General features: G+C 37.3%; 2 protein-coding genes across 3 annotated transcripts; one reads left to right on the top strand and one right to left on the bottom strand.

Annotated features, from left to right (window-relative positions):
• Positions 1–321: 321 nt before the first annotated feature.
• LOC136259128 (coatomer subunit alpha-like) lies at positions 322–22222 on the top strand. The gene is made up of 19 exons (XM_066052594.1): positions 322–329; positions 381–514; positions 1749–1837; positions 1900–2093; positions 2162–2206; positions 2255–2265; positions 6207–6308; positions 6601–6689; positions 6829–6903; positions 7614–7682; positions 7911–8047; positions 9042–9114; positions 15184–15297; positions 15426–15503; positions 18873–18956; positions 19009–19086; positions 19231–19343; positions 19625–19706; positions 22045–22222. Exons 1-19 carry the CDS (start codon positions 322–324, stop codon positions 22102–22104), a joined length of 1635 nt encoding a protein of 544 aa, XP_065908666.1. The 3' UTR covers positions 22105–22222.
• A 274-nt stretch (positions 22223–22496) lies between these two features.
• On the bottom strand, positions 22497–57152 carry LOC136257144 (uncharacterized). Of its 2 annotated transcripts, none has more exons than XM_066050244.1 (26): positions 56157–57152; positions 49323–49499; positions 49180–49268; positions 49002–49122; positions 48781–48861; positions 48616–48717; positions 43427–43474; positions 43273–43371; positions 40037–40105; positions 39916–39974; positions 39797–39856; positions 39417–39735; positions 35884–36000; positions 35769–35802; positions 35579–35718; positions 35327–35524; positions 35224–35278; positions 35080–35163; positions 34309–34892; positions 27431–27571; positions 26355–26541; positions 25964–26089; positions 25342–25443; positions 24382–25248; positions 22695–22786; positions 22497–22634 (listed from the first exon to the last, which is right to left on the bottom strand). In XM_066050244.1, exons 1-25 carry the CDS (start codon positions 57012–57014, stop codon positions 22701–22703), a joined length of 4803 nt encoding a protein of 1600 aa, XP_065906316.1. In that variant the 5' UTR covers positions 57015–57152; the 3' UTR covers positions 22497–22634; positions 22695–22700. The 2 variants fall into 2 exon arrangements, with proteins under 2 accessions (XP_065906316.1, XP_065906317.1); XM_066050245.1 differs by having other exon boundaries at positions 25342–25437.
• Between the last annotated feature and the right edge of the window lie 630 nt (positions 57153–57782).

The following is a 57782-nucleotide window of genomic DNA, read 5'->3' as shown; positions in this document are numbered from 1 at the left end:
AAAAAATGTATCTAGTTTCACATACTTCAAAATTTTTTCATATACTCATTATTTTCTGAAAGGAGATAGAAATGCCTAAAATTAGTAGCTGGGGTTTTGTAAATTTCTTTTTAGTTTTGTTTTATGACATCGTAAAGTCAGATTACTGATTTTTCTGTGAAATTTGTTGAAAACCACAATTTATAAAAGTACGCTCTGAGACACTGCAAATATGTATAACCACAAAAAAGCAAAAAAATATGAAATACTAATGAGCAAAGCAACACATGAAAAGATAAAAACATTATACAGTAGAATGTATCTAGTGGCATATAGAAAGAAATGCGTGGGTGAGGAAGTAAAATAAGTTTGGAGGTTTATGCCCGGTTGCACTATATTAGGGTTGGTGTACAAGTTCCTGGTCCTTTGCTGCAACAGGAGCTCTTGAAGGACAGCATTACAATAAAACTCATAATACTGATCTCACTCAGTGAACAAAATCTTACAGATTGTATTTGGGATTATGAGAATGACGGTATGTGCAACAATTTGTAACATAACAAATTGTGGTATATAACTGTGTACAGCTATTTGTAGTATATAACAGAAACACACATCCAGTAATTTACAACTGTGTGTATCATACACTATGATAGTAGTGTATAGTAGGGACCACAAAGGAGTAGGCATGGCCCACGAAATAACATCACCCAAAAACAGCCTCAATTATCCCTGACGATGATGAGGCAGCATTGGTTAGGTAAAACTAAGCCCAAATAAGCTTTCAGATCAACTCGAAACGATTTCAACAAGTTGCTATGGAAATTTAAAAATAATTTAGTTAACAGAATTTTCTAGTGACTGACTGACTGATGCCTTCAGACAAGCGTGACTCGATAATGGCTAAGACTATGAGCTTGATTTTTTCACTGTTTGACATCGCTTCAGTCCAACAGGTGCCTTTTGGCATACCACAGTATGTACAATGTATGCTTCATGGACTTACCAGTGTCCTCCTTTGTGTCCCAACAGTCCCATTCATCTTTGCTGACATCAAAAGTGTCGATTTGATGATAGCATGTGATGGCTTCCCTTCGTAACAGAAATCGTCCATATTTTTTTGTCATAGTGGCTATTTTGTAGCAGAGGTGCTCTTCAAACAGTTCTTGATTCGTACTGCTGTGTAATGGATTGAACATAGCCGACAACAAAGCATACTGGATACTTCACTTTTCAGACGATAATTGATATAACTAAGGCACGTGAAACCATTTCTTTCAGTATGCGTCTCGTGGATTGCAGAGGTGCCCTTCAAACAGTTCTTGATTCGAAATGCTGCGTAATGGGTTGAGCATAGCTGACAACAAATACTTCACTTTTCAGACGATAATTAGGGTGCACAGCACCATTTCAGATGTGCTTTACATGGGTTCACTAGTCATAATAATTATTTACAAAAAAAAGTTAACAAACAATACACAGAAAAATTTGGAATTTTCAACTAGAGTAGGGACCATAGTACATCGATAAAAAGTACTGAAACAAGCTGGAGTAGTGTACAATATTAAATCACAGTAATACAATAAGAAATGCTATATCCTACTGTATCCTGAGCACAGTAGGGATATAACACTTCTTACTGTTTTACTGTGATTTAATATTGTGCACTACTCCAGCTTGTTTCAGTACTTTTTATCGACGTACTAAGGTCCCTACTCTAACTTAGATTAGTTGAAAATTCCAAATTTTTTGGTGTATTTATTTCAAAGGTTGCAATGGAGGACGTACATCTAATGCATTCCAATATGTTAAAGATCATGGTATCCAATCTGAAAATACTTATAACTATGAAGGATATGTAAGAGAATTACACTGTAGTATGTATTGATCAGTTAATTATGCATTCATGTATAATTATAGGTAACAAGTTGTAAATTTGACCCATCTAAAGTTGCTGCCAGTTGTACTGGTTATATTCAAGTCAATTCTGGTGATGAAAACAAGAATTGGACCAATTTCTACTGGCTTCAATGCCTCTGGTACTGCATTGATGATAATAATAAATATCACTTAGTCAACTACTCACTATCCTTCAACAGTTCTACCGTTCTGGGGTGTACAGTGGATCACCTCACTGCGGAACATCATATTATGACTTAAATCATTTTATGTTTATTGTTAGCTATGGAAACATTGGTGGTCAAAATGCTTACATTGTTAAGAACAAGTACTTGCATGTAGCATCACAACATGATTTTAATCTTTTTTTTTTTAGTTGGGGTGCAGGTTGGGGTGTTCAGGGCTACGTTTATGTTCTGAGAGGACAAAATACCTGTGGCATTGCTACCGATGCCATTTATCCAACTGTCTAATAAAGACTCCTTGTTCACTTTAGACTGGACTTTAGTTACAATGTATGTAGACTAGTGTTATAATACTTGTATGTATTATTCATAGACTGTAATTTTGTTGGTAAAATAAACATGTAATCTCAATTCTCGATATCCAATGATGTGTTACTAAATTATCTGGAGTTTCTTGAATGTAACGCTATAGACTTGACAGTAGACACATTAAGACTCTTCCTTAAGGTACATTTTCTCATACCATATAATGGGTATTTTTCAAATGGCTAAATTTTCGAAAAATGTCAACTTGCAAACATTTCAAATAAATATTTTCGAAAATGTCACGATGTGTGGTGCACCACCTTCCTAAATTGAGATGTACCGCACCATGTTACTCCAACCGTTGTTTGCTATTGCTACTAAGTGGAGCTCTTCCATCATGATGCTTTCTGTGTGATAGATTTGGGCACATCATGTGTAGGTGAGGTGATCTGGACCCATGAAGAGAAGCTTTTCATGTGGAAATTATTATGATCTCATCCACTCACCGCCAAAACCGTAATCTGCTGCCTACTAGCTAGAAACTATAGTCAACATACTGTGGGCAGAGAAACATAAAAAAGGCTACTGATTGCATCGTATACCGTATGGTATGGTGGTACTGGTAGCCTTGTGTGGCCACTGGCCAGATTGCTTTTTCTCAAGCATGGTAGCTTCTCGTATTAGCTTTGTACGTAGTTAAAAGGGATCACTGATGTGGCTGTATTACGTTATTATTTGTGTAACGGAGCTAGATAACTAATTGCAAAAATGACTTATGCCCACTGAGCTACTCAGCTTTATTTTGTAACTAGCTAGCTATTTTCAAAAGTTTTAATTTCAAACAGTTGGCAGTTTTTGAAATTTTCATAAATAAATCCATTTGAAAATTACCCATTATATGGTATAAGATATTTCTATTATGATTTTTAATGCAGCATTTTGGGGGAAATCATTTTGCTCTGTGGGATCCCTATACACTCGTACTGTAATAATCAGCCCAACAGAGCAATAATTGTATTACAGGTATACTTAATGCAAATAAAGGTGTTGGGAGGAGTTTGGCCTATAGTGATCATAAAATAAATAGCTACCACCTTTGTGATTACTAAACACATTTTTTGGCTTATCCAAACTTCTCTTTAACTAGGCTCCTTCAAAAAAACACTGACTTCATATATAGTGAACTCTTGCAAAAACAGGGTCCTATGGAACGCCCCATATTAAAATAATATGTTATCTATGGCATCTGCATCCTGTTTGACTTGCACAGAATTGTATATCTTATATCAGGTAGCTTGTGTATGTTTTCATTAGTGAAGTCTATAGATGCTAAGCTAGGTTTCCAACAAGTTAATCAGGTTGGTGAACTTTTTCAAATACACATAAACTAAACATATTTCAAAAGTAGGAATTACATGGCAACTAGTAACTATACTTTAAAAGTATGCAATTTTTGCACTAGCACTTAAGTAAATGATTGTAACCATTTTAGTGGTGACATCCGTGAGTGACATCACTAGCTTAATGTGGTTCTTGCTGGTCACGTGATCAGTTTATTTTGCGCCTCGGTCCGTCGCTTCCAGCCTTACTTGATCTCGTACTTGATAGTGAAATACAGGTGAACAACTACTATTTGTACACGCGTGCGTCTATGGAGGCATACATAGGAGAGAGCGCCTTGTGGCACTCTGGTGTGTGACGGTGAGTGTGTATACATACTGAGATGATAATAGTATAGTGTGTATGTATATATAGTGTGTTCGCGTAGTGCAGTCTTAGTCTGGCCCCCTTGTGGTCACTAATAGTGCAGTGTGTTTGTTCTCTCCATCAGGGTTCAGTACACGCGCAAAATGTGCCCTTAGGCTGATAATTGCTGTGTGCATGGTTGAGTACAACAGAAAGAACTAGTAGCGATTGTGTAGTGAAATGCATTAGAAAGTAATTCAGCTTAGATTGTATTAGAGATTGTAGTTTTGTGCGCATCCTAATTAAGCCCCATCAGGTTGCTGTTCGGCTAAAATATATTTAATTACTAGCTTACTTTCCTTAAGGCCACACCAAGTCAAACCTTAGTTTCTGGTCACCCGCCCGCATGGTAAACCTGAAACCCTAGTTTATGAGGACTATTATTAATATTACAGGTGCTTAGGTGCACGTGACCCAGCAAGACATTTATTTTTTACTGCAAAAGATCGATATACTCTAATAGAGCATTCAGGGATTCCAATAGAGCAGTCACACTACTCTTAACTCTAATATTAGGTATATATTAGGTATATATGCCACACTAATAAAATGTTTCTAACTATAGCTAGTTTTGTCCTTGATTATATAGCTGTTCAGATTATAACTGTTACTAATGCTTCTGTAACCAAAGTAATTTCAGTAGCATTAACTACTAGTCCATGCAGATGGGCCATAGCTTTAACTTTATAATTCAAATGTATATAGTCCTCTAATGATTAGTCTAATTCCTTATCACTGAACACTACAGGGGTATGGAAGCCGGCAACATTCGGTGAGCTTAAACTTAAACTTTTCCATAACTAAAATTAGATTGGCAAGTAGAAACCCTTATAGTTTAAACATTCCCAGATGATCACTAAAAAACAGTAGTCTGGAGCACTCAATGACTCAAAACTTTGACAGTTACTTTTCTCAAGGTTACTGAATAGAAGGCTGGAAACACATAGCTAGTGGGCTAAGACTTTACATTTGAATGAAGAATTTCTGATGTGAAAATAGAAGTTAAATTTCATTGTGTATCATTATCATTTGAACAACTTAGCTATAAGTCATAGTAATACTTTCCTGACATAGCTAATGAGACATTTATTTCACTTGGAAAGCATAAGTAGCTACATGAGCAAAACATTTCCTATAGTATACTCTAAATAAATAAATAAATATATACTTAAATGCTATACATCAGTGTATAGCTAGCCATGATCCATCAACAACTTTCCTAGTGCATTTTTTGCCGAAGCACAACTACTTATGTTGTTGGTTAAGTATAAAATCAACATGAATTTGCTAAATTGAGCAAATAATAATACCATACAGTATATTGTCACAGTAGAGTCTATAGTCCTGAAGTCCTGATCATCCGCCCGCCCGCATCCATTTGTAGGCTTGGGAGTGACCAGAAACTAAGGTATGACTTGGAGTGGCCTAACAGCTTAGGCATCCATGGCTGCAGGTTCGAGGATGGCTGCAGGTTCAAGGCTGCCCAGGTCCAGTCATGGATTTTTTCTTCTTTCTCCTATTTTTCAAACATACTTAGTGAAGTTAACATGAACATCTTTAGTGGGACCATGTGTCCCACAAGCCTTTGTAAGGCCTTCTGGTATACAGGCTCTGCCTTTACCAAGTACTTTAATCATAATACGTAAGTTCGAGGATGGCTGTTATCTTTAACTCCTGTTACTTGTACAACACAACTATAATAAATTTGTGCGTGGTTACTTGTATGTATCAATTGAGTACAATTAACAGAAAGAACTAGACTAGCGGTTTTGTAGCGATTGTGTAGTGAAATGTATTGCAAATGTAGTTAGATTGTATTAGAGTAACTTTATGCGCATCCTACCGCCAGATTGCTGTTTGATTACCGTGATTCATCCTTATTTACAGTAAAAATGGTTTACTCTAAGAATTGACTTGTCCAGTCCAGGAAATCATATTCCTCCTGCGTTCACCTGCTCACACCATAAGCCTCTGTATTGAATAACTTTCTGTTATATGTTTTTTGGCAGTGATTCTAATCTGTCTAGACAAACCATTTCTACCTGTTTGTGAGTAATTAGTCACTATCTAATGACTACATTTTTACCACAGGAAGCAGGTTGGCAACACAGTCCCTACTTGATATTGATGTTGATGAAGATGATGTAGAAGCTGGAGGATGGGGGGATGATGAGGAGATTGATATTGATGAGGGTATGGTTTTGTGCGCGCGCGCGTGTGTGTGTGTGTGTGTGTGTGTTGGGAGTATAGTGTGTACTGTATGTAAAGTGATAGTAGTCAGTTGTGTAGTATTATAAATACACAACACAACACATACACACACACACACACACACACACACACACTCACACACACACACACACACACACACACACACACACACACACACACACACACACACACACACACACACACACACACACACACACACACACACACACACACACAATGGCAATAACTAGACATTGTATATGTTGGTATGTAGCTGATGATGTAATCCCGGGAGAGGAAGATGCAGCTGAGGATGGTGGTGGATGGGATGTGGGAGATGATCTTGAGCTACCAACTGATCTGGTTAGTTATTATTATACTACTAATTCCCAAGTGCTTGTAGTTCATAAGTGTGTTATATGTCAGCTTCTGGTCTTTATTCATACTTAATTAAGCACATGCACACAAGAATACTCACTTTGACATGATCTCTCTCTTACAGGAAGTCGATGTTACTGCAACTTCTGGTGGTGAAGGTTACTTCGTACCCCCAACCAATGGCATATCACAACAACAGGTAAACAATGTGTGTATTCACATCTGTGTCTAGTGTGTATCTGTGTTGTGCAGTGTTTGTTTTTGTGTACACTGTTACATGTATATACCAACGTTGAAACCGGGTCACTACTGCTGACCCGGATGACCCACTGACCCGGATGTGACCCGGATTAACCCAGATTAATTAAAGCCGAGATGTGTTTCGGCTAGTCTTGAGCGAGCGAACGAGTCTACATTTTGAGCGTTCGATTCGTGTTGAGTAAATATTGCAACTTCAGCCTATCTGTAGGTTGAAGACCAAAAAAAAAAAAAAAAAAAGGTCTTCACCTACTGACAATAGCTACCCTCGCGTATGTTGGTAATGCGATAAGTGGGCACGGTTCACGAAAGAGCTACACGATAGCGTTTAGAAGTTTCCACGTCGTCAAACGAACAATTTCGTTTCTCACGTGATCCAATCCGGGTCAGACCCGGATAAATTGTAAACCAGGTCAGACTCGGATGACCCGGAGAAAATGTGACCCGGATGACCCGGATGACCCGACCCGGTTTCAACGCTGGTATATACCCTTGGCTGTTTGTAATATGTTTAGTACCATATGAAACTGTTGTACATTTTCTTTCCTTGAAAAGACATTTTGTCAAGTTTTTTCCATATATTATATTGTACTCTTATTACATTGGGACTTTGTTGTTTAAAATATTTGTTGTTTATTGTTGCACAAACAGGTATGGGTAAACAACTCACAGCTACCGGTGGATCATGTTCTAGCTGGATCATTTGAGTCAGCAATGAGAGTAAGTGGAGTACCTGTAATACATCTTCATGTTTGAAAAATCAGTTAGTGGTGATCTTTGTATACAAATGTAATGACTTGTTTAGGACAGATTTTTGTCATGTCTAATTCTTGCGAGATATATGTAGTTAAAATTTGATATAATTATTGTGATGTAAATAGGATCGTCATCCAAAATGATTATTCTACTGTTATACGTCATGTCGATATTATATTCATTTCACCATAGCTATTACAAGATCAACTAGGGGTGGTGGAGTTTGAGCCATACCGGCCATTGTTCATGAGCACCTATGCTCGATCACGATCAGCCATTGTAGCTCTACCAGCTACTCCTTGTCTGTTTGAGAGCCCTAACAGAAACTGGTAATGTATTTGTGTGTGTGTACATGTATGTGTGTGTGGTGTGTGTGTTAAATGTAGTGGTAGTTACTGCCTAGGTATTCGTTTAGGAAATAACTGGGGGGAGGGGTACAAAATAAGGGTAAGTAAGGGGTAAAAATCCATGTGCTTACCATGGGGACAGAGGGCATGTTGCTCCCCACCCCAAGGAATTTTAGAACCTCTCAGATTGTTTCTGGTCATATACCTGAGAATGACCAGAAGTAGAACTGTGAAACTGGACAAAAATATCATAACTGGTTTCTGGGCAGATCATCATAACTGCTGGTTATCCAGTTCACTTAACTTAATTCTATAATTTTTATGCTAGACTTAATTTTTAAAATTTGTAGAATAGGCAACAAGTCATTACACATAAAATTTTATCCTACAACAAGTGTGATATCAATGTTGAAGAATGAAAATAATAGTGTTGCATATTTTCAAATTTACTGATACCAATTATTTGTCTATGCTTGAAATTATGCTGGCATAATTGTTGCGTTCCTACTTGTAACCAAACTTTTCGCAGACAAACAAGCCAAAACTGTTACAAAATGGTTACAACAAATAAAAGGTTTTACCACTGACTGCTACATTCAACACTTTCTTTACTGTGACATGATTATTACCATCTTTACTGATTGATTGTAAGTTTCACAACTCTAACTATTCAGTTTGTTATTGTTCCTATAGCATTCTCAGGTATAGTTCTCAGCTACTGTACTTGCCAGAATTTATTTTCATCCAGTATTAAAATTATTGTTAATCTAAGTCCTCATTATTTATGGGGGGCAGGAGCTTGTTAAGGGGAGGGCAAACACCCACTGCCCCCTGAATAAAGCCATGAGTGCATATGCCCCGTGATTTACTTGCGAACCTGGTATGTTATGTAAAATACACACATGTGTGAGTTTACAGAATAGAGTGAATTAGTATGTTGTTGCTGTAGTGAGAGTGTGTGGTTTGGTTGTCATAGGCAAGAAACTGGTGCTCGTAATGGTCTACCTGCAGTTGGACTGAAGCTATCACATCTCGTAGAGAAATTACAGGTAACATTGCATAAGAAATCAATTATTGACCATGTTACGTACCCTTCTAAAATTCTCACAACTGGGAGATAAAATTTTTAACGTTTTACCACCAAGTAATAACCACAACCTTCATCTACTTACCAATTCTTGCAAGGAACTTTAGGGAGATGTGTGTTCACACAATATGAGCACTCATGGTGACACTAGGTGGGGTGCCTTAATTTTTATAGCACTACACATTGTTTAAAAGTCTGTTCACTGAGCTACTTGGAGAAGGTTAAAGGGGCCATGTGCTCAGATTGTTTACATCATTAAGCTGTTCCAGTTTATGATGTAATTATAACAAAACACATCATTATTAGTGAACACCTGTGCCTGGTGCTATTTTACGCTCGAGGTTATGCTGGTCTTGTAAAATTATAAGACAAGTGAGCTAGCTTATAATGTTTCCTGAACTGTCTAACATCGTAACAAAGGTGATACATTGTAGTAGAGGGAGTGGTAATTCTGTTTGAGATGAAGCATTTCATTTTGTTGCAATGACACTGCTGTTACAACTGGCCTGGTTGTGATACCTGAACACAAGTTGTTGTGTAGCATTAATTATTCCTCAAATGCTTGTTTATGCCTTTTACAGCAGTAGACTGTTATTCTCAGCTGGTTTTTAATAGTGTTCTCCCACATAACTACTGGTGCTGATGTCAGTATACGAAATAAATGTTGTGTAACTGTTGCATAAAATTCATAATTTCACTGCCAGTAAAATTATTCAACAGCTTCTTCATAACCTCTTAAATAAACACTGTAACTACGGTGCCTTACTTGTTATGAAGCAATGAATGACAGCAAGTTGCGTCTCCATGTTTCAAATTCTAGCCACGTGTTTAATTTCGATTGTGGGTTTATTCACATAAGTCGTATATGGCCTGATAGAAAATTTAATGGTGAATTGAATGGAACTTGCTGCAAGGTGATAGGAGCAACCATCATCGAGTTATGGACCATTTTATAAAGATATGTATAGTGTTTGTGTATTTCCTTACCGTAAAGTTACGTACATGGCTAGTTTTGACCTCACCGTTTATTGTGGTCATCTCAAAAGCTAAGATATTCTATAACTGCTGTGATATAACTATAACAAATATGGAGGTATCATTTTATCCTTGTTACATCACAAGTATAATGATGTAAATTGCGTAGCCATAGGACAAACACTTCGTAAGTTACAGCACATTGTGCAAGGCACGCGTATTTATGTTTAAATCCAGTCTTTGGGTTTAAGGGATAAGAAGCTATCTCACACTGAGGGAGTGCTATAAGGAATCATTTATCATTGCTTGACATCAATTGTCGGCCGGTCAGTAACCTCCGTACATCTATTACCGGTTGATTTCAGTAATCTCTCATGCCACTCGGGTGCTTTTAAAATCTTTATTCTGCCAACTTCTCAAAATAATCTTTGACATCTATTTGTAATTACACCAAAATTCTTATGCGCAAAACTAGAAATACAGTAAAATGAAATTTCAATACATTGAATGAAAGCATTTAATAAATTACATTTAACAAAGAGGACACAGTTTTGTAGCATCACTGTCCATGTTATCTTCATGGATCCATCTACCACAACTGCATCTAAGCCACTCCTTTCTGTTTCCACGTCATCACTGAACAAGTCAAAACATGTCTATTTCTGTTAGACCACCAGACAGTTCACACAGCTAAACAATCAATGCTTGATAGACATGGCATTCAATTATGTGATTTACAAAAAGAATGATCGGATTGTTAATCTCCAACACTCCTCGATCTCAGTCAGCAAGTTCAGCAACTTCGGTTAAGGATCGAAGCTTCACAAACACTTTGGTTGTGAATATGTTAGCTATCATTTTTTCTAGATCATATAGCCAATATCCTTTCTGACCATAGTCAATTATTACACCTTCCTTGGGGTCTAGCTTGAGCCTTTCAACTTTAGGCACATCGGCATATGCACTGCAGCCAAAAATGCGAAGGGAACTTTGATACCACACCACCCTTCATAAAGGGTACAGTATTCCGCTTAATGATTTTTTGAACAATGATTTCTTAGATCAACACATGTTGACAGTGCCTCTGCCCAGAACCTGTGAGGCAACCCTAGAGTCTGCTAACATGGTATGTACACGCTTGATGAGCATTTAATTAAGCCTGTCAGCAGTACCATTCAGCTGGGGTGTGTGAGGTGTTGTCAGCTCTTTTTTGATTCCTTCTTGGGTAAGATACGCAACAAATTCACCAGAGGTGTATTCACCTTCATTATCACAACGTAGGGCCTTAACCTTCCTTCCAGTTGATTTCTCAGCATTTATTGATGATCACACACTGCACATATGGGTATATATTTAAACACAAAGCAGTTTAGAAAATGGAGAGCTCTTGTTGCTACAAAGTACCCACCTCCTCCCAGGGATCGGGTTCCTATTCTGTCACATACATCACTGTGTACCAGCTCCAGTAGGTGGTTGGCCCTAATGACAGACAAATGAGACAATGGCTTTTTCCTTCAACACAACATTCACAAAAGCCAAACTTTTTTTCCCATCAACATCTATTCCTTCCACCATTTTATTTCTTGCATTCCTTGAGTCCTCAAGTAGTCAAGTCTTGCCTTACAACTAACCTGTGGGCAGGCTTGATGTACACCAGAAGTGTGAAATCAAGGATACCAAGTCTACTCTTTTGGCTGTTGGGTGCAGAGAAGGGAGTTTGTACTACACTGATTATAATTATGTGGTCACTTTGCCTTTCTTGGATGCTGAAGTCACACTGAACAGGTTGTATGTCTGATCAAGTACAAGAAGTACATCATGCAGTGTATATGCTTTTGATTTACCAACACAACACTTCTTTGGTTTATTGACTGCAAGTCCAAGCACAACATTTAGTGGTGTTTGAAGGCTTGATAATGACTGAACAGCATCTCATGTTGCATGTGGCTCCTGAGTCTAGCGTCCATCTGTCATGAGCATTACATTCAGATGAGGGCATGCTGCACTACCAACCAGTGCTGTTGCTGTCATCACTGATGTCATATTCAGTTATAGTTACCTTCATCTTGGTATTTTTTCTTGACCTGTACTGACCCTTTAACTTTGCAAGTTCCTCACAATCTTTCTTGGCTTATTGCAAAAATGACACCTTAACGTCCTTTTGAAATTGGCTGCGAGTGCTTCTTCCTGACTTTGCTGGCCAGCTTGATCTGCTCTTCATTTTAGTTTCTTCATGTAACAACCTCTCCCTCACAGCAGCCAATGAAGGCACTTCAGCACTTGTTTTTAATGCAGTTACAAGCTACTCTTATATTTTGGGACAGCCAAACTGAACCCATTTTCAAAACGATGAGAACTTAGTTCTTCTGATTCTGAAAACTGTCAAAACATTATTGCTGAATACATCTTGACCTTCCTCCTGCTCATCAACATCTAAAGTACACATACAAATGGGAGTCCAAAAAACACAGAATAACGGAATAAGTGGAAATTACATTCTTAACATTTTACTACTATTTATACCCTCTACAGTATTTATACAAAACTCACCTCGTAACAATTCCACCGAGAATGCAATCGCAATGGCAGACAACACAAAGGCGATCCTCAGAGTGAACTTTAAATAGAATGAGCACAAAACTAACCACTCCAGAATAATCTAACTAAGCTAAACTACTTTCTAATACACTGTACTACACAATTGCTACAAAACTATAAGTTCTTTCTCCTACACTTGCTTATACCAGTCATCACACACGAGTAACTGCCCGAATTTATTAGAGTAAAATGATGGGAGCTAAACACAGCACTTAACCCCTTTGAATTTATATCACAGTTGTTTGGTGATGGATAATTCACAAAGTTGAGGAAGGTTAGCTAAAGTAGATTATTTCAGAGTAGATTTCTTAGGGATGGAGTGTTTTTTCACTAATTAATTCAGGCAGTTACTCATGTGCGACAGTTGGTATAAGCGAGTATAGCAGAAAGAGCTTATAGTGTTGTAGCGATTGTGTAGCAAAATGTATTAGAAAGTAGTTTAGCTTAGATGGAGTGGTTAGTTTTGTGCTCATTCTATTTAAAGATTGCCCTGAGGATTGCCTTTGTGTTGTCTGCCATTGCAATTGCATTCTCGGTGGAATTGTTACGAGGTGAGTATTGTATAAATACTGTAGAGGATATAAATAGTAGTAAAATGTTAAGAATGCAATTTTCGCTTATTCCGTTATTCCGTATTCTGTGTTTTTTGGACTCCCCATATAAACTGAGCTACTATTAATACTATACGTATCACTGCATCATTGTCTTGGCTGTATAAAGCAAAATTCTTGTGTCGGGATCTGAAATTGAGGCATTAAAATTAATGATTAATACAGATGTACACACCTTCAGTCACATTGTCATTTCCTTGAATGCATTGCCTTGACCTTCAGAAACAACATCTGAAATAATAGAGTCAACATGTTAGAATTATTGACCATCAAAATGGTAATGAACATGCCATCACATCCTCACCTCCTTGGCTGCCTGTTAGACGTAACAGAAACACTTACACATGATATGGAATATTGGTTAAAAGGATAAACAGCTGTTTTTTCTGCAGCCAGACACAACATTTACTGGTGTAATAGCATTCAGCCACTCATTTTGAAATACAAAGTTGAAGTTTATGATGATTGTCCCAGGATTTGTAGAGTAAACCTTATGGCATTCCTGTCTCCAATAATCCTTCAGTGGCTTAAATAGACTGCAATCTAGGGGCTGGTGCTCATGGGTTGTATGAAGGAGCAGATGAAATATCGTCACTTTGTGTGGTCTCTAGTAAACTTCAGTGGCATCAAATCTGAGTGGGTGCCGTGACCATATAACATTAACAACAGGGGGAGCGTGCAACTACATGCACTAAAAGATGCTTTTCAAGTCAATCCAGCCCTTTTCACTGTACACATAGTTGGTCCCACTCACTTCATTCCTACACCACAAGTGATTCAATTTTTTGTAGTAAAAATTACAAAATGATGTAAGCACTGTCCAGTGACACTTACACAGCCAATCACCATTATCTGCTGCTTTTTCCCAGGTGTTTGATAATGGAACTTCTTTTGCCCTTTCTTTGAAGCAATCTTTAGCGGACAAGGTTCTAGTGGCATACCAGTATCATCCATGTTGTAAATTGCTTCTGGGTGATTCCAAAACCCTCTGTCATCAAAATATGTTCTTTAACTTGTCAAAGTGATTATACATGCTTTCTTAACTTTCAGCATTTGTCCTAATTGCAGCAGTGGAATTGCCCGGCATGAACTCAAAGATGAGCTCCCCTTTAGAAACCTCTACCACTCATGAGTAACCCTGGAAGCTATCAAGGATACATTTGCTTTTAGCACCACATATAGATATAATAAATTTCCACAAGTTTTGCCATAGCCAATATTTGCTGCATCAATTAAATGCCCTGCCAGCTTTTCTTCCTCTACTGCAGATAATTATAGGTTTAGTCCCATGTACAACTCTCCCACTCAGTATATCCTTAAGAGTAGAATAAGGTATGCCGTGCTTCTGAGAAGCTGTATTAGGGTTGAGGTGACACATCCTGCATTTGCTGGTCTGTCCACTGTTTCCACACCGATTTGGGATTGTTCTGTGGTGGACTTGGCATTGTAGTGCCATTTGAATGCCATCTAAATGCCTTTTTCTTGTATGGCATGCCACACAATGAACCTACAGCAAAAAAAGACGATTACACGTTTAGCAAATACAGCAGATATTAGCTAATAAACCATTTAACAACAAACCTTTTCATGTTCTGCCAAGGATAGAGTACAGTAGCTTCTAGATGATTTTAAATAGGCAAAACAATATAAGTATTATTGCCAGATGTTGAGCGAAATACAGAGCCGATAAATAGACGTCAGTTGATATTTGATTGCTTACATTAGCTGTATGCATGTGGATTCATACATGTGTGTTATTATTCTCTGTGTGTGTTGGAACATGTGTTGTGTTTAGTACACCACACTACACATGCTATAAGTGTCATTTATCACTTGATCGACAATAGGCAGCCTACCAGTCCACCACAACAGGCAAATTCCAAGATGCAGTCCACAAGTTCCAGTCACTGCTACTCAGTATTACACTATTGATGGTGGATAACAAACAAGAAATTGCTGAGGTTTATACACCTCCACTACATGTGCACATCGTCCCACAGGCTCTGTGTATTTGTTAGTGTTGTGCTTCCTATATAATATATTGTCAGTTGGCCGTGTATGTTGTATTAAAGTGTTACATTGATTATAGGCACAGCAATTGATGTCAATATGCCGAGAGTATGTGGTGGAACTCAGTATGGAAATCACCAGGAAGGATCTTCCTAAGGTAACTATCACCTGAAGTATCTATAGTGTGTGTGTGTAATGGTGTGTAACGGTGTGTGTGTGTAATTGTGTGCCACAGCATGTGATGTGTTTATGCTGCATTACATTTGCACAATGCTCACTCGCAAAATACCTGTAGTATTAGTTGTGTTGTTCACTTAGGGTAATTTGAACCTCTCTTATCTGGGCGGTCTGGTACATACTACTGTCCATAACTCAGAAATGTCCATAGCATGCTGCTATTAAGTTAAAATGGCTAACTTAAATACAAGTCATGTTGTTGTTGCTATCAGTTAGTGGTATGCAGTTCAGTTGGGGATGGTATATTTAGCGGAATGGCGGAAACGGCGAAATTGGCGGAAACAGCAGATTCATAGCTTACAGATTATGGACAGCCTTAGAACACTCATCACCACCTAGCTGCTCACTGTTACACATATAAAAACAGCTACATAGAACTCACCACGATTAAAGCACATGGTCTATGTATCACTGATCTTGCAGCTTAACATTATCTGTAGAAATCAATTCTCAGAGTGTAGTCATATCTCAACCATCACACCCCATATAATATTTTGAAGCACATGTTACCAGAAGCTCCTTCAAGGGGGACGGTTATAATTGAAAATCTGTAAAAGCCACCTCAAGAAAATAGAGTATGGCCACCTAAAACTAAGTCTGACAATTCAACACCAGTTAAAGAATATTCTAGAATGCTCTTATCATGTGTTTGGTAACTAGCTATAAGGCACTTCTAGTAACATGCACTTTAAAATATGGGGTGTTAATTGGAAGGTGATGATCAGTAAATCATTAAATTAACTGATGAGGCTCGAGATATGACTAAAGTCTAAGAATTGATTGCCACAAATGATAGAAGACAGAAAATCAACACTACAAATACTATGCACTTCAATTGTGGTGAGTTCTATGTAGCTGTTCTATGTAGCTGTTCTGTGTAGCTGTTCTATGTAGCTGTTCTGTGTAGCTGTTCTGTGTAGCTGTTCTATGTAGCTGTTCTATGTAGCTGTTCTATGTAGCTGTTCTATGTAGCTGTTCTATGTAGCTGTTCTATGTAGCTGTTCTATGTATCTGTTCTATGTAGCTGTTCTATGTAGCTGTTCTATGTAGCTGTTCTATGTATCTGTTCTATGTAGCTGTTCTATGTAGCTGTTCTATGTAACTGTTCTATGTAGTTGTTCTATGTAGCTGTTCTATGTAGCTGTTCTATGTAGCTGTTCTATGTAGCTGTTCTATGTAGCTGTTCTGTGTAGCTGTTCTATGTAGCTGTTCTATGTAGCTGTTCTATGTAGCTGTTCTATGTAGCTGTTCTGTGTAGCTGTTCTGTGTAGCTGTTCTATGTAGCTGTTCTATGTAGCTGTTCTATGTATCTGTTCTATGTAGCTGTTCTATGTAGCTGTTCTATGTATCTGTTCTATGTAGCTGTTCTATGTAGCTGTTCTATGTAACTGTTCTATGTAGTTGTTCTATGTAGCTGTTCTATGTAGCTGTTCTGTCACAGAACAGCTACATAGAACAGCTACACAGAACTTCTGTGTAGCTGTTCTATGTAGCTGTTCTATGTAACTGTTCTATGTAACTGTTCTATGTAGTTGTTCTATGTAGCTGTTCTATGTAGCTGTTCTGTCACAGAACAGCTACATAGAACAGCTACATAGAACAGCTACATAGAACAGCTACACAGAACTTCTGTGTAGCTGTTCTATGTAGCTGTTCTATGTAGCTGTTCTATGTAGCTGTTCTATGTAACTGTTCTATGTAGTTGTTCTATGTAGCTGTTCTATGTAGCTGTTCTATGTAGCTGTTCTATGTAGCTGTTCTATGTAGCTGTTCTATGTAGTTGTTCTGTGTAGCTGTTCTATGTAGCTGTTCTATGTAGCTGTTCTATGTAGCTGTTCTATGTAGCTGTTCTATGTAGCTGTTCTCTGTAGCTGTAGCTGTTCTCTGTAGCTGTTCTGTGTAGCTGTTCTATGTAGCTATTCTATGTAGCTGTTCTATGTAGCTGTTCTATGTAGCTGCTCTATGTAGCTGTTCTATGTAGTTGTTCTATGTAGCTGTTCTATGTAGCTGTTCTATGTAGCTGTTCTATGTAGCTGTTCTATGTAGTTGTTCTATGTAGCTGTTCTATGTAGTTGTTCTATGTAGCTGTTCTATGTAGCTGTTCTATGTAGCTGTTCTATGTAGTTGTTCTGTGTAGCTGTTCTATGTAGCTGTTCTATGTAGCTGTTCTATGTAGTTGTTCTGTGTAGCTGTTCTATGTAGCTATTCTATGTAGCTGTTCTATGTAGCTGTTCTATGTAGTTGTTCTATGTAGCTGTTCTATGTAGTTGTTCTATGTAGCTGTTCTATGTAGCTGTTCTATGTAGCTGTTCTATGTAGCTGTTCTATGTAGCTGTTCTATGTAGCTGTTCTATGTAGTTGTTCTATGTAGTTGTTCTATGTAGCTGTTCTATGTAGCTGTTCTCTGTAGCTGTAGCTGTTCTCTGTAGCTGTTCTGTGTAGCTGTTCTATGTAGCTATTCTATGTAGCTGTTCTATGTAGCTGTTCTATGTAGCTGTTCTATGTAGCTGTTCTATGTAGTTGTTCTATGTAGCTGTTCTATGTAGCTGTTCTATGTAGCTGTTCTATGTAGCTGTTCTATGTAGTTGTTCTATGTAGCTGTTCTATGTAGCTGTTCTATGTAGTTGTTCTATGTAGCTGTTCTATGTAGCTGTTCTATGTAGCTGTTCTATGTAGCTGTTCTATGTAGCTGTTCTATGTAGCTGTTCTATGTAGCTGTTCTATGTAGTTGTTCTATGTAGCTGTTCTATGTAGCTGTTCTATGTAGCTGTTCTATGTAGTTGTTCTATGTAGCTGTTCTATGTAGCTGTTCTATGTAGCTGTTCTATATGTAACAGTGAGGAACTAACTGGTAGTGGATGTTCTAAGACTGTCAATAATCTGTAAACGATTCTACTGTTTCTGCTGTTTCTGCCATTCCGCTGTTTCTGCCATTCCGTTGTTTCTGCCATTCTGCTAAATATACCATCCTGTTTAGTGGGCAGAAGGGGAGTCATTACAGAGCATTCATGGTCACTCCCCTGGGCTGTAAAAATCCATATCACCTAGCAACCAAGTGGTAGTTATTAGTAGTAGACTAAACAAGCCACCAAACAGTCCCATAAACAGCAACCTTTAGGCTCCCTCCTTGTGTTTTCATCTAAACCAAACTCCATTATGGTCAATAAACTACAAGCTACATGACCAATTTGGGCTGTTGGGATAATGGAGGTGCCTGGATAATAGAGGCCCAGATAAGGGAGGTTGCACTGTATATCTGCTGTTTTTATATGTATCTTATTCTCAACAGATGGCAGCTTATTTCACACATTGTGACTTACAACCAGTACATCTCATTCTCACACTACGAACTGCCCTCAATTTATTCTATAAGGTGCACACCACACATAACTGTTGCTATAATTACATACACATGTGGTTAACAGCTCAAGAATTTCAAAACAGCAGCATCATTTGCTAGGAGGCTACTAGAACTGGGACCGAAACCAGAAGTTTCAGCACAGGTAAGAAAGACCATGAACACGTCTAGTAATAGTTTCATGACCGACTACCTCTGAAAGGAAGCTTACTGTACATTGAGACTATATTACTTGAACCAATTAACTTTTATAGTGATGTGTATGCAACTCCATTATTTTCACACACAGACTAGGAAGATTCTACAAGCTTGTGACAAGAACCTCACTGATACTCACAAGTTACAATATGATGAGCATAATCCCTTCACCGTATGTGCATCCACCTACAAGCCACTCTACCGGTAAGTAGTCTAGCCAAGACTTCATAACATTTTGTATGGAGTAAAGTATCTAACTGCCTAAAAGAGCCTGTACAAACACACAGTGTTAAATTCACCTTTGATCCTCTAATGATAATAGAGAACTCCATGTTGTTTAGTGATTAGGTCCATCTTTATTCTGAGAACAGCTTATTTAAGGTGTTACTTAACTCAGTGTGTTTGCTGGGTGTACTTAAAGTAGGATACTCTCCCTCATAAAAACTTTGTAATCCCCTTACTATTTTATTATTATCCTCCCACAGTGGCAAGGCACAGGAGAAGTGTCCATTATGTCAGGCCAGCTATGTTCCCGACTATAAAGGAAATGTCTGCAAAGTGTGCATGGTAAGTGATAGTGCAATAACTATTTCTGTAGGTGACAAAGCAACTTTAGAATTGCATAAATTCAAACTTCAGTGACATATTGGCATATGTAGTTAAATGTTGTAGACCTTGTAGTTGATTGTTGTGTAGTCCGTAGATGCTTGTACGTGGCACAAACCAGGTAAAGTAATAAGCAATTAATTAAACCAGGCATTCACTATGCTAACAATTCACCAAATTTCATTTTGCCTACAATGCTATTTTGTTTTATTAGCCAAAGTTCCTTCCATACAGTACTCTCTGTATCTGCAGTTATGTGAATTATTGGGCAATTACGTAATATACAAAACAAAAAAACCATCACTGTATGCTGTTAGTGATACAATGTATGACTACTCTTACAAATACAGTGATGGACTTCGGTGTCTAGATATTGAAAACCGGCTAGCATAACCAGAGGACAAATCGCAAGAATTTTTCGTGATGCATTCAGTATCTCACATCAATTTGGTCAGATAAACACTAAAAATGATGTCTGATGTATGAGGCACTTTATTCTACCCATATTTGAAAATACCAGATATTATTACCAGTGTACAATATAACGGTCGGCCATCAGCCATTTTCCGACCAAGTGATGCTGTTGACCAATCAATGTAGCTGTTGGTCAGCCATTTGTGCCGATCAAATTTTCACAACTGTAATTCTTTATTATTAGTCTTTAGAACATGTATTACTATAGTTATTATTATTATCGTATCGTTACCTTTCCTTAATACCGAAGCTATTTAATCGCTGCATGAAGTCTTGATCCGTCGAAGCACGACTCAAGAGCACTGCACCTCATGCTTATCCCCAATTATCAATTGTGGGTTACAGTCGATGTTGTGAAGAAGCGATCACTACACTGACTACACGAGTACCGGGCACTTTCCAGGAGAAGAAAAGAAAGTAATATTTGCGAAGTGGAGGTACGATATTAAGTATAAGATGGCCATTTCATGGTTAGAATGTGTAGAGAATGTACTGGCTGGAGAGAGTGGAATGAAAGGTAGGTGGTAACTGTTCTGCACACGGCAGGTTCGAGAGTAAGCTTTGATCTATTGTAATTCACAAGAGAAATAGCTAGTTGGATAGTTATAATTCAATCTGTGTTGACTCAACACCACTTGTAACAAAGCATTTAGCCAAGCTAAGTCTACAAACTGGCTGTACAATACATTGATTCATAGTTTTTTTTGTAAAATATGTATGCAGCAATACAAATTGTGTACATGTATTACTAATAAACACAATTAATTCTCTGTAAAATGAATGTGCATAAAGTTCAGTGATAAGTAGCTGAAAGTGGTCTCAGATTCAATTTCAGAGTGATCCTTTTTCAAAAATTTCCTAGGGGGCATGCCCCCAGACCCCCCTAGAAGGCTTGTGCTTCGCACTGCAGGGTGTGCTTTGCACACCAGGATAGTACACCTCTATCTTATGGCCATACAATTTCAGAAATGGCCAATCAAATTTACTTTTGATTGGCCATTCTGTCCTAGCAATAATTTTCCCTTATATTGTACAACAATAACAAATGGTTGTTTTAACTTTAAAAATTTAAGATTATACCCTCTGGAATAGTGAATATTTGTCTGGACTCCAGGGTTTGAGGTTGCCACATGCACTACCAAGCTCAATATAGCTTGATGACACTGGCAGTACTCTAGCTTGATAGCCCAGTAGCACTTCAGTACTAGTGATGGCACTAGAGACTGTTTGGTTCCATCAGCAGCAAGTTCTTCACAGGTAAATATTTGGAAAGGAGAAAATGTAGCAAAGTCACATAAAGTTCGTTGGCGCTAAAATTTCCCTCCATACGGAACACTTCAGCACTTTGATCCTACCACACAGAGTGTAGTATATGTACATTCTTTGATTTAGTCTGACACTGTCGGGGAATTTTGAAATTCCAATTTCATGCTCTGAGCTGAATAAAGGCCTACATCTGATTCTAATGAGTATTGTGTTTGCATGAAGTGTCATTGTGTTCATATTCATTTGAAACTTGACTTAACTGTCACCTCTTTAATAAGACCATCTTCATATTACAGTGCTCCCTCGATTATCCGAACCTCTATCATCCAAGTACTTAGTTATCCAATCAGTAGAAATGACTGTTCTATTAGAGTATTTGAACAGGGCTCTGTATACAAATGAATGGGCTTTGATTATCTGAACATGTCTTGGTCCCAAGGGGGTCAGATAATCGAGGGAGCACTGTTTTGTTTCTTATACACTATTGATGAGGGTGGCTCTTGTCATATCAACACCTACATACGTACATGTTATAATGTCACTGTTTGTTCTCCTACAGGTGGCAGAAGTTGGTAGGGATGCAATCAGCCTTCGCATTAGTCCAATTCAGTTTCGCTAAAACTGTTTAACAAGTTTATCTTTGTACTAGTCAAATGAATTGTATGAATTTTGTTTGCCTTTTCCTTTACAGGCAAATATACTACACTATTATACACTGGTAATAAGGAGCATAGGGTATATGCAAGTGTGAGGGTTCGAGGGGCACTAACCTATAACTAGATACATAAGGTCAAGTGTACCAGCAAAATTGCACAATATGTTATCCAACAGAATCATGAGTATGAAATTATACTAATTTCCAGGTCAGTATATATTCAATGTACTATTAGGAAGTTTTAAGTCTCAAGTGTTTGGACTAAGCAATGGCTTGGGCTAAGCAATGGCTTGAGTAGTATATCAATTTGTCCACGTAAGGATACAATTATACTTCAGATAATATTTTCCTACCACACTGTGCTAAACATACTGTTTAATTTATTCACACAAGATTTTATTGTGATATGGAAAATTTTCACACCACTGAAATACACAACTAAATTAAACATACATAGTACAGAGAGTTTTTTGATTAATCTCAGCCCTGAGTTGCTACAAAAACAAGTGGCATTATGTAATTGAGACCAATACATACAAAGACACTACACACACCTGTGGTTATCCTTTGAGCAACAGTACTATGATGATGCCAACCAGTACAACGATGATAGCCGCTAACACATAGACTGCTTGAGAGGACTGATCTGTAGAGGAAAAACAATTATCACTTGATGTTTGCCATCATATGTTACCAGTATGAGGACTTGTGAAACATTTTAAAAGATGAGAAATACTTGGAGGGGGGGGAGAGAGGTTGTATTTAGTTAATGCACTTTTGTCTCAATAGTTTGTTTGAAAAAGTAAAAGCTGTTTCACTCGTAGATTTTATAACCAGGTCTGTATATTCTCTTAGCATCTCTGCCTGACGGGTGCAAGGAATCAAATTGGTACATCATGGAAATTTGATATTATACATACAGCAGGGGCAGATCCAGACTTATGGAAAGGGGGGTCAAAAATGAACTGAGGCAATACATTGTCTCTAGTTTGATAAGGTGAGACCAAAAAAAAAAAAGGTCACAGCCAGCTGGCAATAGTTGCCCACCTCACCAACCATGCATTTATAGCTGATAAAGTACATAAAAAATCCTTAAATAGCTCACTACACACTGTTCTAATACTGTGACTGCTCTATTAGAGTATCTCGATCTTGGTATACTTAAACACTGTGAAAAAGGTGGGATATAAGATGGTATTTCCAGTGGCTTATTGAATACAAATAAGCCTTAATATAAACCCTGTATTATACTCATGTTATACTTTAGTATAATGCATACTATACTATTACATATATGGTTTCAGCTTATTTACCACATTACTTAAAATAGCTTATATCAAATATAATGCCCACACTATACCATCACATATATGGTTTCAGTATGTTTAACACATTAACTAAAGCCTTACATGTGATTGTTAGTATACTACAGGTTATATCAAGCTTTTTTGTATTCAATAAGCCACTGGAAATACCATCTTATATCCCTCTTTTTTCACTGAAAATTTTTGGAGGGGGGTCAAGAGCCCCCTTTGACCCCCCCCTGTATCCGCCCTGTACAGTGTATGAGATCACAGGTATGAGGCTATTAGCTCATAAAGTTGAGGTGCTTATAAAATCACCCATTTTGTTTTTATTAATTAGACCATAGAATGATGCTTCAGCATCAAAAAGGCTTCTTTGCTAGCTAGTTTCCATATTAGGGTATTTTGCCACATATTTGTGACATACTGTCTGACTGCTTTATTAGAGCAGCTTAACTAAAGTGACTGTTCTATTAGAATTTAGACTGCTCTATTAGAGTATTGATCTTTTATTTTTAATGGAATTGTGGATTTTCTTACTGTTAAAACTTTGTAATCACTTCAAAATGCCAGCATAACTGATTCCTACACATAACCATTATTGCATAATTACCACATACCTAACTCTAACAAAGCAGTCATCTTAATACGACAGCCATGTTTTTTTAAATATAGCAGTCACACATGTACATCTTAGCTATGCTTCAGCAAAAGTGAACAGACAACAGACTGGTGTAATAAAAGTTTTTGATTTAAAGTAGTAAAACAAGCCACATAATGGTAGTACAACATAACCATGTGGGTAAATCTTTACTGGCATTGAGCAAATGAAATTGTAATAATCCAAAAACCTAGCTCTTTATTTTAATATACTTAATTCCACATAAATAATTATGTAAGTAATTACTGCACAAAATGTTCATAAACCCACACATACCTTGCTTCTTTTCTAGTAAAATGCTCAAGTCCTGCCTGAAGTGATGTTGTAGATAGTCGTTAGCAGCTAAGGCAGCAGTGGGCTGCCAACCATCAGTCTTCTCCCCAGCATAATCACATACACCCTTGACAATGATACAGTTAATAGATGATTGCATTATCCCAAACCCCTCCATTTCATAACCCTTTGCTTCCTCGCCAAAATATTGCAGAAGTCTTTTTCTTTCTTCTTTATCATCCATTAGAACGGGTTTACTTAAAATAAGGCCAGGCTTTATTTCACAATAGCGTTGCTTATCTTGTGTACATGGATACATCCATTGAAAAGGTTCTTGCAAACGCTGAAGCATTAAGCTGCAAGCATTTTTGATATTGCCACGTGGTATATCTTTGCCATTCTTCTTTTTATATTGATCACAATCTTGGATTCGGTTAGACACCAACACATCACCAAGCTTAACACCATTCTCGCGAAAGCCAGCTGCAACGCCAACACCAACAATAAGCTTCACTTTAGGGAAGGTATCTTTATCAGCATGAGAGACAGCATGATGACCATGTCCTGCCTTAACCCTAATCACCACCACTGGACACTTTCCAAAGTCTCCAAACCAGAGAGGATGTATAAGCGAATCAGGGCCTACTTTTGTTCCTCGTTCAGTTTTTAAAACATGTTCTAAACCATTGCGTGGCTTTAAGTAACACATGGTAGCCATGAACTCAATGGGATTCACCACTACAATTATTGCTTGTGTATCAGATATGACTCTTCTCTGTTTCTCTGTAAGTTCATCATATTGCAGAAAGTTTACATCTGTTTTGTCTTCTTGGTGCTTTGATTTCAAATAGTCTTCAGTATACAATGGCTCTAAAGTAATTAAGACAAAGTATATGAGTATCATACAGTATGATAGTACTGTAGGTGTATGTACATTATATATATACATGCCTTCATGTGTACCTTCAACAGCTTGTTTGCTAGGTATGACATTGAGAGGTTCAGATTCAGGTACATCTTTCACAACAGGTTCTGTATCATCCATTGCAGCAGGTTCCACTGTAGCTACGTATATACACATACCGCAAATGTTGTTAGTCTACAAAACACAGCTAATACACAACATCTCAAAAATTTATGTACCAGCTACACAGTATTCTTAACTATGTTGTATGACACAATCAAGACCTTTCATAATTAAAGCATAGCTTAGGTGCATGTTATTCTTCACAACAGGTCCATTACAATATACAGCATATTTATTGTCTATACACAAAGCACTGTTAATACACAGTATCTCACAAATTTACTATCCAGCCACATACTTGGCTGTTTTGGATTAGATATCTAATTACTACATAATTATATTAGTATGAATAGTTCAACTATTACAATGAAATATCAGCACAATCTAAAATGCCCACCACAAAATCTTTTGCTCAAAATTTCCAACATATGGGGAGGTAGCATGCATGAATGTCATTTTGCCGCTTTTACACTACACATGGTTTACACTACACATGGCCTGGATCATCACAACTTATTATTTGTGATGTTCCTTAACTTAAAATTAATGTGTTCTGACCTGAATGAGCCTTTGAAGCGATTTCCATTCTTTCACCAACTGGTAATGATTGGTCAGATGACACATGTTGTACTGGTAAAAGTGTTTCAAAGGATGATTGCTCCATTTGTGAATAACCAACAGCAGCTACAGAAAATAATTTTATGGTACTAAAGTAGCAGCAAACAAATGCAACATTACAAGCTACAATTAAAATAAACAGCTGTAATTTAAAAAACATACACTAGCTAAATGCATTTTCATTTCAACATAAAGGGGTTCTGCTTTTGCACACAAAAAAAAATAAAAATAATTTAAAATAATTATAGCCATCAATATTGGATCAGAGTTGTGCAAAAATGCAGTCAATGCGGTGCTTTAGTGACATTCTGTCACTTATATTGTAAATTACCTGGTACTAAAAGGGTTAGAGTAGAAAGTAGTTCTTTACTTCGAACACATATTTCAAACTTTATATTTAGTTGAGTTTGCAAATTTTGATGATCCACCCTAACTCTGAAACATGGTGGATAGTGAAGTCTATCATCTTCTCTGCGGCTGTCTTGAAATCTTTGATATATAATTTCACTTGTACTTATCTGCAATTGAATAATACCCAGGTAAATATTACTACTGTATAGTACGTATTTGCTGGAATATTGTGCTTAGATACATATATGGGCATATGCAACATTTACAGTAACATATAGCTGTAGATTAGCAGATAATTTTTATTGTGAAGCAAGCATGGAAAACTAAACTATATATTTAATGCAGTGATGTATCTATTACTTAGCATGACTTTAGCTACTAGAAATTCTATACTTTATAATTATTACTATATGACTGAATTCGACAAAACCCAGCTTCAATGCTCATAGCTACTTTAAGCTTCGTTACCAGATATGGCAATTATAAATAATCAATATGTACTAACTTCACACTGCCTAAAACTGTGCAAACAAAATTTGCATGAGTAATTCATCTATTTATTTTATTAGCCATCGATGTTTGAATGCATAAATTTCTGATGCCCAAATTTGGACAGCTATTTGTGCAGGTAATAATATCACAGGGTGGTAGCATTAGGGACAGAGGGGGTGAGGTGGACAAGTTAAATATAGCAGTACACTGTAAAATGAAGCAAGAATACAAGTGTAACCCACAGGTCCAATTTGGGCTCTCCATGGACCCAAATCATTTCCAAATGAAGGAAATGGTGTGGCTTCCTTGCTCACTAACACCATATTCCAACAAAGCCATGGCCACAGAATGGCACCAAACCCCCTCTCGTGACTTTCACAAGGTCTGATAAAAGCTGCTGCAGAAACCAAACTCACCAGTTCTGAAGTACAAAATAGAGTGGAATGTGATGATATATAAAAACATGAGTTTAATTTTGTGTGCATGGAAGCAGGGTTATCTCATATCTGGTCACAGAATATATTTAAACTTCCTATTCTACTGTATATACACACAAATAGACACCTTGTTTTGTCCTACATGACTGACATGCATTTCTTTTGAATGCAGATGTAGCTGAAGCTGCTGATCTTTGAATACTTCCACGATACTACAATTGTGTTCATCTTTTACCATATTCCGGAGTTTGTAGTTATCTTCAGTCAACTAACAAAACAATAACACATTGACAACTATTTAAATCAAAAAACAAACCAAAAAGCAAGAGTATATACATTCAGCTCAATCCAACTACTAAACTAAGAGCAAACTATTACATTGAAGTGCAGGAAATTTAAGTTTATCCGGTGAGTACTAGTGTATTGATTATTTTTTTATCTATTTATTCTGAAGGTCTGTAGGACACCTGGTCCTACAGCCTCTTAAAAGTTGTTACAGAACGTGTGTTTGAAAAGGTTGAGAAAGGAGAAAAAATCCATGACTGGACCTAGGCAGCCTTGAACCTGCAGCCATCCGATCAATGCTCGAACGCTTACAGGAGTCTGCCAGGCAGTCAGGATGTTTTCTCTTTGTCAATTTCATGTATATGTATCCAAGGAACTCTAGAGAGTGACTTATTATCTCGAAGTACTCCATGTGGAACCAAATGGATATTAGTTTATTTTATTAAGGCTTTACAGCACAAGTGCTGAAGGTCTGTAAGACACCTGGTCCTACAGCCTCTTGAAAGTTGTTACAGAAAGCGTGTTTGAAAAGGTGGAGAAAGGAGAAAAAAATCCATGATTCACACACTCACACACAAGCAGGCTCCACTTTTAGTGACGTACCGTAGGGAATTTTTTTTTGATAAAAATAATTTTCATGGATGATCTGAGACCATGAAAATATTTTTTAATGTGACCTCATTAACACATGTACATAGTTGCATTACAGCTGCAAGCATTTCTAAAAGTGATTTCAGTATAGTATCTACTCCTAGGCAGTATTAGTTTCCTAGATAATTCAGTTTGTAGGATGCATCATTTCAATACAACTAAATATTCTAAACATTAGAAGTAAATCATGTAATGTCCAGAGGTGTAGCCAGAATAATTGTATAATCACCAAGCTTAAGATAAAGATACTGTAATAGAGCAGTCAAGATTGAGATACTGTACTCTAATAGAGCAGTCATAGTCTTCAGAGAAGCAGTGTAGTAAGCTATGTAGTTATAAATAAGGGGATATAGTTAGCAGTCTAGTTACGTTTTGTTTGTGTGCTTTTGTGGTCTTGCTATACAGCTAGGCCCTGGCATCGCCAAAAGTCTGCATGCATGGCTATGCCCCTGGCAGTGTTGGGCAAGTTACTTTGTAAAAGTAACTAGTTACATATTACATATTACTTGCAACAGAACTATTTAGTTACAGTTACATATTACCCATAAAATAAAGTAACTGTAATAATATTACATATTATATTACTTTGTGTCCACAGCCGTAAGCTGTCACGTGTGAAACTACCACCTTATCACGTGGCATGATTGCGTTGTTGGACAATGTGCAAATCTTGGTTATAAGTAAGAAGCTAGTGAGTAAGCTTCATTCAGTAGGCCTCGTTACTTCATTGTGGTTAGGCATTACTCAGAGGATTACTAACGAGATCAGTAACTTCGTTACTTTTAGTAATAATATTACGTCATATTAGACTCGTTACAGTAATTATATTACTTAGGTAACGCGTTACATTTGTAAGTAAAGTATCTTGCGTTATATTACCTGTTTTCATAGCGTATTTCGTTATATTACTTTGTTACCACAAAAGTAATAATATTACGTAATGCGTTACATAAGTAACGCATTACTCCCAACACTGGCCCCTGGCAATGTCACTTGTACCATGTACGTTGCAATTTTATAATACAGTGACAAAAAACGTAACAACATTACTGTGTTAAAGCTGGACTGGTGTCTTACATACTTACTACATCGTTACAAGTTACAATTTCACTTCAAGTATCCTACCAGTTTTTGATAAGAAAATAAGCATATTAACCTTATCTGATTTCTCTGGCTTTAAACAACTTCCCTTTGGAGTTGCATTGTACTGAACAACGTTTCCAATGCTGCACCACTTGCACATATGCACTGGTTCTTCTTGACCTTTTTTCTAATATCAGATAACTGTTATCTGAGACCTTCAACAAGGTACCATTGATGGTTCCCTTTCTTCACCTTGCATTGTGCTTCAAACTAGGACTCAGAGCTGCAAAAGTAAAATTTTTTTTCTCCAGAATATGTTAGTAAAATCAGCCAAGGGAGACAAAGCTTTGTTTATAGATTCTGAAACCTTAAAGCCTTGCCACATAGGGACAAGATGATACAGTTTTTCTGTCTGCTGACAGCACCTAACATAGGGCTGTTTCTTGTTAAGTATACAAGCAATCATCTTTCTTTTGTAATGAACCCCACTGTGTTATTAAGCAGTGAATGATTCGGGATGCCCAGGTGCCTTTGTTAAACGTCTTTTCTATTCCAAGTATAAGGAAGCATGTAATCAGTTTCCTTATCATGCCTAATGCTCTGGAAACACAACGATCATCTTTAATTGCATTAATAATGGCAAGGTGTAAATTGTGGCCGAAGGAATTTGCAGCCAATTTAGTATCATACCAAATTATTACATTATCACTAACAATACAAATCCGCTTCTCCTCAGACAGCCCCATCCATCACATTACTGACTTTATTGACTCAGCAAGATTCTCACCATTAGGTCAGCAAGCATAAATAATGTCAGCAGATACTTGCTTTGAAGTCTCCAATCCTCAACAATAAAGTGAACAGTATAACTATGTTGGAAGCATGCCTTTTGTGATACATCTTGTCATGACATTTTTTAACTGCTGCCACTTCTTGCTTTTCCTGTCATACTTTTGGCTTTGGCTGAACATGTGCTCTATTATCGGTTGGTCTTCACTTCTGGAAGACTCCATCCTCTTAGTGCCACCAGACTTCTTGCAACTCTTTTCATCACAAACTTGTGCAAACTGGAGCGGGTGTTTATAGTGCAAATAAGTAAAAGATTACTAGTGTTGCCATGCTTAGCTGACACTGCTGTTAGACACTTAGTGCAAACTGGTTTCAACAAGTTGATTGGCTGTCCGCCACTATTGTTTTCGTTATGAAAATAATTCCACACAGCTGATTTCATTCTGGGCTTTGGTACTAGTGATACATCTACTTCGTGTTCATCAGCTTCACCTTCTTTGCTCACTTCAGCTTCATCTTTCACTAAATCACTCTACATGTGCTACTCGCATGTGCATACTTTTTGAAGTCAGCATTCGGTTTTAAACTATGATATACAGTTTGTACTCAATTTTATTTAAAAAATGTAATTTCTAAAAACACCGAAATACCGCCCAGGACTAATAGTATCAGAATAGTTCCTAACTCTGTTGTCATGCCCTGTTCTTTGAGCTGTTTCACCAGCATCAAAGTATTTCCAGATAATTAAGGCAAGGGAAAACATATCTGCAAAGTATAAAATAAAGGGACAGTAACTTCAGATGATAAAACTCAAGAAAACTGCTACAATTTAAAAAGTTTTTGAGCAAAAATTTTTCCTAGGCAGTCTGCACTCACAGAATAAACTTAAACTTGAAATGAACATTTTTACCATGAAAATTCCTTTACCTATGTGGTACATATATTTCCTGTGTTTGTAGAATAACTTGAAATACAGTAGTTAAATTTGAAGTGATATGTGATGAAAAAACAGTTTTTTTTTAATTCACACAGTGGCTTGTCAGAATACGTCACTAAGAAATATACAGTGGTATTTACTGCCTGTGTCTATGCCCTTAACCATTCCTTGCACATCATTTGACAACCGTATATATGTACGAACTCATTGATATTTTTTTTGATAACACAACACTGTATATCTAATTACTGAACATAGGCCTGTGGCAATTATGCATCCATAATTACAGGAACAATAAGTAGGGCATGATGCCACCATAATAGACACAATTTATTTGCATTTGGAATCCGAGGGATTGCAACTCTGCACATTTTGCAAGAATCAAACTTGGATGCTTTAAAAATGCTGGAAAATCCCCACTGTGGTATGGAACAAACTAATTCTTACAAAATGCCAATGGAGTATATTCTCATAGAGCTATGCTGTAATACCATCAGTTATCTCTTGTTCACTACTTTTTATTGCTTGGATCCCATTTTTAAATTAATATAATTATAGAGTATGTAATAGTTATACCAGGGTGAACAATGCAGTAATTATACCCTGTAGCTGACTATTGAAGCGTAATTAGTGGTTACTTTACTTTCAAGTCAATAATTGATACCTGAGGCACGCGTTCAGACAAAAACATTAACTCTGGTGCCATCCTTTCTTTTGGTGTAGCATGAGTGGGTTCACCAGTCATAATAATGTTTTGTGTGTCCAAGAAAGCCAGCACACCACACTGTGAATACAGTGTATATTGACAGGAAGAAAGTAAACAGCTTTTTCACATGTGCATAGCTCTATGGCCCCTTCTCCAAAGTGCACTACGTTTGCATTATAGCTGTCTGCCAGGTAGGGTAGGCCACACAGCAAAGTTCATAAAATTTGCAACAACCATTTGTGAGATATGGGTGTTCAGAGTTTTGTTTTAATTTCTCCGTTTTTTTTTTTTTTACCTTTTTCTTCTTATGCCGTATGGGGGCTACGAGACTTCAATTTATTTTCACACACTTTGCAAAAATTGCTATAAATGCAAATGTGTAACTTGATTGCCTTGATCTTTGCCACAAATGAAGAGCATGTAACAGTGGATTCACGTAACAAGTTTGCTGTGGATCTCCAAGGAATTATGAGCGTAAAAAAGATCAAACTTCTGTCATGGCTACAGGGTAAACCGAGTATAGGAATAACTTGAAAATTTATATCGTAGCATAACTCTATATGTTATCAAAAGGCACTAGTGCCTTTTGATAACATATAGAGTTATGTACAGCCACAAAGTTATAAAGCAAAAACCAGACAAATGTAAAATCGCAGGATCAAGATACTCTAATAGAGCAGTCACCATGGGGGTAAAAAGGTGTACAAAAACGTTGAAAAAATTTGCCAGAGTTAGAACCAGGGACCTCCATACCTAACACCTGCATCCTTAACCACTGAACTACTGTTATCTTGGCTGATCCCCTCACTTAATGTCTGCTTTATAAATGAAATTTCTAGTTTAAATCTGCTTATAATTAAACATTTGTCATTTCATAAATCTATCAATAGAAGTACTAGATTGTTCTAGAACATTTTATGTATATTCTATTAAAAATCCTCAAAAATGTGCACTCTATTAGAGTATTACAATAATATTATCAAATATTGAAGTAAATCATGCAATGCAAAACATTTATAAGTCTGTCTTCAAAAGTCATCATTATGTCTGTATAGAAAAGAAGAAATGTGAGTAAAAACAAACTTCAGTCAGCCATAGGCTGGCCTTATAAGATACAAAAAGACGTAATATCCACACAAAAACAGCCAAGCTATGAAAAAATGGTGTGGCCTTAAAAAAAACCTGGGTGAAAAGAAGGAATGGTTGCAATAATGTTAATGCAAATTAATTTAATAATGGCTGTATGCATTGTTAAAATTTATTAGCACTAACATCATTGCAGCCATTTCTTGGCCGCCAACCTTGATTTTAAACTTTTTTCACCCGGGCATTTTAAGGCCGCACCATTTTTCACAGCTTGGCTGTTTTTGTGTGGATAATATTTAGCTGGCTAGAGTAAAAATCATTCCACCACATGGTTTCATAGTTGAATCTTGCCATTCTCAGCCTCTACAATAGATTTGAAGCCTGAACAAAAAAAATTACAATAGCTACAATTGCTACCTGTAAAATGATAATTTTTAAACCAGGCGCTTTCAGCCAGCTGTGGGCGCGCGCCTGGTTTACTGAAATTGTTTTTGTAAAAGCGTGTGTGTGTACCTATCTACCTATTATCTACCTATGTTTGTCCGTACAGACCCACGTGAGCAAAATCGTTAAATAATGGTAAAAGCAGCTTTTACGTAAGAAGTAAAAGTGAAATGAAGTCTGTAGTAAACTTCTGCACAGGTGAACTTTGCTCTGAGGTGGTTTCTTTTCGGTGGACTGAAATAAGGGTGTGGCGACTTTCCTCAGACTACCTTCCCCTTGAGGTTTTCAGGCGTTTAGCAACTAAAAAACAACGGTGCAGGTCTCATACACTGCCTATCGCTTCGAGTTGAAAGGGGGCGTATCTCTTACGTATGCGAACAAAAATGAAGAGTAGCTTTGGGGCTTTGTCGAGAGAATTTGTGGGAAAAAACACATTAGTCACACTATAAAACAGTTTAGAAGATACTTCTGTGCGTAATATGTTGGTAAAAGCAGTTTGTTTAACAAATGCTGCCTTAGCAGTGCATAGCAACGTAGCTAACTTAACAAATTACAAATATTTCATGAATTACGAAATAAAAGAATTAGCTAATAGTATTGCACAACCCAAAACTATCCTATTGTAAAATAGTAATTCATAGTTGGTTAATTCATAGTTGGTTAATTCATAGTAGCATATACTGTCTGTAGTTAATTTCAGATGAGTTAGCTAGCTGCATGGCGCCTGGTTTTTAGAATTAGCACAACATCAACTTGTTTAGAGACACTTAATACACTTTATGCACCAATTACAAAAAATACTTAGAGTGCTAAAGGTTACTTAACACTGTACAATAAGTGATGTTTTTACTAACAAACCGATCTTGGTTTTGGATTACTTGGGCTGTTCTATTACAGTATATCAAATACTGGTTTCTGGAAACCAGTAGAATTGTGCCTGTCTTTTAGCAAGCACTAATGACACTCTTCAATCCACAATTCTCTATAAAATAAAACATGAACATAACAATTATAATATACATACCTTCCTAAGATATTTCAAGTTACAGCAAAAACAAATCTCAATGAAGAAATTTTTTGAGTTGGTATAATCTACTGGTAGAAACTGGTATACTGCTACTTCATCAGCTATCTCTTCACTTTTCTTTGCTATGCATGTATACGTAGAATAGGTATGGTAGGTATAGAATGGGCTTCTTCTTTCACAATGGCTGGAATAAACTTGGGTAGCTTCACACATCTTATATTCACCAATGCAATGTTCACTTCCGTTCTCTTTGCAGGCTTCCATAACACACAACTGTGAAATATGTTCTTCTTTGGAAACAACAGCATGATGTTCAACCTCTATCTTTAGTGGCTTCTTAAAGTTATAGCTAGCACCTATCCACACATAAGGACTAATACGAGTATAGCCTTTTGGAAGCTTATGTGGTCCAAATAAACTAACAGCAGCTTTAACTTCAACTGAATAACCCTTTTCAATTGCTCCTTTAGGAATTTCTACTGTGGTATTATGACCTTGAATACCTATCACTTTTCCATAATGGGTACATTTTTGTGATACCAAAGCTGTATCCTTCAAGACACATACTTCCTGGTTCTTCACTATACACAGCACACATATAAATATACATAATTTTCAACAAAGAATTGTATACAGTATACTGCAAAGGGAAGTACACACTACAGTTGTCTAATATTTGACAACTATCTTGCATGAGTAATGCCTGCTAATGATTTGACCCTACTGTACTAATTTAAGTATGCTGTGTTAATCCTTATCCTTACTTACATATGCAACCTGGTCCATACATTTCTTCAATTATCTCAGCATAGTTTAGCATAACTATTGATCTCTTCAACTTTAATACAGGACCTTCAGTCAAAACATTAAAATATTATCACATTTCTTACTATCTTAAAATGCATACTCAACCTAGTTCTCCTCCAACTACTGTGAAATCAGTTTCTAGCAATCTCCAGTAACGTATCTGTTATCCATATATACATAGACATTGATTATAAAATACTTAAAATACCTTTTGGCTTTCAGAAAAAGTGTGGTATTTGTTGTATCGATCAATACCATCCTGGATGACCTTATACACTGCACTGTCATTAGTTTCTATCACTTGTGACAAGGTTGTACAGTTGGTACCCAACTCCTCCTGGAAAGTCTTTATCACTTGTGGATGCAGGAAATCTGTGACTTCTCCAGTGTCAGGATCCACATCACACTATGTACAAAAACAACACTACAATAGCCCCTTACTAGTAAATCATGTCTTTACCTTCAGTGTCAGTAGACATGTCAGGTATTCCCTGCTATCTCCTATCAATACCACATTACACAGAAAATCTATTTCACTTTTAATGAATCCTTCTATTCCAATTGGGACAATCTTTTGTCCTCCAACCAAGCTAATTACATCTGCAGAAATATGCAGAACATATAAACACAAAAAGCATCTTAGTACTCACCATCAACACGGCAAACAATGTGTAAAAAATTATCCTGTAGAAATGACAGCATACAGTAATGCTAACTTTTGCCACTTAGAAAGAAAACCTTTTTAAAAATCATATGTACACTTACATCATCTAGCCAACCAATGTCTCCAGAATGTAACCATCCTTCATCATCAATTGTTTCCTTTGTCTTTTCTTCCATGTTAAGGTAGCCCATGAAAACATTTCTGCCTCGGCAAACCACCTGTCCATAATTATTTCTATTATTATTATTATAATCATAGTAATTTAGTATTATGTGCAAACTTTTACTACATAGAAAGTTTTTAAAATTCCATAGAAACTTGTTGAAAGTGCTTAGAGCCACTTTGAAGTTTTTCTAAGTAACACTGCTAGGTCATCATGAAGGGAAAGTGAGGCTGACTTCTAGTCAATATTGTTCACTGGAAAACTTCCCAACTCTGTGGCCCATTGCACTCAAGACTTATGATTGATTAAACAAGCACCAACCAACATAGCATACAGTATCTCATCTTCTGTATCAGCACCACTATACCTACAAGCCACATGCACTAATTTAAACAGCTTCAATTTTTGAAAATCTCTCATAGGAAATATAAAGTCAAGGCAAGGAATATAGATACATGTTTGTAAAAGGCACATGCAATGATGATGATTTGCTATTGTCACATAAAATGGAAGCTATGCAATGTGTTGTTTAGCCTCTAACACTGTGACTGTGATCAGGCTAGCAAGGAGACAGGAAAACCAACCAAAACTACATTTTTACATCAAAACATACGTACAACAGTATGTTGAGCAGCCAAGGAAAGCTGGAGTGGATGCAAGGCAGACAAGTGTGTATTAAACAATAACCAAATGATGCTATTTTCACACATCTACAACTCGGTCATGCTTGAACAGAAACAGACCGTTGTTGCTGTGAAAGGTTATACCAAATTTGATCTAAGTAACTCTTGTCATCTCTGAGATATGCACATTTAAAGTTTATACTCCATAGTATTTTCTTCCTCTTAATCTTTTGTTTGAAATCACCCTAACTCACTCATGCCTTAAACAGTTTACTTCAAATTTAGAGGATAGAAAGAGTGATTAAAGTGCATTTACCTAATAATCTTGGTCTTAATGCATTGGTAAGATCCACACAATTTTTGAAAAATTGTAAGCGCTCTACCTAAAATGCTTAGAACAGCAATCTGCTGTGGTACACATCTTCAATGCAATGGAAATCAAAGTAACAATCAAGGAGTTATGTATAACACAAAAATAGAGTAGTTGATACGTAGTATAGTACCTACCAGCCACACTGGCTATGAAAACTAGCATGAAAAAGATATGATATCAAAGGCAGTGGCCAAGAAATGGGTAAACTTATATTAATGCAATTATCTGTTACAGATGTAAAAAAATGTTTGAAATATTCATAATTGTTTTAGCTACATTAGACTAGTAGCTACATTACCTGTCTGAACATATACATGTCCTACTGTTAAACAACTTGTAGCTAATGTCTTGTTCCACCCTCAGTCAGGTGCATAGCCAAGGGTGCATGGGTATGGCAGGCATTTTCCAAACTATCCCAATTCCTTACCCAACCATTATCAACTTTTGCCAGCCAACTTATTGCTGTACTAGATTAATGGCAGTGCAACACAGTCTACCTAATGCCTAATGCATGTACCAGTGTTGAACCCACAGCTGAACATGTATGAAAACAGTCCAGTCTGTTTGATACATATCACGTGATCTGTCTAAGTGGAGAATCCCTTGGAAACTCCTAGCCATGACACCTCTGCAGGCACACATGACATGTGTTTAATTCAGTTTTTAAACAAAAGCTTGAAATAAATACTGTCTCTACACTGCAGAACAAGTACTAAAGCCAATAAAATATTTAATTTAACCTGGCTTGTCAAGTGCTGGATTGTGACAGAAAGATGTGTATACCAAACACGAACTAAACAACAATGCTGTAAGCCTTGGAATGTAGCCCAAATATATCATCAGATATGCCATGGGCCTTAGGTAAAGTTGTTGTGATGTGTATTGCATTGTTGAAGATGTCAAGTTTTTCTGTATCTTAGGTCCATGCAGTCTACAGACTACAACTCATCTAAGTAGCTGCAGTTAGGCACTGTTCTTCCTTAAGATTCATCAGTTGTGCAGCTGCACCAGTATATGCCCTTAGGCAACACCCCTAGCCTTGTATGTATGATTATACAAACTAGCTACACCTAACTGTGCTATTGTATCACATTAGACATCCAGATGATCATGATAGCCATGTGAAAAAATCAACCTCCCACAAGAAACATAAATCACCATATAGAACAAGTAAACTACAGTACAACTAATTACATAACAATAGAGACAAACAAACACCACGTTGCATGTTGAATAAAATAAACACAGTTTACATCGTACAGAAGCACAGCTAGCTATAGGCTGTGTTCATACACCTTCCAAGAATTTGTTGATAATCCCTTATGTGAATGTGAGCCTGTTTTCTGTATTTGGTATATAGTTATGTTCAGCTGTCAATTTGCCTTACTATTCTACTGCCCTCAGTTTCATGGATTTTTGGATAGTCGAGGTTTGAGTTTAAGAGGTTAAATGTACATACAGTATACTTAAAAATTTTATAGCAATGAATTGTGCAGTTTGTATAATTATTTAAATTCACAACTTCAAATCACACAGCTGATTGTCAACGCATGACTAATTCAATAAACTAATGTCAGAGTGTAGTAGGCATTTTCAAAGTGTGCACTGTTATGTGCAATGGAGACATTACTATCTGTGTCCATACAGTCAAACATAAACTATAGAACAGGGCAGATTTTGGTTTACTAAATCACTTAGCACCTACACATGTTCACTTAATCACTACGCATGTTTAATTACTCACCTGCCACCTGTTGTAATGGCGACAAGTGGGTTAGTACAATAGCATGTCTATGCAATAGCATGGATTAGTATACCATCTATTGTTATACAGCTGTAGATAGACTGGAGCAATGTGAGTAAACTTTATTGCTCAAGGAAACAACAACAACAGCACCAAATTGGCATAACCAGACATCAAACCCGAAACCTTTTTATTACCAGGCTGATGCTCTAGCCACTTGGTTATGCTACCACCTGGTGGCCTGGTGTCATTTGGGTGAGTAGCACACCCATCATTGGGTGCCTGGTGTTTACTGGGGAAGTAAATACACTGTCTCACTTAGCAATGTTGGGGCTTCAGGTTCCACGGCCTCTCTTGATGAGACCTGGACAGTCCTCCTTTGGATTTACTTACTAGCCCTGCCCCAGGAAGATTTGCATGCACAAGGCTCAAACGCCTAAGTGGTGCACAGGCATCCCAGTTATGGTTCACTGGGTGGCAATAGCTGTATTTCACAAGGCTTCCATAGGCTTTGCTTTCTCTTTGGTGTAACTGTATTATTATACTATTTACTGCTGTACTCTGACAACCATAGTACAAGCAAGTTAAACACCTCTGCCAATGGAACTAAGGTGTTTAATAACCCTCGGGCCTAGCAGTGCACTATGGACACTACAGCCTCATGCCTTCGGGTCACTAAATCATTTAGTTTCCTTGGCCTTGGTTTCAAACTATAGTTTCAAATCTCTAACCTCTCCTATATCATTCTCTGGTTGATTTAAGCACAAAAGTTGTAATTCCTTGTATTCATCTGTGTTAATTATTTCAACCTGAACACCCTTTGTACTGCGGCCACATGATCCAAATTTCATAGCACCTTCCAAGTTGGTAGTTAGAGGTAAGGTAGACTCACTCATTCCGTAATACCCCAACACAGTCAGCTTCATGTTATAAAAATACTTAAGAGTCTCTTTATGCATCGATTCACCTCCTACTGATATATATTTACACTTGTCAAGACCCAGGTCCTTTATGATCTTGTTTAAACTTGATATCCCTTTAGGTCTTTGACTGGAACAAACAAAAACCACATTTCAATAAATTTTCAGTGTAAACAATCCTCTAGTCTAACCTGGTAACCCGATGTTCTAGCATTAAAGCCTCTATTCTCTGTTTGATCTTCTCCCACACTCTATAATGTATGCAGTAGTTACTAATTACAGTTAGTATCTGATTACTGTCAGTGTGTACCGTGGTGTTGAAAACAAGAAAGTGGGTTGGACTTCTTGCATAGCAGAAATCAGAGAACTCTAGACATGTACACAAATATATGTACATGAATCACATACATCTACTATACTTATGAACTAACCTCAATAGCATTTGAATTTGCAAACCATACTGTACCACCAGCAGGAATAGGCAAAAACATGTCTGCAAACTACAAATCAAATAAAAGCACCGAGTGAAACTACATTAGTTCTTTAGAGACTCCATCCAAATAATTACAACCCATTAACAACTGTTGCCACCTTATGACGGCAGAATACTGTAATTGATATGTATCTCACACATAGGTTATAATTTTGCTTTTTTAGTATCTTCTCTACTGTTGCATAGTCTGTATGTCCAGTAATTCTATAGATAAAGCTTCAAGGCTGCTCTTCACTTTTGTATGGATATGATTGACCTATATTTGGTAGCCTATAAGGCATCTACAAGTTTTCCAGTTGTTAAAAATCTGTAAAGCCTGTTGGTAAAGGTGATCATAGCACCTTCAGAAGCTCAAGAAATCATCTCAGAGCAAAGGCTCCCTATGCAGAATTCCAATTGATCATAGAACCTTCATTTCTCACATGCTAGCTGCTTTTAGCAAAAAACTCTTTTACTATGTGAGGGTGCGGACGAACAAACATAGATACAGTACCGCTCAAATGTAACATCTTGTTTGAGTGCAATTGGTTAAAAATCAAGCTAATTAAGGGCGTGGCACCTGTTTTGCTCACAAATATTCATCCCAAACAGAAAGGGATAAATACTCATGAGCGAAATGGGTGCCATTCCCTTCAATTAGCTTGTTTTAAAATTGCTTACGCTATCACAAGATGACGTTACATTTGAGTGGTATCGTAAACTGATAGATGATCCTCTTAACTGTTGGCAGTAGAACACACCATAACACAAATATGCATGCACACAATTTTTTTTCAAAAAGAAATTTCTGGTTTATAATAATGCAAATCTCCCCATCACAATAAAAAATATTAGTTTTAAAAATTAATACTACTCCTTCACAATGTAACCAGCCTCCCAATAACACCTCTAGGCCAGTCACCACCATCTGCTGATGGTGGTTATCTTGGTAAGGTGTGCAGGGTTTCACAGGTTCTCCTATTAGCCTAAATATAGGACCATGCATTGTCAATTCCCTTTTTTCACTACTCCTTACTTAACTACTGCATGTTTTGCTAAGATGGCTTGGAGGTCGGAATACTGGGGGTTCTAGCATTCTGTGGAAGCCACAAGAATTCAACAGGCAATATGGGTTCCTAGGTGAAACACCTGCTCTGTCACACCCTAAGCTAACCTCAAGATGGATAAACAGAGGATTTAAAATAGTCACTCCAATGAGACTGCCTGTGGTGCATACATACTTACAGTATTACTCCATCCTTTTTTGGGTCAAGACTATCCAAACCATGTTTCATTATTATGATTTCATTACCCCACCCATAAGTATAGACCACATACAGCTGTACAACAGGGAAGGGAATCTGGGAGGGAACAAGCTCTCCAGGTTTTTTTCACACTTTACTGTGCGCCTTCTGATAACACATGCACAACAAGTTGTTTTCCTATTAATGTCCACCTGAGGAGATGCGGCCACATTTTTGGTAGTGCATATGTAACAATCATATTCCAATTGAAGGTCCCCCATCAATGTGTGGCTGTTCCTCTTTGCTTCGTGACTGTGTTGCGGATACTGGTTGACTTCCTAACTGTAGTTACTGCCTCCATGCACTACCCACTTTTACCAGGTCATTATGTAAGAATATGTCAAAATACACCCCTTTGTGTTCGATCACCATATTTACTTTCTTTAACTAGTTAAACTTCATCTAGGTTCCAGCAATAAAGAGTGAAGCAAGGTATATGAATGATGCTACTACATAGGCATGTTATCACTATCTGTTCAATGCTAAATTTTCCCACAAAGCTATGTTATAAAAGCTATCATCATTCATATCTCTTGTTTTGCTATTTTTATTGCTGTAAACCTGCTTCATTGCACTAGCTTGATAACTTTTTTGGTACAGATATACAGGTGTGGCTGTAACTGCTCTATTAGAGTACTGTTGCTCATCTCGAGGAAGCTATGTATGCAATAGATTTAAGGGGTATGATTGCCATGTAATGTTCTCTACAGCAAAATTACAGCTAACTGCAGCTATATTATCAATGGGCACGGTGACAGTTCTCTGATCATTAAAGGAGTGGTGGCACATTCTGATCATTTCAGCATGTGGTCACACCATGCCCTTAACACATTGCATTTGTTTTATAAGTGCAGCTACAGATATCTACTATAGCATAAGCACTTCAAATAGTTTTGTAGTGTCTGAATACATTCCTCTAAGGAAAGTGTCAATACAAACATTAATGCTTTGGTATGGTTTCCCTGTATGAAGAAGATGACCGTGTAAACTAAAAAAAAAAAAAAGCAAAATACAGATGGTAGACACCCATAGGAACCAGAAAAAAGCACATGCAACACATGAGTTTGTTATTGTGGCATGAAATGATGGCTATGTACTGCCTTGTTTGGTCTCTAGCCTTGTAACTATGGTCACGTAGGCAGCTCTTCTGGCAGGCAGACTAAATATCAATTTTTTTACAAAATCAAGATTATGAAGCTTTCTAGTTTTTAATGCTGGATTTAATGTTGGATCCACTAAGACTATTCCATAAAATTAATTTTCATCATGTATGATATCTCTAGGGTAGTTTTAATAGCAGCTTTTGGTGAGTACCATTTATTATAGGGGAGGCCCCTACTTAAAAAGACAGTATTCCAAACCATACAAGTGGTGATTTTACATATAAATTTGTACTATCTTACTCATAAGGTAACTCCCCTGCAGTTCACATCATTGTCTGGTAGCAGAAAAAACCACTCTGTAAAGTTTCGTCCAATGCAAATTGCAAACAGCCGCTTAACCCAGGCTCTAGCAGCTAGTACAAACTTGTAATGTTGTCATGATGGCATCACCAACAAAAATTTGTAGTAACAAGCCTGTTCAGTTAATTAATGGCCTACAATGGGCTAGCGCTGCTGTGCTTGTGGCTACATATCCAGTGTATCAGAGCATTCAGGCTGTTTACAATCTTCTGCTTGTTTTAAATAACCTGTAATTCCACAACAAAATGATTCAAGTCATTGTAGCAGGCTGTAAGGAAGTGAGACTTGTTGTTCACTATCAAACCACAATAATTATGTAAAACCACCTCAAATACTTGGCGCACTTGTACAATTTCAGCACTTGTATGGTTTGGTGCCCTGCCTCTTTAACAGTACTGCTATACTGTTTGATGACTTATAGAACCAACCATTCCAATAATGTGAGCTGGTGACAGATAGCTAATAGCTGATTTCGTAGCTCCTTCAATGTCAACTGTATCCAAAAAAGCCATTGTACTCCATGTGAGCTATGTACATAACAAATTTAATTTATGATATACCTAAAAACAACTACCAACTCACATTGTCATGACTCAACATGACTCCTTTGGGATTACTAGTAGTTCCTGACTGTAAAAGAATTTGCATACTACATACTACATAAATTCTCATGTACTACATGCAGCCACATGTGCCATGAGCAATAAACATTCACAAAGCAAATAATCAATAATTACACTTAATAGTAGGGATTGTGAATTGCTAAGCAGCAATCAAGTTTCATGATAATTTGGTAGTAACTGCAGGATATAAATTGATATTGCATGTTCATTTTTTATTAGGGGGGGAAGGTGCGAATTCATTGGTAGCATGTCAATGACTTCATGCATTCTCTATGATGTAATGAAATAGGATTTGGTCATAATATTTGTCCCTATCACATCTATACAGACACAATGATAATTACAGAATGATTGTATTGCATGTTTTATGATTATTAATTCTGTTAATATTAGCTATTGTATTGCTATAGTAGAGTGTATATTTTATTGCTTACTTATTGGCCTTTCATCCACCCACCCATGGCCAGCTAATTACCATCTCTTGTGACTAATCAATCTCTGTTTAGTACTCCATTAACTTATAAGAGTGATCACCTACTAATAACTATATTACAGTCAGCACACAGGCAAAAGAGCCAACAGTCTTTGACTAGTAAAGACGTAGCAGTTTTTCAATTTGCAGCGCAGCTTCCAAGCATCACAGTAAATTCTGGGGCCAACAGAAGGCCAACATCAGTCACTTTACAGCCAGCTGGTCAGTGACTTTAACGTCACCCTGTTGTCCAGCTGGCCAATTCCACAGAATAACCTTTATTTTAGTCACAGAACTGTCTCAAAACTAAATCCCACAAACAATCTCATAAAGTACATATTATACCACAGTAAGTTTGTCAAAGAAATTGATGATTTCTGGAATGCATTAACAAGCAATATATAGGCAAAGTGCCAAAAGTATACTCAATTGTGAGCTTGAACACTGGAGCATTGACTGAAATGGATTAGCCAGCTGGACAACCAACTGAGATCTATTTGCTGGCTGGACTACTAGCTGATATGAACTGGCCGGCTAGACAACTGACTGAAATGGGCTGACAAACTGGAAAACTGATTGAAATGGATTAGCCAGTTGGACTACTGACTGAAATGCTGAATTGAATTGGCTGGCTGCACTATTGGCTGAGATAAATTTGCCTGCTGCATGGATAATTGAGTGAGATGAACTTGGAAATGAAGCCATCTTTTATTGACTGGATAAGATAACCATAGGTGACTCCAGTATTTTGCTGACTGGTTTCTGATCAAGAGCATTTTTGAGTGAAGACCAAAAAAAAAAGTCATCACCTAGCTACTGAAAATAACTGCCCTCCACTAACTATTATAAAATATCACTGATAAAGTACATAAAGATCCTTCTTTATAGCTATAAAGCTTGCTACACTACTGCTCTGAATGCTGTGACTGCTTTATTACAGTAATTGACTGCTCTATTAGAGTATCTCGATCTGAATGTGACCGGTTTCCGGAAACCCCCTGGAGCTGCCCCTGATAACTATTTAGTTCGTTCGTATTGCTGCTGTAATGAATATATTATCTTGATAGTACATAATGTTCAATGAATAAGCCATTAGCCTTGTTATGATATTTATGACCACAGTATACCCATGGAAATTATAGTAAATGCTTTGCTGCACTTTAAGCGTCATTATTGACTTGTATTTCAATGCTTAATTCATTTGCTCAGCCACAATCAAAGCTTTCTGAATGCCTGTGTTGTTATGCATATGTTCGAATTCTCAGTAAAACCTTGTTGTTAATGTTATGTCATTATCCATTATCAAAATTCAGACAGTCCATTAAAAATAGCATTTCTGCAGTTTTTGACACTTGCAAGTTAGTCACCCATGTGGCACATATTTGTTATAGCAAGGCACTTGCACTTTGCCTGATTATGTGTGCACAACCCCTAAGGCCATCTGATATATACATACAAGCCTGAGGCTGCACTAGGCCTAAGGCAATGCCTATGGTATAACTATTACCTTTGATCTGAGGTCTCAAAGTGATGTACTAGTTATAACAGACACAAGTGTGTCCTTGGGCTCATGTATATACCGTAAATTCCAGTTACTAGGCGCACATGGTTATTAAGTGCATATTGCCTGTTAAGCACATATGGTAGACTTGCACTAGACACCTGTTTGTTAAGCACATATGGTTGAGATCATTTCTGCCACTTCATACTATGTAGAATTGCTGTCAGAATGAATCAGACATGTCACAGCACACCCGATTCCTTGCCAGGTCTGTGTCTAGCAGATACTGCCGTCTGTAATAACGACTGCTGTAGCTGCTACCTGGCTTCTAAGGATTTCCATTTCCATGACTGAAGCATACTATTAACTGGTGTTCAAATCGCTTGAAAACTGTAGTGGGTACACCTGAATAACTAATTCCCTCCTAGCAGAAATTCCTTACTGTAATTTATAAGTGCATGTGCTTAACAAGCATAGTAAATTACACAAATAATTCCTCCGAAAATTATAAGCACATGCGCCTAATAACCAGAGTCTACGGTATATCACTTGAGCAATTGTGCATGTGATATAACTAATTATGAATCACTTGCAATTGTAAAAACCACAGGCATACAGTACAGTAGTACTGTATACTAGGGATACTACTAATACAGTGTACTAAGGATACTAGGAATATTTCTAATGCTAGGAATGGGAAGCCATGTGCTATATGCTAGCCAAGTGCTATCAGTGACATCAAGCCAAGATATCTAGTATACATAATTTAACATCCTATGTCCACTTGGCTTACATGATTGCCATTTGTACATGTGTATTAACAATTGTGGGTTCCAGTTCTATGAACTGGGATACAATACCAACTATACCCCATGCAGGCTTCCTTGTCTGTTAACCATATTTACAGCGGTAAATTGTGTCAAAACAGCAACCTGTTGTCTTTTTCATAATGGTTATAAAAAACTAAGCATCTTCACTTCAAAGTCCACAACTGAGGTTAACTATGCATTAGTCACAAAATCATACCTTACAATTAAGTGTCTCTATATATGGAAGGGAAGTAACAAAGTTTTATCAAAGAAATCTAATGATTTTGTCTGGAGTGCTCTAGTGAGAAATGCACTCGGTATATTTTTGATATACAACCTCCATTTCTTGTTGTTGCCACTGATAACAGTGCTATATAGCACTTAAACATCTTCTCTATGGACTATGCACTATACACTACCACTACCAGTCTGGGGTACAGCATTGTCTCAGCATTCTCTGCAATTTTTACAACATCTCCAGAACTGGGAAGTTTGCATCACCAAATCACTGATCATGTGTTTCAACATCGACATGCACTTGGTTGTTTACCGGTTACCTCTCAAGTAAAATATCACTCTCTTTATGCAATGTACCTCAGGCAATATTGTCATTGTTATTGTATATCTCTAGACTCTCCTTTATTATTTGGACCTCGGCACATGTATGGGACTTGCTGTCCACCCTATTTTACCAATCTTCAAAGATGCACACTTACATACCTCCACTCAGAAATTATTTTGTCATAGTACATCTTTATGGTGGAATAACGTACCTGCTACCATTGGTTCAGGCCCATCTGGAATTTTCTTGTCAGCACTTTATGACCATCTCCTGAGTAATTACTGTTGGTTTCATAAGCATGTTGAGTTTTAGTTTTGTAAGTTTGTGTTTTTGTACTATTTTGTAATAGTTTTTGTTTATGTATCTGCATACTTGTCTTTTGTTTGCTCAGCTATGGAAGAAGAATAGCTTTTTGCTTTTTGCCAAATAGCTTGAGTATAAATCAAAATCAAATCTCCTCCCATTCAAGTGCAGTGTTGGAAATAATTTTCAAAAATTAAAACATGGGAATAGAGATCGCTCAGTGAAAAAAGTAAAGAAACAAGGGTCAAACAAGCCAGTATGGTAAACACACAGAGATCTCTATTTGGACTCAATGGATATGGTATAGCTACAGACTAAGGAAAAGCAGTAGTTTTATATAAATAGAGGCAGATAAGTACTGAGAATAATCAGTAAGGACTGAGAATGCTTCTGTATAAATGTTTATTTGAGTCCAAATAGAGATCTCTGTGTGTTTAACATGCTGGCTTGTTTGACTCTTGTCCCTTTACTTTTTCAGCTATATATCTCTATTTCCATGTTTTAATTTTTGAAAATTATTTTTACACTAGTTTGTTTACTTTTTATAAATCCATTTATGGATAGTGAACATGATAATAAGAGGTGCTAGTGGTGCTTGATATTACACAGTACTAAACATGTCTATCAAGTTAGTCATCATGCAGTAGCTGTTAAGTAGTCAGCTAACATTTATTAGTGGTCAGCAATAGTATGGCTTCTGATTTGTGCAGCTATGTGATCACAAGTATAGGCAGTGGTACACAACAACATTGTTGCTCTTAATATACGGTGGTTAATATAGGTGATGACAAAAAGTTTCCAAATGAACTTGTTAAAATAAATAGATTGGATACTTATTAGCACAGTTAACATGTTGGTTACCCTTGCAGAAACTAAGTCAGAATATCAATGGCAAGGTGAGCCTAAAAGAAGCAAATTTGCTTGAAAGTGGATGTTAACATTGTAATATGCATTTAAAAGTAGGTCATGGACATGAAGAAAGACATAGGAAGGAAAGTTATGTAGTTTTTATCCCCAAAAAGTACTCACATTTTGTTCTAGCCCTGTGGGAAAAAATAAGAATAAGAATAATAATAAGATGAAGAAGATGAACAAAATGGCTCAAAATGGCAGATTTTAGTTCTTTAAAAAAAAGTACTTTTATCAGGTCCTTTTGACTTCATCTTTACTAATGGAACAAAATTTATTCCAAATTAACTTCTAAGGCTTCTTTTGAGGTTGGAAAAGATTTCTAAGGTGGTGTTTAGTTGAGTGTTCTATTAGGATTTTGAATAAAAAACATAGGCAATCTCTATTATGAACCACTACCATGGTTCATGATATCACGTTTAATAAGTAATGACCCCAAGACTACTGAAGTGAGGCGTGAAAGCAGTACATTAAAAAATGTCACAGTTGTGTGTACCACAGTATCAGATTGATATCAGGTATCGGATTGGTTGGTAAAAAAGTGGCATCAGTGTATCACTAGAAACAAGATACTTATATAATTATCACTTACAGTATACAACACAATGGCACACTGGTTTGGTTGCTGGTTGTTAATGATATTATCAATCACAGAATCTTCTCTGTCCTTGCCCACCTCCAAAAACTTTTCCCACTATAAGAAGACACACAGCACAGCATAGACTACCATTGTGCATAAAACACTACAACATCGTACAGTGTAGGTACTAGGATACCCCTTGCTGAGTTTTCCCTTGTACTGAACTATGGCCTTCAAGTGAGGGAGTTGGTCACAAATCTGCAAAAAAAATTATCATTATACAGAATTTGTACTGAACATATATATAGTTGTACCACAATAATTAAACTTTTTATTACCATGGTATATTAAGTAGTAATGATAGCTAGGCTTTCTATATTGCATCATGGTACACATACCCCTACAATCTTCTCCAATAGTTCAGCATTTTCCACAACTGCAATATTTGCTTTGCAGTCCTTCAAAATGTGCTGACATAACTCTTGACTGCTATCGCTATATATACCAGTTGATCGTCCCCTGATGAGAGTCAGCACATTAGTATTAAAATTGCTACTCATACTGTGTAATTCATACCCAGCAAACACTGCTCCTATACTAGATGCAAACCATTCCACAGAGTTGAAGCCCAGAATACCCACAGCATGGCAAGGTTTTAGTCCAAGCTACACATAAAAACACATATGTACTATGATAGTCAGCTAGTACTAGTGCGATACCTCTAGGAAAGATTTGGCAACATTGTAAATCAGTTTTTCATATTCTGCATAAGTTATGCCCTGCCATTGGTCATCATCCTTGTCCTTCCAATATAGTGCTTTTTCATTGGAATTCTTCCTAAATGTCTCCTTGTATAATTCAGGAATGGTGATTTGTTTTGTAGATTCAATACCATACTGTGAAAAAGTCATTTTAACGATAAGTTTATTATTCTTGCAATAAAAAAACAGCAAACTATCCATATTTTAGTTAAGTTGTATAACAAAATTTCCTATCAAAATAAAGTATTGTTGAACTAGCAACCACTTTCATTAAAATATATAATGTTAAAACAACATAATTTTGCTGAAAAAACTAGAGTGCAGACCCCCAATACAATGTCCACAGTGTTGCTAGGATCATAGCATCATAACTTCCTGTTTTCCTGCATATGTAATACATGTACAGTCAGGGGCAGATCCAGAGTTTGGAAAGGGGGTGCACTTTACTGAAAAGTTGAAGAGAAAAAAATCACAGCAGTAATGGCTGCCCTTTACCAAATGTATTATGATTAAGGTACTTGGTAAAGGCAGAGCCTGTATACCAGAAGGCCTTATAAATCCCACTAAAGATTTGTATATAGGATAAAGTATATAAAGATGCTTATTCAGATCCTTATTCATAGCTTCATAGTTAAGCTACTCTGCCTCATGAGCATTGTGACTGCTTTATTAGAGTGACTGCACTATTAGAGTATCTCAATCTTGTATGCAATTATTTTGAAGGAGGAGGGGGGGAGACAGGGGCACATGTACCCCCACTGGATCCGCCACTGACAGTGTTGTACACTCTTAACCCTTTGGTCCCAAACGCCACTATAGTGGCTTTGGTTCTTAAAAACGAAACTTATTTAAATAAAATATGCATTTTTACATACAAAATAATATAACCTTCTTTATTTTGTCTCTCCTTTGTGACAGATAGTATCATTATAATTGCAAGTACACAGAAAAATTTGGAATTTTCAACTAGAGTAGGGGCCATAGCACATCGATAAAAAGTACTGAAACAAGCTGGAGTAGTGCACGATATTAAATCACAGTAAAACGATAAGAAGTGTTATATCCCTACTGTGCATTTCCATTATATGTGGTATCTTGAGCACAGTAGAGATATAACACTTCTTATTGTTTTACTGTGATTTAATATCATGGACTACTCCAGCTTGTTTCAGTACTTTTTATCGATGTGCTATGGTCCCTACTCTAGTTGAAAATTCCAAATTTTTCTGTGTACTTGTTTGTTAACTTTTTTTGTAATTATTGTGACTGGTGAACCCACGCATACCGCATCTAAAATGGTACCGCGCACCCCAATTATCGTCTGAAAAGTGAAGTATCCATTACGCTTTGTTGTCAGCTATATTCAACCCATTACGCAGCATTTTCGAATCAAGAACTGTTCGAAAAGCACCTCTACACACCGAGACGCATTCCGAAACAAATGATGCTGCACGCCCCAGTTATATCAATTATCGTATGAAAAGTGAAGTATCCTTAGTTGTTGGCTGTGTTCAACCCAATACACAACAGTACGAATCAAGAACTGTTTGACAAGCACCTCTGCTATCAAAATAGCCACTATGAAAAATACAGACAATTTCTGTTACGTGAAGGGAAGCCATCACTTGCTATCGCCAAAAATTGACACTTTTCACTGTCAGCAAAGATGAATGGGAGACAAAGGAGGATGTTGGTAAGTCCATGAAGAATGCATTGTACGTACTGCGGTATGCCAAAAGGCACCTGTCAGGACGAAGCGACGTTGAACAGCAAAAAAATCAAGCCCGTAGCCTTAGCTGTTATCGAGTTACGCTTGTCTGAAGGCATCATCAGTTACTTACTCAGTCAGTAGAAAATTCCGTTAAATAAATAATTTTTAAAATTCCATAGCAACTTGTTGAAAGGATTTCGGGTCGATCTGAAAGCTTGTTTGGGCTTAGTTTCACCTAACCAATACTGCCTGATCGTCGTTAGGGGAAATTGAGGCTGTTTTTTGGGTGATATTATTTTGTGGGCCACGCCTACTCCTTTGTGGTCCAAATTCTTTCAAACGCACGTTTGCCTTATATGTATCACACTCGATCATGTAACAATGCATGGATAAAGTGGATAATATATCCATTTACCACATAGTAGTGTAGTCCAAACCATAGTATATTCATAAGGCATTTAGTTTATGAGATATAATGCATTTAAATGCATGCATGTAATGAGAGCCACAATAATAGCGGCATTCACATTTAAAGAAACACATCAAGACACACGATAGTGTGTCGTGCACACCGTGGGTATACTGACAGGAAGAAAGAAAACGTCATTTTCACACTTTTGTATCTTGGTGGTCCATTATTCGATTAGAACCAAATTTGATACAGAGTTGCCCGCCAGCCAGGGGAGTCTACATTCAAAATTTGAAGGAAATCGTTCCAGCCATTTCCCAGATACGAGCTGCCAAAGTTTCGGGTTTTTTTTCTTCGTTTTTTTTTCTTCTTTGTGTTTTTGCACACTTGCAAAATTGCTATAAAACGCAAACGCGTACTCCGATCGCCTTGAAATTTTGCACACAGAAAGGGAATCCAACGGCGAATTGTAGCATCACATTTGGTGCAAAACCGATGAATAATACGGGAGTTATGACCGATTATTCGCGTAAAACAAGATCGATTTGTTGTCACGCCTACAGGGTAAACCACTTAATGGAATAAGTTGCAAATTGCTATGTAGATGGAGTAACCATCGTAGGAGTGCCTTTTGGTGGTTTGAAAGGAATCGAGATAAAGACCATGGAGATATGACACAAAACCCAACCTGTGTCACAATTACTTGATCGATTTTATAAATTAAAAAGTATGAGTTTTTACGCCTACTAGGCAAACCCCTTAGAGCAATGAGCTGAAAATCGGTGTATAGCTGGAATAATCTTCATAGAAAGTCCTTGCAATAGTACAAAAGAATCGGATTATAAACCACGGAGTTATGATTCGAAAGCCAACTCCGTGTAGCAAATGCGAGATCGAGATACTCTAATAGAACAGTCACCCTAATAGAGCATTCGGCTAATTTATTTACTCCATTATAGAATTCTATTACATTACAAGTTGTTCTGTAGGGAGTTCAGCTGCAAACAATTAATCTTATAGACAGTTCAGCAACAAGCAAGTCACCCTATAGAGAGTTCAGCTACAAATATATTGCTGTAGTGATTCAGACATTACAAGTCACACTGAAGAGAGTTCAGCTATAAACAAGTCATGCACCCTGCAGAGAGTTCAATCACAAACAATTCACTCTTCAGAAGTTCTGCTACAAACACGTCTTCATGCAGAGAGTTTAACAACCAAAATCCACCATGTAAAGCCTTCAGCTTTACTAACAAGTTACTCTGTAGAGAGATCAGCTAGAAATAAGAGAGAGCTCAGCTAGAAAACGTCACCTTGTAGAGAGTTCAGCCACAAACAAATCACACTGTAGAGAGATCAGATAGAAGAAGCCACCTTGTAGAGGGTTCAGCTGTGAAGTGATCACCCTAGAGAGAGAAAAAAACTACCCTGTAGAGAGTTCAACTACAAAGAAACCATCCTGTGGAGAGATCAGCTAGAAACAAGTCACCCGTAGCAACATCAGCTACAAAGAAACCATCCTGTAGAGAGTTCAACCACAAAAAAATCACCCTTTAGAGAGTTCAGCTACAACCACATCACCCTACATAGAGTTTAGCTACAAAGAAACCATAGTTCAGCTGCAGACAAATCATCCTGTAAAGAATTCAGCTATAAACAAATTGCCCTGTAGAGAGATCAGCTAGAAGAAGTCACCTTGTAGAGATCAGCTACAAAGAAACCGTCCTGTAGAGAGTTCAGCTACAAACAAGTTACCCTATAGAGAGATCAGCTAGAAACAAGTCATCTTGTAGAGAGTTCAGCTACAAACAAATCACCCTGTAGAGAGTTCAGCTATGAAAAGATCACTGTGTAGATAGTTCAGCTATAAGAAGTCACTTTGCAGAGAGTTCAGCTACAAAGAAACCACCTTGTAGAGAGTTCAGCTGCAAGCAAGCCACCCTGTAGAGAATTCAGCTCCAAATAAATTGCCCTGTAGAAAGATCAGCTAGAAGAAGTTACCTTGTAGAGAGTTCAGCTACAAAGAAACCATCATGTAGAGAGTTCAGCTTCAAACAAGTCACCCTGTAGAAAGATCAGCTAGAAGAAGTTACCTTGTAGAGAATTCAGCTACAAAGAAACCATCAAGTTGAAAGTTCAGCTATATATAAACAAGTCACTCTGTAGAGATATCAGTTGGATACATGTTACCTTATAGGGATCAGCTACAAACAAATCAACCTGTAGAAATATGTGTTGGAAACAAAATCATCTTTCATTATTAAATATACAAATATTTTTAAACAGACAAAAAAACTGTACACAACATTTCTTCCTTTGTTCCAATATTCCTGCAGAAAAGAAAAAAAAACTAGTTAAAAGGAAGCACCAAAGCCAGTTAATGGCTGGCTCTGTGGCTTGCAATACAAAAAGAAGTGATATCTAAACCAAAACAGCCAAGCTGTAAAAAGGAGTGCTGCCCCCAAAAAGGCCAGGATGAAAAAAGATGTGAAATCCAAGGTGGCAGTCAAGAAATGGCTGTGATGGTAGGTTAATGGCAAAAATTTTAATTACGACAATTCGGGTGAATTTGGTGCTGAATCCTAGTGGAGGAGGCAATGCAAATTCGCCTGAATTGTCGTAATTAAAATTTTTGCCATTAACCTACCATCACAGCCATTTCTTGGCCGTCACCTTGGATTTCACATCTTTTTTCACCTTGGGGGCCGCATTCTTTTTTTACAGCTTGGTTGTTTTGGTTTAGATTTTATTAACTTTAGGGACAAAGGGTTAAAGATTTCCAAGAGACTATATACCTATCCACGTGAATCACTTCCCATATCTGTTGTATGGCTAAGTGCACACAAAGTTAACGTAACATAGTGATGTGCCTCCCATTCAGCCCAGACCCACTTATAATTAGCTACAGTGTCTACCAGATTTTTGATACATTAGAAACACAAAAAGAACCATGTGCTAATGAATCTTCAAACCATCGTGTCTTCACAAGTATTGTAAGCCTGAAAATACTTACAACAAAAACTTTTCATGTTGACATGAGAGCACATGGAAATATTTTTTATGCTAATAATTATGTAAACAGGTAAACGCATGTTGGCTGTTACAGTAGTTGTCTGTAGAATGCTACCTTTATAGCCTCTTTAAGCTTGTATAGATGGTGTGTGCCTTGTCATCACAAAACAAACTGGCCTGGTGCACTCTAGTGGAGACTTGTACAGAGAGGCATTAGGTGTGATATATAGCATTAATTTATATAGCATAACAAGGGAAACAGTGAGGCACATAAACTAACAATGAAAAACATGTATTTGAGTACAGGTCTAACTATACATTCTAGAAGCTTCTGCCAAATAGGCCCATTGTACTCCACCACAGTAAGTTTATTACCTTCCAATTCCAACCACAAACAATTTACTTTATGTAAAAGTCTCTAAAACTCCTCACACTATATCACTCAAGTACCATTCGTTTAGAAACAAGCATTTTCAGCATGCTCTTGTTGTTTGTCTAATCCCTCAACTACATAGTCCAGAACATGGTACTACAGCAAATTAAGAGAAGAACCTAAAATCGGTTGGGAGCTGGTTGTTCCACTGTTGAAATGGTAAATGACCATTGTGTGTTGCACATTTTTACAAAGAAATGTAATTCTTATTACATTACAGATCTGACATACTCATGGATGTCGGTTAGGTACTCATAATTTTTATCAATTTTTTGATAACATTAGGAGTAACATTTTGGTCAGTGGTATAATTGTAACACGTAATGTGTTTCTATAATTGAGTTATGGTTCAAATAACCAGTTACTTGACTCTTCACCTTTTCTGGTCAGGGGCAGACATGGGTCAAGCACTTAGATCAAGGGCTTAAAGCATTTTTCAAGCACCTGTATAAGTGCTTAAGTACAAGCACAAGCACAAATGCTGTAATTGAGTAAATGCTTCAAGTACAAAGCGAAGCACTATTTAAGTGCTTGATATAATTACTTAATTACTTTATTAACAAACATACATAATGGTGCATGCAGTCATGCACCTATTGTTTTAAGTATTATTGTTATAATGAACAAACATCAATCAGTAAAAGTTTCATCTTTCAATCTGCACCTCTCAGGCCTGAAGACTTTCCCTGCTACACTGAATAATTGTTCTACAGATACACTTGATAGAACAATTATTCACATTTGATAGCACCTTATAGCTGTTAAATGAGAAGCTCATTGAATCAAAGATTTTTTATAAGAGCTGGCAGCTTTTGTGCTTTGAAATGTGCTTATAAGCACTTTGAAATATAAGTAATTAAGTGCCAGCACAAGCACAAATGCTGCACAGTAACAAATACTTTTAAGTACTTCAAAACAAGTGCTTAAGGTTCTTATAAGTACAAGTGCTTAAGGTTTGACCCATGTCTGGTCAGGGGAATGAGGGGATCCAGCTATTGACATCAACTATAGGGACACAGGAAGACAATATCAAGGGAATACCTCTGCCAAAAACTTTGCCTGAGGAATATTTGAAGGTGAAGGTACATTCTGCAGAAACAAGGGTTTCAATAATTGAATGCTTATGCTACATAGCAAAAAGCATATTATATATACATGCATTTTTTTGTTTGTTTGTTTGTTTCTAACGTATTGTACATGCTTATAACTGATGTGCTATGTTCTAACCTTTGCAGTCTGTTTAAGCAAATCCTTTATGGTATCAGAGAGTTCTACAATTGAAGGACGGTTATCTGGTATCCTATCCAAACAAGACTTCAGTAGTGGTATGAGATGTGTGCTGCCTCCTGCCTTTATTGCATCCAAACTCTTTTGGAGCTCTCGGAACTCTGCATTTGATTTGTTGTGTTCACTTAGCTCAGGCAAGTTTGGATCAACAGCAGTGTACCAAAACACCATTCCAAAACTAAAGATGTCAAAAGGTGGCTCATAATGAGGGTCATTATTCATTGCTTCAAGTGGCAAAAAGCCTGATTCAAAAGTGTAGTCAGCTGCTTTTATTACTTTAGCCACACCCACATTGGTTATTTTTGCTTTCATGTAGTTTTGGCTGCATCCTAGTAGAATGTTACTTGGTGTGAGTCCACCATGCACAAGTGTAGGATTTTGAGAATGAAGATACCATAGACCCTTGGATACATCGTGTAAGATCAGCATTTTTTGATGAAATTTGATTTTTAAGGCGTCATCACGATTTTCTACCAGTGATCGCAGATCATAGCTCATCGTCTCTGTCACTGTCGCTGGAAACGGGTTGTCGCGGATATCATCACGATACCATACACCAATTAACTGAACGATGTTTGGATGACGAGCTGCACTCCAAATACGACATTCTTGGAGAAACTTCTCGCTTAGCTCGACTCCTTGGTCTATTTGGAAAACTTGTGCAGCAAGACTCGTTCCCGCATACTCTACTTCAAGTACCTTTCCGTAAACTCCTTCTCGCAGTTGGGTATCATTTCCTTTTACATCTCGTAAAGTCAAATCGACATGGTAAGATGTAGCGGCTGAAGGAGAATGCATGATGCCTCACTGCACTACTTAACTTTACCTTTATACGTAACTACAGCCTGTAGCTATAGCGATTAAACTCGTATCAAATATGCAGCAGCTTGCAACTCGAAACTTCCACCAGCCGCCAATTTTAGTATCCAACAATATGTGGCAGAGTTTGGCCCGGGAGACGGCAATTAGGCGGCTCAAACCATACCATGCCCACAATGGGCGTAGTAGCTATGTGTGGTCTATACATACATTACACGTGACAAGGCCAGCATATACTGGCACATAGCTATACCCCATTGTGGCCTACTGTGACGCAGTGACGTTTGCACTGATCATCTCCGTTCGAATTGCATGGCGCAGTGCGTGGTTATATCAGTGGCAGAGTTTGGGAGGCGGCAATTAGGCGGCTCAAACCATACCATGCCCACAATGGGCGTAGTAGCTATGTGTGGTCTATACATACATTACACGTGACAAGGCCAGCATATACTGGCACATAGCTATACCCCATTGTGGCCTACTGTGACGCAGTGACGTTTGCACTATCATCTCCGTTCGAATTGCATGGCGTAGTGCGTGGTTATATCAGTGGCAGAGTTTGGGAGGCGGCAATTAGGCGGCTCAAACCATACCATGTCCACAATGGGCGTAGTAGCTACGCCTATATGTTAGGGTCCGCAATGCGAAAAATCGATATCCTCCAATCAACTACCTAACTATTGTCATGTGTTAGGCTATGTGTAGCTTAAATAACACTAGCGTGGCAGCCAAGTTTGTAACTTTCTT

The sequence above is a fragment of the Dysidea avara genome, chromosome 1 (assembly GCF_963678975.1).
Source record: "Dysidea avara chromosome 1, odDysAvar1.4, whole genome shotgun sequence".
In the NCBI taxonomy this organism is placed as follows: domain Eukaryota; kingdom Metazoa; phylum Porifera; class Demospongiae; order Dictyoceratida; family Dysideidae; genus Dysidea; species Dysidea avara.
This window is presented reverse-complemented; position numbering and strand designations above follow the sequence as displayed.

Excerpts from the sequence above, each read along its gene's own strand:
- LOC136259128 (XM_066052594.1), top strand. Across the intron at positions 7,683-7,910 it reads CATTTGAGTCAGCAATGAGA|CTATTACAAGATCAACTAGG; the intron begins GTAAGTGGAGTA and ends ATTTCACCATAG. Across the intron at positions 19,087-19,230 it reads AACCAGAAGTTTCAGCACAG|ACTAGGAAGATTCTACAAGC; the intron begins GTAAGAAAGACC and ends TTTCACACACAG.
- LOC136257144 (XM_066050244.1), bottom strand. The coding sequence starts at position 57,014 with ATGCATTCTCCTTCAGCCGCTACATCTTACCATGTCGATTTGACTTTA. Across the intron at positions 49,269-49,322 it reads TTGCCAAATCTTTCCTAGAG|CTTGGACTAAAACCTTGCCA; the intron begins GTATCGCACTAG and ends TTTTATGTGTAG. Across the intron at positions 35,164-35,223 it reads AGTAGTTGGAGGAGAACTAG|GTCCTGTATTAAAGTTGAAG; the intron begins GTTGAGTATGCA and ends TTTTGACTGAAG.